This window comes from Crocuta crocuta, unplaced genomic scaffold (assembly GCF_008692635.1).
Source record: "Crocuta crocuta isolate KB4526 unplaced genomic scaffold, BGI_CrCroc_1.0 scaffold429, whole genome shotgun sequence".
Lineage (NCBI taxonomy): Eukaryota > Metazoa > Chordata > Mammalia > Carnivora > Hyaenidae > Crocuta > Crocuta crocuta.
In genome coordinates, this window is record NW_027527381.1 from 2,483,634 (window position 1) to 2,555,722 (window position 72,089).

The window sequence follows — 72,089 nt, forward strand, 5'->3', positions numbered from 1 at the left end:
TTCAGGCATCAGGGTCAGGAGCACTCTGGATCGTTTTTCAGGTTGGCAGTCAGAGTTGAAAGCCCAGTTCTGCCACACACGGTAGTCCATCTGCCAACTGATGTACCATTAGAGCAAGGACAAGAAGAGTAACTCAAGGAGGGTGGTGTGAATGCCTAGAGTTGGGCTGCTGTTCCCAATAAGCTGATGATTAATAGCGTAGCAGCACATCTGGCCCTCCACATGGAGCAGAGCTCAGAGAGGAGCCTTAGCTGGCCCCTCTTGCTACTTCACTGGCCTCCACCAGCAGCTACACTCCATTTCACATTGGCAAAAGAAGATTTACTCAGAGTCTTTGGACTTATACAGACTCTGCATGACACAGTTTGTCCCCAGATCTGCGATTCTGATAGACTGCTACATCTGAATACTCACTGGATTTCACTGGATACGTTTGTACTTATACAGTGCAGAGTTAAGGTTGTGGGTTTTGGTTGATGTGTGTGGTTACTTTGCTGGGGGTGCTATAACAAAGAACCGGATACTGAGGGGCTTAAACAGAAACTTGTGTCATAGTTCTGAAGGCGGGAAGTCCAAGATCAAGGTGTCAGCTGGCCATGCTCCCTCTGAAGGCATCAGGGAGGGATCTGTTCCAGGCTTCTCTCCTGGCTTCTGGTAGTTTACTGGCTTGTGGCAGCCAAACTCCAGTCTTCACATGGCATTCTTCTGGGGTGTGTGTCTGTGTCCAGATGTCTCCTTTTAATAAGGACACCAGTCATATTCTGGCCACCCTACTCCATTGTGACCTCATCTTAATTAATTACATCTACAACCACCCAATTTCCAAGTAAGGTCACACTTTGAGGTAGCTGAAGTTAGGACTACAACATATGAGTTTTGGGGAGACAAAATTCAGCCATTACAGTGCAGTTGGCATGAAGATAATTGGCTTATAGAGGGTTAGCACTAGTAGGATCCTAGAAGATTAATTATCAGATGCAACCCTCTTATGAGATTAGTGGGCAGAAAAGAGCACATTGTTTTAAAAATTAAATTAAGTGAAGTGTCTTCTAAATGTTCTATAATAATTAAAGCTCCTTTATGATTTCTCATATCTCTCTCCCAGCCCAAATGGCCCGTCTCTTCTTTCTCTGACTCTCTGCCTTCATCCCAGCCTATCTCATCTTTATTGCCATCAGAAAATCTTCCTTAACTATTCTCACCAGCACACTGCCCAGCTCTGTACTTGTAATCTGCACTGCTAACCCTTAGTAACTTGGTTCATTCTATCTCCTGATTTTTATTAACTGACATTTAAAATGTATATACCCCACTTTATATTTTTTTCTTTAAAATTGTTTTAAATGTTTATTTATTTTTGAGAGAGAGAGACAGAGTGTGAGCAGGGGAAGGGCAGAGAGAGAGGGAGACACAGAGTCTGAAGCAGGTTCCAGGCTCTGAGCTGTCAGCACAGAGCCTGAGGTGGGGCTCGCTCTAACTCACGAACCATGAGATCATGACCTGAGCTGAAGTCGGATGCTCAACTGACTGAGCCACCCAGGCACCCAGATATCACTTTACATTTTTGTCATGCCATGTGTTTATTAGATTACAGGTTTTTGCAGATGGAACATTTTCTGGTTCTGTTGGTAAAAGGAACTCTGATACCTAGGCACACGAAGCTTTTCTGACATACAAATTTTAATGACCTGAGTTTGAAGAGTGGATGTGCAAATGTGTGGGGATCAGGCTGTGGGGTGAGGTAGTAAGGAGTAGTTGAGTTAATGAGTGCCTGGCTGACCATTCCATACTCAAAAGTCAAACTAGCTGCCATGTTGCACTTTGATAATGTAAGTCGTTTGAGGGGAATGTATATGCAATCATGTATTTCAGAATTTTAGAAGATTCCCAGGAACATAAGATTCTACTGGTCTTATCTCTATAATATGGTTATATATTCCTTGAAGGCAGGAAGCTTCCCTTTTCCTCCTTTCTGCCCAACGTACTGCTGGGGGAAGGGATGCATGTTAACTTATTACATTAGTTATTAGTAAAGCCAGAAACCTCTGAATGTAAATAAGGTGAAGAAAGACACATTGTTTTTTTTTAATTTATTTTTAAATTTTTATTTATTAATTTATTTTTAAAGCTTATTTATTTTTGAGAGAGAGAGAGAGCAGGGATGGGGCAGAGAGAGAGGAAGAGGGAATCCCAAGCAGGCTCTATGCTGTCAGCATAGAGCTCGATGTGGGGTTAAGTCTCACTAACTGTGAGATCATGACCAGAGCCAAAACCAAGAGTCGGATGCTTAACTGACTGAACCACCCAGGATTCCCATGAAATCAATATTTAAATATATTACTCCCCCCATGATTTAGAATTGTCTAGACATTGTACTTTATGTCTAGTGTATGGAAATGTCTTGATGATGAATCCACTTAATACCTACATGTATTATCTTGTCTTCTCCAGTTAATTGAATGAACAAATGTAGTCAACCTTAGTCATGAAGTTCCAGGACACAGTGTGACTAAATAATATTGTACTCCTAATTCCTGCTAACATGAATTTTTGTAATGATATTACTTAGAATCAAAAGTTTACTGTAATCCTTCTGCAAGGTTTTTAAGAAATCATCATGAGGTAAGCCTGCCACCTGCTGGGCAAGGTTCATCACTTCATTTTACGTTGCAGATAAATTTGTCATTTTTCATTACAGCATAGGAATGTAATACAATTTGAAGCAATTCTGCATACAGACTTTTGAGATTTCCTAGGTTGTCACAAATTATTGAAGCTTGCACATTCTAACAGTTGTCATCCCCAAAAGGCTTTCATATTTATTCTTCCCCCTTTTAAAAAATTGTTTTAATGTTTATTTTTGAGACAGAGACAGAGACAGAGTGTGAGTAGGAGAGGGAAACACAGAATCCCAAGCAGGCTCCAGGCTCTGAGCTGTTAGCGCGGGGCTTGAACTTATGAACCATGAGATCATGACCTGAGCCAAAGTTTGATGCCTAACCGACTGAGCCACCCCAGGAGCTCCTATTCTTCCCTCTTGATAACGATTGATAACAAATCTACAGCTGTGTATTTCTGAGTCTTTGATATAGTCTAAGTTCGATTCTGGCTTCTTTCTCTTGAGCAATTATATACCAAGAATCTATCTGTAGGTAGGAGGTCCCTAAATGCTGCTAAACCTCCTGCAGAATTTCACTCCTGTGCCCCTTCTTTTTCTGATCACTGTGGCACAAACAGACTCGTAATGCTTCTGTGTCTCCTTTTGGGACCTCACCGGTGGCTGCCTCCATTCATCTGGCTGGCCCTGGGCCCAGCCTTAGGTCATTCATCACTCAGTTCATTCAAAACCTCGATTTTCTCATTTGTAAAATAAGATTAATAATTCTGCTTCCAGTTGTTTTGAACATTAAATTAGGTAATTCATGAAAAGCAGTTAGTTTCATTATTATTATTCATTAACCTTATAAGAGTTTACTGTATGTCTATTATCAGTAGTTGGAAGATTCTCTGAGATATAACAGTATTATTTCTCTCCTTAGCTATATTATCAAATCCATTTTTTAAAATCCTTCTTTTCTTCCCTTTGTACTTTGAAGATCCCCTTCACTGGCAGATGGACTTTGCAACCCTAGGGACTAGAAATTGAGCCCATCACTATTAATGTGACAGAAATCATCTGGAGGCTGGAGAGAAACAGCCCCATGGGTCCTTCAAACATTTGAAGATTCTCTACCTTTACTTGTATGTTAATTAGTCTGCCCTCATTAAACCTAACTTTGTACTTGCTAGAAAGAGGGGATAATCATTATGACTATATCAGTAAAAGAGAGTAAGTGAGGTAATTAATTCAATAATGTTAATTAAGTGCTAACCATATGCACTACTGGGAAGGTGCTGGGTACAGAAGATGGGGGAGAGAGCCCCCATTCAGAAGCAGTTCACAAAAATCTCTCAACTGTTTTCATTCCAATAAGAAGTTAACACTCCTTATAAACTGTCACATTTGGATCTCTCAGGGTTTCTTTTTTACCTTTTTAGGTCCTACAAGCTTCAAGGGCCTGAAGTTTCTCATGTTTGCCTTCTCTCCTTGGTGACGTTGACAGGTATACCTGCTAGATGAGTCTCTGGCTATCCTGCATAAACAGTGTTCACAGTGTAAGTTAAGCACTTGACAATCACATTCGTCCTTTGAAGTTTGGTTTATTTATTTTCGAGAGTGAGAGAGCGCGTGCTAGCGAGGGAGAGCTGGGGGGTTGGGGGGGATAGAGAGTCTCAAGCGTAGGCTACACTGTCAACACAGTGCCCAGTGTGGGACTCGAACTCACAAACCATGAGATCATGACCTGAGCCGAAATCAAGAGTCAGATGCTTAACTGACTGAGCCACCCAGACGCCTACAGTCATCTTTTTAAGTGCAGTGTTTAGCAAGCTCCTACCAAATGGGAAGTGTTCCATAAACATTTATTTTAATTATTGAAAAGAATGTTGAAGTTGTCAGGGTGCTATTTAATTTGAAAATGCTCAGTAATGGAAGTTTGGGAACAGCAGATAATATGTGCATTATTTGGTGTTCTTGGGCATAAAGAGAAGATGGCACAGCATCTGGGGCCTGAGACTGACACCCAGGAACTTGTATCTGTCTACACTTCCTGTTTCTTAGACCGGAGTTCCTTGGAACTCAGAGTCAGCCTCCCGCCAGGGCAGATAGGTAGTTGAAGCACTTAGAGAGAGATGTTGATAATAATTTTATTTTTACTAATTATAGAAGGAGTACATGTTCATTTCAGCTAATCAATAAAAATCCTCACCTGTAATAACATGACCCAGAGATATTGCTTGTCTGCATTTTCATGTAAGTCACTGGGAGTTTTACAATGAACACAGCGGTGTGCAATTCTTCTCCTCTCATTCTCTCTAAAAGCCACTCTAATCAGGCTTAAACTGCCCCCCACCCCACTCCACAGAACTCCTTTTGTCCAGGTTACCAAAAACTTCCACTTTATGTGACCTGGTGGGGCAGTTCTCAGCTGTCAGCTAATGGACCAATCAGCAGCTCTTGGCATGGTTGGCCATCCTCTCCTCTTGCGGCTCTTTGTCTCCTGGCTTCTGGGGAGCCAGGCTGGTCTGGATGTTTCTGCCTCATTAGTTCCTTCTCAGCCAACTTGGCCTCTTCTTTCCTGCATCCTGTCCAGGTTGGTTTGCTTTAGGCTTAGTTCTTGAACTTTTTTCTCTCTACATTTGGTGATTATTCAAGCTCAAGGTTTGAATGCCGTATTTAGCTGCTGAGCCCCAAATCTCATCTCCAGACCCAACCTCCCACCTCAAATTCCAGACAGACATTCCCAATGGCCCACTGTGCATCTCCATTTGCATGTTTTATCATTTGAGAGAACAGAAGACTATGCATGTTGACTATGAATCAGAAGTTTAAACAATGGTTAGAAGGCCATTGGTTGGAAGAAAGGACAATTGTCACGTGTGTTTTAGTCTGCAGCAAGCACATGTCTGGAGACCATGGCACATTTCAGGATCCTCCCACCAAATCTTTCAGGCTATAGCCAGGAATGTCCTGAAGCTACTTTGAATAACAAGCACCCAACAACTATCCCCATGTGGGCATTTTTCTGTAAACTCAACCAGATGCCGCTTGGAACTTCACTGTAGCTCCAACCACTTCCAGAGAACAAGTGCTTCAAAACTCAGGCCTCTCACTGGCTGACTGATGGAGAAGGAGATACTGGGTAATGTAGTCCTGCCCTCTTCTCAGCAGTTAATGTAGCAGAGGGTGCCAGTTATGATCCTTTGAAAACAGTATAACACAGATGTCTGGTAGATGTCTCAAAAATAATACATCCGAGGCTGAATTCCAGTTCTTTCTTTTCGAACTAGCTTCATTTTCTGCCTTCTTTTTGTTACTGTCAACTCCATCCCCCAGGTGCTTAGACCCCAAGCTTTGGTTTTTGATTCTTCTTTTCACACCTCACATTCAGTCCATTAGGAAATCATTATTTTTAGAAATCTGGACACTGAACGTCCCTTAGCCGCCCATTCTGCTCTTTCTTGGGTGTGAGCCACCATCCTCTCTTGCCTGGATTACTGTGCTAGACTTTAAACATCCTCCCTGCTTCTCCCATACCCCTGCAGTTCAGCAGCCAGAGCCATCCTCTCAAAAGGGAGTCATCTCTCTCAGGTCACAATCTTGCAATGCCCCCCCACCCCCACCCCTTATGAAGTGAAAGCTGAAGTCTTTACAGAGGCAACAAGGGACTATGGCTACCCAACCCTCCTCTCCTAATGCGGTCCCTCTTGTTTGATTTGCTGCAGCCGCACTGGTCTCCTCCCTGTTCCTTGAGCAGAAGAGGCTAACACATGCTTTGGGGGCTTGCTGCTCTGCCTGATACCTGCTTGGCTAACTCTCTCTCTTGAGTCTTGGTTCACCTTCGCAAAGGATTAGGCTAACCTCCCATTTAAAACTGCAGTATTATCCTCTCTCCAGCACCCCTAGATCCTTGTCTACCAGCACCATGCCCCCTCCATGGCCCTTTTTACCTTCTAATATACTGTAAGATGTTCTTATCAATTATGTTTATTACTTGTAGCCAGTCTGCCATGCTAGAATGTAAGCTCCACAATGACAAGGATCTTTATTCCCTGGTATCTCAAACCTTTAGAACTGTGCCTGGAAATATGGGTATTCAGTAAATACTAGTTTAAAAATGGGTATATCCTTTTGTCAAGCAAATAAGTGGGATCCTATTGTGTAAACCGTTTTAGAAAACTCTTTTGCCTAATATTTCTTGAAGATTTTTCCATGGCAGTGGACATACTACTCAAATAGTTTTTCTAACTACATTGTATGTCACTGTCTGACAATTTTCATTAGTTTAATGTTTAATTAATTTAGAGGTTAATGGCAACATCTTTTTAAAAAAGCTTTATTGAGATGTAATTCACATACCATAAAATTTATCCATTTAAATGGATCCAGGGCCAATACATATTTATTGAGGGCATGCTATCTTCTGGGCATTGTGATATGCTCTGAGGGTACTGCTGTGAAGAGAATGGGCCTAGTTTCTGTCCTCACAGAGATTTTTTTTTTCTAGGAGAGAGAGAGAGAGAGAGAGAGAGAGAGAGACAGCGTGAGCAGGGGAGGGTCAGAGAGAGAGGGAGACACAGACTGTGAAATAGGCTCCAGGCTCTGAGCTGGCAGTCAGCACAGAGCCCGACGTGGGGCCCGAACCCACGAACCGCGAGATCACAACCTAAGCGAAAGTCGGACGCTCAACTGACTAAGCCACCCAGGCGCCCCTGTCCTCACAGAGATTATGATCTGGGAAGAGAAGGAGACAGGCAGGCATTAAGAACTGTACAAGTGATTACTTACTATTATGGTAAGTGCTATCAAGGAAAAGAGGGTGCTATATGAGGCACTAGCAGACTGCCCTAATCTCATCCTGGGGCCCAGAGCAGGGTTATCTCACTTCCAAAGTGGAATTTAAACTGAACCTTGTAGGATGAGTAGAAATTAAGCAAGTGAAGGAAGTAGGGTCAACTGGGGGCCTTAGAAGGAAAGTTGTTACTGATAGACTTCTGAGCTGTTTCATTCTTTCAGTGATATGTGCTGTGATGAGGGTCTTTAAAATACTTCCACAGTTAATTCTTAGAACTAAAATTGCTAGGTCAGAATGTATGCAGGTCCACCCTCCCTTCATTCTCTCCCTCCCTTCCTCCCTTCCTTCCTTCCTTCCTCCTCTGCTTTCCTGAATTTTTGCATGTATGATGTTACTGGAAGGGCAGTAGTTCAGGTGTCTAGGGAATTCCAGGTCCCCATTATTTTGTTGCTTCCCTCCCAAGATGGGGTTCTGAAGGGGGTCAAGGAGCCTTGAAAAAGAATACCCTTGGCAAGTCTTTGTGAGTTGAGGTTGTCAGAGTTGCAATGTCACAAGCATGGAAGGCATCAAAAAACCCAAGCTTCCAAAGCAGTTTCCAATATATCTGAAGTGTATTAAGAAATGTTTTTATTTTCTCTTTAGTTTCTTCCTTACACCTAAAATTATTAAGAGTGGGGCACCTGGGTGACTCACTTGGTTAAACATTGGACTCTTAGCTTTGGCTCAGGTCATGATCTCACAGTTCAGGAGATTAAGCCCTGAATCAGGCTCTGCATGACAGCATAGAGCCTGCATGGGATTCTCTCTCTCCCTCTTTCTCTCTCTGCTCCTTCCCCACTTATGTGTGCACATGCTCTCTCTCTCTCTCTCTCTCTCTCAAAGAAATAAATTTAAAAAAATTATTAAGAGCTCCCGGACCTCTAATTTTTCAATGGCTCTAATGAATACATGATTGTAGTATATGGATAATCTTGCTATTTAAATACTAAGTGTTACTGAAATTATGACAGTATTTCAGGTTAGTACTTAAATTTTCGATTTCAGTTATAAATTCCAAATAAAAGAAGACACAAAATGGTTTGCAGAAAGTACATGAAATGGGAATAAAAAAAATCTGAAAGCAGGACTAGGAAAGAAAAGCAAATTAGCCTAGTCAAGCTAGTAAGAGTAAGAAATGAGTTACATATTCATATCATGTGAGAGTGGGAATCCTGTAATACTTATTTCACCTTAAATTCATGAGATGGCTTCTTTATATTCAGTTTCTATTGAAAAATTGTTTTGCTCCTCTCTTTCCTCAGGTAATAGCAGGAATTTCGCTTCACTTTTTATTCACTTTACTCATTCACTCACGTTCAATGCCATGCCATCGGGGAGTTCTTTCTTTTGTCCTAATTAGAAGAAAAGGTCTTGCCTCCACTCTATGACATGGTCTCCCAGCTTTACCCTTGCTCCATTCCCAACCGTTTTCCATGCTGGGGTCAGAGTGACCTTTCAAAATCCAAGAACAGTTCATGCTGTTCTCCTGGTGAAAACCCTCCAATGGCTCCACACATCCATCAGAATAAGTCAAACTCTTGCATGGCCTGCAAAGCCCTACCTAGTCTTCTCCCCTCGGCCTGCCATCTCTCTGACTTTTTACCTTTTATCCCTCCCCTCTTGTTATGAGCTGAACTATGTCCCCCTGAAATTCATATGTTGAGGTCCTAAGCCCCAGGACCTCAGCATGTGACTGTATTTGGAGGTAAATACGTTAAAATGAGATCCTCCAATATGACTGGTATGACTGGTGTCTGTATAGGAAGACGAAATTAGGGCTTCGCCACATACAGAGGGAAGGCCAGGTGAAGACGTGGGGAGAAGATGGCCATCTGGAAGCCAAGGAGAGAGGCCTCAGAAGAAACCACCCCTGCTAACACCTTGAGCTCTGACTTGTAGCCTCTAAAACTGCGACACAATAAATTTAAGCCACTCAGTCTGTAGTACTTTGTCCTGGCAGCCGAGTAGTGTAACACACCTTTGTTTATTCTTTTTTTTTTTAATGTTTATTTTGAGAGAAAGAGAGCAGGCACACACAAGTTGGGGAGGAGCACAGAGAGAGGGAGAGAGAATCTCAAGCTAATAGTGTGGGGCTCCATCCCATGAACCATGAGATCATGACCTGAGCCAAGATCAAGAGCCAGATGCTTAACCGACTGAGCCATCCAGGTGCCCCACCTTTATTTTCTCTTTAGTCTCTCTGAAGTCTTCCTGGTTCCTCAGACAAACCAAGTACTGTCCCTTTTCAGGGCCATTGCCTCTCAAGTTCCCTCTGCCTGGAGTGCTTCTCATAGATACATGCATGGCCCACTCCCTCACTGCAGTCTGCTTTCTGCCCCAATGTCACCTGTTCTAGGGGCTTCACTGGGTCTTGTATTAAAAATAGCACCCCCAGGGGCACCTGGGTGGTTCAGTCGCTTATGCGTCCAACTTCAGCTCCAGTCATGATCTCACGGTTTGTGAGTTCAAGCCCCTCATTGGGCTCTGTGCTGACAGCTCAGAGCCTGGAGCCTGCTTCGGATTCTGTCTCCCTCTCTCTCTGCCCCTCCCTTGCTTATGCTCTCTCTTTCTCTCTCAAAAATAAACATTAAAAAAATTTCTTTTAATAAAAAAATAAAAATAGCACCCCCGCTTCATCATTATTTATCCTCTTACCCTGTAAGCACTCACATTATGTAAAATGCTTTATTAAACATTTTTTTGTTGCCTGTCTTCCCTCACCAACCCTGGCACCCACTGTAAGCTCTGTTTTGTTCACTGCTGTGTGTTGAGTGCCTGGAATAGTAGGTACTCAGTAAATATTTGCTCACTTAAATGAAAAGAATGAATACATGAAATTTTTAATCCTTGAAGCATAAAAGTAGAGTCGCTTTAAACTCATGTTAATCAAACATAACATTTTTAAAATGACACTTCTTATTTAAATTTATTTATTTTTAATTTACATCCAAGTTAGTTAGCGTACAGTGCTATAATGATTTCAAGAGTACAGTTCAGTGGTTCCTCCCCTATGTTTAATACCAGTGCTCATCCGAACAAGTGCCCTCCTTAATGCCCCTTAACATTTAGCCCATCCCCCCACCAACAGCCCCTCCAGCAACCCTCAGTTTGTTCTCTGTATTTAAGAGTCTCTTATGTTTTGTTTTCCTCCCTGATTTTATATTCTTTTTGCTTTCCTGCCCTTATGTTCATCTGTTTGTATGTTAAATACCACATGAGTGAAGTCATGATATTTGTCTTTCTCTGACTTATTTTACTTGGCATAATAGCCTCTAGTTCCATCCATGTTGTTGCAAAACGCAAGATTTCATTCTTTTTGGTTGCTGAGTAATACTTCGTTGTATATATACATATACTGCATCTTCTTTATCCATTCATCTGTCGATGGACATTTGGGTTCTTCCCATATGTTGGCTATTGTCCATAGTACTGCTATAAACATTGGGGTCCATGTGCCCTTTTGAAACGGCATACATCTATCCTTTGGATATATACCTAGTAGTACAATTGCTGGGTCATAGAGTATTTCTATTTTTAACTTTTTGAGGAACCTCCATACTGTTTTCCAGAGTGGCTGCACCAGTTTGCATTCCCACCAACAGCACAAAAGAGATCCTCTTTCTCTGCATCCTCACCAACATATGTCATTGCCTAAGTTGCTAATGTTAGCCATTCTGACTGGTATGAGGTGGTATCTCATTGTGGTTTTGATTTGTATTTCCCTGATGACGAGTAATGTTGAGCATTTTTCGTGTCTATTAGCCATCTGGATGTCTTCTTTGGAAGTGTCTATTCATGTCTTTTGCCCTAAAATGACATTCTTGTAGTTACCACTGGGTTCTGGAGAAAGGCATTATGGTTTTTTACTTAAGGTAACTTAAAACCTTAATAAACACACATCACCAGTTAAAATTCATTTATGTTTGATTTTTATTAAGACTTCTAGATTCTCCAAAAATTTTAATTAAACCTACTTTTGATAAGTTAATAATTTCTACCCATGAGATTTAATTAGTATTTGAAAATGAATTTGAAGCTATACCATGCTGTACAAGTATTATATGAAAAGCATGAAAGATATTCTTATATGGAGGGGAGGAAATTGCTAAAGTTGACAAGCATTCAGACAAATCAAAAGGAAACCATGCCAAGTGACAACTTCCCTTTTAGCCTAGTTTGAAGTGTCCATATTTATTACCACCAAGACCAAATGTTCCAGCTGCTTCCATTCAGTGTGGACCATGTGTGATGACACCATGGTTTCCACACAGAAACGTCATAGATTAATACTAGGAAATTAAACCTATGTAATTTTGATCAGATCCAAACCGACTGTGGTTGTATGGATATGACTTTCAATTTGATTTTTCATTACATGGTAGTTGCCCCCTTGCTTTCCTTAGATCTGTTTTTTCATCATTGCCTCCAGGAACCTTTGCTTATCCAACTGAAAAAAAAAAACTGTGACTAATTTACTAGAGGTATTAAAAATTAACTTATTTTTATATTTATTTGTTAAATTTCTTTTTGTTTGTTTATTTTAGAGAGAGAGAGAGAGAGAGAAGCAGGGGGAGGGACAGAGAGAGAGACATAGAATCTGAAGTAAGCTCCAGTCTGAGCTGTCAGCACAGAGTCCGACATGGGGCTTGAACCCACCAACTGTGAGATCATGACCTGAGCTGAAGTCAGACACTTAACCAACTGAGTCACCCAGGTGCCCTGAAAAATTAACTTATTTTTTTAAATTATAAAAGTAAAGAGTCATATTACAGAATATTTTGAAAAAAAGAAAAAAAACCCAATTGTTGCTTTTTTGGTAGATGTCTTCTTAGTTTTTATAGTTGTAATTAGAGTATATGTATGCTTTCATACCCTCGTTTTTCATCCATATTATACATAATCATTTTAACAGTGCTTCATAAAATGAATGATACTGCTTCATAGTGGTGTTTTAGTGGTTGCCTAAAACTTAGTTAAGTGGATAACCGTAATTGACGTAACCCATTTTCTTACTGCAATAACTTCAGTCACAAAACCTCATCCCCTACCCCCAACTTTTTGCTGTTTTAAATTACAATGACTGTCTTAATGTTTTTTACTTTCTTCCATATTTTGGGTAATTCTTTACTATGAATGTCCATAAGTGGAGTTCCTGGTGGGTAGTAAAGGGTTAACTCAGCAGGTGTGGGTCACTCCAATGAGACACTTCCCCTGAGACAGGGCTGTTTTGTGACTGGCCCTTGGCTGGCTCATGGGAACCAAGCTCTTGGAATATTCTCATTAATGAGTGTTTCGCGTGTCTGGAGTCTTGAACCATGCTGTAACTGCTTTTCTAGATCATTTTCACTAACAATGTGCTTTACAGTGAACACCTGTTACCCCCTTGTGGCTGGATGGGCTCCAGTAACTGAGACCCATCATTGTATGTATACAGGTCCAGGCACCGTGTGCATTTGTGGTTGACCCCTGATAAATGCCCTGGACAACGAGCTCAGGTGAGCTTCCCCTGTTGACAACACTTTGCCCTTGCCATCACAACATCATTGCTGAAGGGACTCAGCATAGCCTGTGTGACTCCACTAGGAGGGGACTCTTGGAGGCTTGTGCCTGGTCTTCTCCAGACTGCGTTTGTCCCACGTGCCTCTTCCCTTTGAGAGTTTACTCTATCCTTTTTGCTGCAATAAATGGCAACTGCGACCGCTACAGCTTCTGGGTCTTCTGAGTCCTTTTAGGGAACCATCAAGGCTGAGGGTGGTCCTGGAGACCTGGTTGGCATTCAGTTGCCGATAACAGAAACTACTCTAGCTAATTTAAGCAAAAGGTGTTTATCATGTATTCTGTTATAAATCAATATATAAATCATCTACTCTGTGTTGGTGACTTAGAAACAAATGCAAGGCATTTATATCGTGCTGAGAAATTTTCATTATTTTTGAAACTCCTGAAGAAGACTTATTTTACTTTTATAAATAGAATTTATACTTTCCTTTTTCTTCTCATGATAGTGGAATTGTTAGGTTCATCTCAGGCCTCTTGCAGGCCCTGTGTCTTTCCAGGTTCTCTTAAATAACTACCACTGGTTGTCTTAAAAATAGAGACAGGCTTAGGGGTAGCCTGGGTGGCTCAGTTGGTTAAGTGTTTAACTCTAGATTTAGGGCCAGGTCATGATCTCATGGTTTATGGGATGGAGCCCCGCTTTGGGCTCTGCCCTATTATTTGGGATATCCCCTTCTTGAGATTCTCTATCCCTGTCTCTCTCCTCCTCCCCCTGCTTGTGCTCTGCGCTCTCTGTATCTCTGAAAATAAACACACACAAAAATAAATACATACATACATACATACGGGCTTGGAGCCAGCTAATGTAAGCTTCAAGGTGAGATTTTTGCTCAAGAACTTTAGTTGTTGGAAGATATAACATCTCATCCAGATGTCAAAAAAATAATAACTATGATGGATATATTTATACATACCTCATTTTACTATGCTTTGCTTTATTGTGCTTTACAGATAATGCTTTTTTTTTTTTTTAACAGATTGAAGGCTGTGGCAACCCTGCATCAAGCAAGTCCATTGGCACCATATTTCCAATAGCATTTGCTCACTTGGTGTCTCTGTGTCACATTTTGGTATTTCTTGCAATATTTTAAATTTTTCATTATTATATTTGTTAACATCTGTTATTAGTGGTTATCACTTGCTGAAAGCTCAGATGGTGGTTAGCATTTTTTTTTAGCAATAAGGTATTTTTAATTTTAATTATTTATTTTTGAGAGAGAGAGAGAGAGAGAGCGAGAGAGAGCAGGAACAGTGGAGAGGGTCAGAGGGGCAGTGGGAGAGAGACAGAATCCCCAGCAGGCTCCGTGCTGAGTGTGGAGCCCAATGTGTGGCTCCATCCCATGACCCCGTGATCATGACCTGAGCTAAAATCAAGAGTCAGATGCTCAACTGACTTAGCCCCCCAGGTGCCCCATAAAGTATTTTTAAATTAAGGCATGTACTTTACTTTTTAGACATAATGCTGTTGCACACTTAATAGACCACAGTATACTGTAAACATTTATATGCACTGGGAAATCAAACAATTCATTTGACTCACTTTATCACAATATTTGCTTTTCTTGTGGTGCTCTGGAGCCAAACCCACAGTGTCTTCAAGGTATGCCTGTATCCACAAAGGATGTCATAACTGACAATGGTTTCTTAATTCCTGAAAGGAACTTATAACTTAACAATGACTAGATCTTGGAACATTGTGCTAATTTGTTAAAGAGCAATAGAAAGCAAATACAGGGTATTTATGATGCACTGTCATAAGGAGGTCCTATTCTTTTTTTTTTTTTTAATGTTTTATTTATTTCTAGGAGAGAGAGAAAGAGAGACAGCGTGAGCAGGGGAGGGTCAGAGAGAGAGGGAGTCACAGACTGAAACAGGCTCCAGGCTCCGAGCTGGCAGTCAGCACAGAGCCCGACGCCGGGCCGGAACCCACGAACCGCGAGATCATGACCTAAGCGAAAGTCGGACGCTTAACCGACTAAGCCACCCAGGCGCCCCAGGAGGTCCTATTCTTTGACATATAACATGCACATGCATAGAAAAACATCTTAGAGGATGAATGATAAATGTTGACAGCAGTTTTCACTGGGGGGTGAGACAGCAAGTGGCTTTTATCACTTATATTTACTATATTGTTTGAAAAAGTTTTAATGAGCATATGTTACTTTAATAATTATATGGGGAAAATACAGATCTGAAAAGGAGAGAAAGAAAATCATTAAAAAGTATATCCTAAGTACCTCAAAGGGGTGTAGATTTAAATTACATAACTGATAACACTGTTTTTGTAAATTGTGCAGTATTATGAAAATATACTGTAGCATATTTTTCTAAGTCCCTGATCTCTCTTCCTTATTTAGAACTAATAGGTCTGATGTCTGTGTACTTGGTTTCAGAATTTTATTTTAAAGGGATATCTGTGGCACAACATAATGTCTGTGGTACTCTTACTGAAAATCATCTATAATGGACAAATTCTAACTAAATTTTTGCAACAAGCTTTCATTACATTTTCCTAAAAATAGAAAAAATTCACACTGCATGCCATTTTGAATTTATTTTCTTACATTTTCAAAAATAATTTATTGTAAAATGTTAGTTTCAAGGAAAATTTATGGGAGATCATACAGCAGCTAGAGTTCCTTACAATAAAATCCAGGAAGAAAATAATTTTGTATGTTGAAAATTTATCAAAAGGTCTAAGTAGATTACAAATATATTTTAGCAATCTGATGAATTTAAGGGCACTTTAAAAGGTGTCTAGGTAAACTACTACAGATATGACATGCTTGGTGAAATCCAATCTGTACATCTAATGCCAATGATCATTTCTTCCTGCTAAAACATAAAAGTAATTTATCTGAAAAATCCATGAGTACTATAATGATTTCTTCATAAAGATTCTTTAATAATTTGGGCTAATCTCTGGAAGGCCTAAAATAGAAAAGAGATAAGAATTAATGAAATTACACCCTCTAGTTCCATCCATGTTGCTACACATGGCCAGATTTCATTCTTTCTCATTGCCATGTAGTATTCCATGGTATAGATAAACCACATCTTCTTGATCCATTCATCAGTTGATGGACACTTAGATTCTTTCCATGTTTTGGCTATTGTTGAGAGTGCTGCTATGAACATTGGGGTACATTAGAGGGTGTTATGCTGAGCGAAATAAGTCACGCAGAGGACAGATACCATATGTTTGCACATATAGGTGGATTAGGAGGAAGTTAATGGAGGACCATGAGGGAGAAGAAGGGGAACAATAGTTGGGGAGAGGGAGGGAGGCAAACCATGAGAGACTCTTGAATGCTGAGAACAAACTGAGGATTGGTGGGGGTGGGGGAGAGGGGAAGGGAGGTGATGGGCATGGAGGAGGGCACTTGTGGGGATGAGCACTGGGTGTTATACAGAAACCAACTTGACAATAAACTAAGAAATAAAATTAATGAAATTACAATGCTACTTAGGAAAAGTCTGTTATAATTTAAAAAGTTGAAACAGAGCATTTATCTTAGGTTGAGATGAGGCAATGAAAAGTCAAATTTAACATCAACTTTATTGGGGTGGGATGTCTACTAATACATATAGATATAAGCCTGTCAGATTCCCAGGGTATCTGTTTATTCTTATATCCCTCAACATCATTATTTTCCATTTTCTCCACAACACAAATTATTTTTTCATTTATTTTTTTTTAATTCTTTTTTACTATTTTATTTCTTTTTTTTTTTTTTTTACAAAGAGTTTGTCAAATTAGTTTCCACATAACACTCAGNCTCTCTCCAATTATTTTTTCATTTAATCTCTCACCTGCACATACATTCTGTATTGTTCCAAGTGTCTAACTCTATTCATATGTGAAAGCAGACATAACTTCTGAAAAGTATATTTAGTGATATGAGAAAGCAAGTAAACAAAGAACATACCAAGAACCAATCCATGTGCAAGGGCAAGTATAGACTCTTCTCAAGGTTAAGGGCACTGTTCAATTTATGGCTCTTCTATTTGGACTCCCAGACACACAGTCCTTAGGAACTCATTTCTTTGCTTTTTGTTATTTTTGCTAAACCCAGGCTTATGATTAATTTAAGAATATCATTGTATTTGACCCTTGTTGCTACATTTTTATTCAGGGAAAGAAACTGATGGCTTTGTACTGTTGGCTCATGTTAATTCCATGAAGAAAGGAAAGAAATTTTCTTCAGAACATGTTAGTAGTCTGCTCACACTGCTCATCAAGTCTGAAAACTATTCCTGAAGACAACAAAATTGAACTCCAATTTGGTCTCATGCATTTGTCTATTTACAACTGTTAAAGTGTGTCTTTTAATAGTAATTCATGACTTTTTAACTGATACCTGTTTTTCAGAAACCCAAGAAAGCATTAAATGTTATAACTCACATAATGAACACAAACACCAAAAAATAGAATTGATATCTAGTGTTCCTCTGAAAGTATTGTACTCACCAAATCCATTTGTTCTGGAGAAGCTGAAGAGAAGGACACTCTAAAGTAAGGGCTAGGTGCTGAGGTATTAGTGTAGAAAACATTTCCAGGAAGTATTAATACCTAAGAGAGTTTATGGAAAACAAGTGACTGTATTATTATTAATGTAGACCAGAAGAATAATTATGTGACTCAAAAATCTATTATGATTTTAATAATGAGATTATTAGAGATATGAGATATAGAGATGGGAGATAATGTCTGATATTAAAATATTATGGGCTGGCGTGGAGGGCAACTTTTATATTAAGTAAGAAATCATGTTAAAGAAAAAGTATAACTCTTCCCCCCTTTTACCTCTTTCTTCATGGCTTTTTCCTGAATCATTTGTTTTACATCAGAAATGCCTTTAATTTTAACCCATAAAAACATTCCAGCAGTAGGAACATGCCATTCTGCCAAACCTACAAACCAAAGAAGAGAATAAATATCTGCTAAAGCCATTTTTGAGGATGTCAAATCAATCACTTAATGATGTAATCGCAGTAACTGTCAACTAGAACTGCCAAAAAAGTTCCTTCAGGGATAGCATTTTTAAAACAGAATTTTATGAGACTTGACAATTGATATTCTGAGTTTGTTTCAAAAATAAGAGAGGTGGTGAAAGCTGAGAGGGAGACTCATGTATATATTTCTAATTTTAGTCAGTCTTAGGGTAGTGTGAAGAGTCTAGTGCCTATGTCTGCTTCCCTTAGTTAGAACCATAGAGAAGCCAAATGTGGCTCCTTCAACTTAAGGAGATTCTTCGACTACTTCTACTTTCTCCCAGTGCTTCAATGAATCCAGTCATTTATATAATAGTTTTGAAGTCCAATGGATTAGAGTTTTCATCAGAATGTAATTAATTATGAAAAGAAGTTCTTGAAATTCAAGACCACATGCATTTGTAGGCTTTATGTTTCATTGAGTATTAGGATAGAGAAACCGAGAAGGAAGGATAATTATTTTAATTATCTTTTTTAAAAACTTGCTTTTGAATTGAACCTCTTATTTAACTCCACTATACAAAGTGGTAAGATAGCACTTTTATCAAAAAGAGAATTCTGTATTTGCTGAGAATTTGTAAGGAACGAGAGATAACAGAAATAAGAGAATTGGTTGTTTTGTTTACTGTTATTCATACTAAAGGCTTTCCTAATGATATCATTAAAACCATGTAATTCATTAGTAGAAAATTAAACCTAAACCATCCTGCAATCACATTAGCAATAGATAACATCAGACAGATAAATGAGGTTAACAATTAGAATGCAAATAATCTGTAATGAGAGAACTGCTTTAGACTGCACAGTTTTGTCTTTATATAGTCTAATTAGAAAAGGAGTATACTGTTGTTCGACAATTCCTTGGCTGTTTCGGGAAAATTTTGAAGTAACTCTAAAACCTTTTGAGTATCGGCATCATTTAACTTTAAGTTATTGCTGATGGATTTTTAGACTAAAAGGTCTTTTTTTTTTTCTTCTTCCTTTAAACCACAAGTTCTTTGCAGCAGACAGGTAAAGTAGAAGTAGGTAGAACAGTGCCAGGGTTTGCAGATTGTTACTTCCCAGACTCCTTACAGGGCACCAGTTCTTGACATGAATACTCCCGGACTCTCGTTTCTTTTCTCCCAGGATTCTTATCAGTCACTATGAGGTGTTTGTCCCCCACTCACGAAAGTGCTAGTGTCTATCACGGGACAGGATATATTTTCACTTACCACTTAACCATTTGTCTGCAGCTGCCAGTACTGCATCCTTCTGCTTCCTATAGAAATCAATAACCCTGGAAGAAAAAACAATGAGAAGCATGTGTTAAATACATGGATTGAAGGAACCCAGAGGCTCTGGAGTCCAGTCTGTAAGACTCTGTTTTCCACCTTGATTAAAATGTTGAATACTTGAAATGGGAACACAGCACGTTTGCTGGACCTGTCTGCTGGTAAACTTTGTACAATTGCATTTTTTCCCCCTTATTTTGGAATAATTCAAAAATGAAAATGAATAGGAGAATCCCATTTCTATATAAAATATGGAACCCAAATTACCGTACCTCCCTACATGAGCCAGGAACCCTTCTTCTCCCCATTGGTGTAGAAGCTGTGATACTAGTAGCTAAAAGAGAGAAGACAATAACAAATGTCATGGTTCACTAAACATGTGACATTTGTTTACTGTGACATTAAAGTGCTTGTTTAATGTGACATTAAAGCAAATCACTCTTGATTACCTGTAAGCCACAAGAAAATAAAACAAGCTGAGCCAAGCTTTACACGGTGATTTAAAATAAATGTTAATTAATAACAATGACAGTAAAATAACAAATGTTTACATTGCTATACGCCAGAAACTATTATATTTATATATTGTAGATAACCTAATCTCCATAATACCCTTATAAGGCTCTTATTTCTATTTTACGGGTGAGGAAACCAAGGCACAACAGTTGAGTGAACTTTCCTGAGGTCACACAGCTGGTCACAGACACAGCCTGGATTCAAGTTAGGCGGTCTAGCTCCAGATACATGCCATTAGTGACCACACTACTGCTTCTCTAAATATAAAACATATATACTAGATATATAGTTACATAAGGTTCTCAGTGACTTGTCTATATAAGATGGAAGTTTTAATGTTATAGGTGGATAGTAAAGTTTTGTTGATAACAGATACAAAAAATATGGTGAAAAAACCCCAACTTGATCAAAATGGGGACATATGTTCTTTATGGAATGTACGATATCAGACAGGTGTCCTGGGCTTAGTATACTGTTCTATTCATTTTGAGTTCTTAGGTAGCAATTCCACCTAACATTAGGATCTGATTCTTAAGATTGCATTAGGGATTGATCCCACAATTTCTCAAAGCTTGTGAGGAAATTTATACATTCTCCAAAATTAATTTTACTTTATTACTTATTATTAAACTAAAATGCATTACAACCAGTGTCATCAGGGGAGGTTAACACCTGTGGGACGAAGGCAAACGAGGAATCCCTAAACAGGTTTGGAATCCTTATGCTCAAAATGGATTTGAAGACGATGAAGCTAAAGTTATGTTACTTCAGTGAGGCCACTTCATTTTCTTCAAGTTCAACAAAGTTTTTTATGGAGTTGTGTCCCTAGCATCTATCCTTCTAGATGAAGGATGAAATCATTCATGAAAATGAATAAGACACCCAACTCGCAAGGAGCTTGGTCTACACTGCAAACACCAGGTTAATTCAATTCTTATTTGCCTTTTATTTACTAAAAACATTTTTTTACGTTTATTTATTTATTTTGCAAGAGAGAGAGCTAGAGAGAGAGAGACGTGCATGAATGGGGTAGGGGCCAAGAGAATTCCAGGCAGCCTCCACCCTGTCAGCGCAGAGCCGACGTGGGGCTTGAACCAACAAACCGTTAGATCATGACCTGAGCCAAGAGCAAGAGTTGGATGCTTACCTGACTGAGCCACCCAGGCGCCCCTCATTTGCCTTTTAGAGTAAACATCTATGGTATGTGATCTTCTAATTCCATCCATACTGGAACTAGAGATTCAGTATCAGTGACTTTCCTCCCTGCCACCTCAACCCAGTCTTACCTGCTAATATCTATTTTCTATTCTGATTGTTTAAAACAACAACAACAACCCCTATTTCTGAAATTGTCCTTACCTGTGTAAAAGTGCTGGGGTGCATACTTGAAACCTGTGTGTGAAAAACAACTCTCTCTATCAAGGGTTTTGGACCAGTTATAAACCCTAGTCTCAACCTGCACAAAAAGAGAAAAGGCACAATACCAACCATGTATTAACAAATATTACCTATCACTTTGCTGCTTTCATTAGGAAGACACTTGTGACCTAGAGACAATCGGGCCTAATCTATGAAAATGTTTTAACAAAACTACTTACTATTTAAAATACAACTTTAAGACTACATTTAAGATACAATGTAAGTCTGACCAAGTATTTTGAAATGTGTTTTTTCATATATGAAACCCAAAACCTGACCAGTCCCACTATAACTTTAGATTAATGCCCACATACCTTTGATTACTGGAGACGAATAAAACAAAAAATGGCATATACTAATATTAATAATCAAACTGATTTTTTAAGGTAAGGGGAATACAAGCATCTTAAATGAAAATTATTTGACTAAAAGACACTCAGGTACAGTCTATCATTTTTAGATCTGGCCATAAGTGGAGACACAAGGCCTTACCCAGAGGAGAGGACTTTTGAAAAAGAGTCAGCTCTGATGACACGCCCATCAACATCCATGGAAAGAAATGTTGGCGCCCAGGACTTGAAATGGAAAAAATATATATTGTTGATTTAAGGATTCTTGTTAGTGACTGTATAATTATTTTGTGTACAGAAAGGAGAGAGCATAGGTTTGGATAGGAGCAGCACAGCCATCTTTTCTGTTATCTTAATTTCAACCCTTTAAAATGGAATAAGAAACATGTTCTTTTATTACTGCCTGCCTTTCTTCATGGCTATTCTGCCAAAAGCACGCAGAAGGGTTCATTTACTCATTTGATTAAGATATTATTATGAACTTAGGGAGATCTCAAATAGGCCCTCCTAGCCTCAAAGGTTGACATGCAGAATCAGCAGATTTAGAGGAAGGATTCAAGAAAAATTTGTCTGGATTAGATCAAAATGAAGAGGGCCAGCAGCATTCAGGGTTATTTAGAGAGAGAATGATCCTTAGAACAGCTAGAAAGATAAAACAAGATGAGAAATTTAGTTAATCTGCCACATTGACTTCAACGTGGCATACAAGAAAAGGGGCCTGGTCATGTTGAGGGCAGGAAATAGGTAGGTAGATGTGATATGCAGTAAACTATATAGAAAAATCAAGAGTTTTGGTTTTTATCCAGCATATTCAAAGGGAGCATTGAATCTAAGTATGTTTTCTGCAGCCCTGAGAGCAAATATAGTGTTTGATTTTGAAGAATCAGGCATTGGGAGTCTGTACCACCGCTGCTATCTATTAAGAGACCGTGATCATGAAAAGTGGCAAGCATATGTAGTGAAAAAGAACCTAAAAATCCATTATTCTGCAGGTAGGGTCCAGGCTTTCAATGACAGGGATGGCAAATATGTGGCATGCTGCCAGTAATGCCTTCTCCTATGTCCATAATAGACATCACTGATTAAGTACGACCCTCTTTTTCTTTCAGCTTGAGTGGAGCTACCCAATCCTTCTCAGACATCATTCTAGTCAGCCACTGCTGAGAAACTGTACTTGACACCTCAAATGAAACCTACTTCATATCCCTTGTATGATGTTTAAAAAGCTATGAACTAGGATTTGGAGTTCAAGAAAACCATCAGCTCCGACTTATTACTTGCCCAAATGCATGGTGTAGAGAGCTAGCTACTATTTTAAAGGTAAGTCATTTCTGGAAGGAGCAGTAATGTCAGACACGAGAGGTACTAATTCTGTGATAAAACTGAAAGATTCAAGATAGAAGTGGTAGCAAATTATTAATAACTGTATTTAACTTCAATGTAAAGGTAGATTAGCGCTGACTCAGCCGTTAGGTTAAAATCACATCAGTGTAACTACTTACCTTCTAATTGTGAAATAAGTTCACATCACCACTTACCTTGCTGAACTGGAGAAAATAGTAAGGATCATCTTCTATTATGAGGAAATCATATTTTCTTGCAAGCTAAAAAGGGTTAAAGTGGTATATTTAATCCTTAAGGGTTAAAGTGGTATATTTAATCCTTAAGAACTGTCTAAGCTGAAAATCACTTGGAATCATAATTCTTTGTATTCATCCATCCATCCACCCATTCATCCATCCAAGAAGCTACTGAGTACTTCTGTCCTGGACAATGAGGATAAAGAGGTGAGTAAGGCACTGAGGCCTCTTGTTCACATGGAACTTACATTCCAAGTTCTGGGAAAGACGATGTACATAATGAAGAGAAGAAATAATAGATGAGAGGTTTTAGGGGCTACTCAGAACATTAAACAAGGTGATATTTGAGTCGGGGGGGGAGGGGAGGAGATAGGGTAGCTATTTCAGATTGAATTATTGGAAGCCTGTCCTGACAATGTTACACGAGAGCTCAGAATCACAGGATGAAGCCAGTTGTGCAAATATCAAGGAAGAAGATTCTAGGCTGAGGGCTGCGTGAGAAAAAAACCCTACACTTGACATGTTTAAGGGGTGGGAAGGAGGCCAGGGGGCTGAAGCAAGAAGGATGATAAGAAATGATAAGGCTTGAGAAGAGACTACTAGGTCACATAGCTTTACAAGACATGAAGGAATTTGGATTTTATTTTAATTGCAAGGGGAAGTCACACGAGGACTGTAAACAGGAAGACATGGAGATTGGCTTTGCATTTATATTTCAGCGGTGGGAATGACATGACTGGTTGCTGCGTGAAGAATAATTGGTTGAGGATTGGAAGTGGAATGCAGCAGGGGTCCAGTGAGGAAACCATCCTAGCACACCAGTGAAGGAAGGTGGTGACTGGGAAGATGGTGGTAGTAAGGAGAGAGAGAGAAATAGGTGGATTTGGATCCATTTGGTGGTGGAGTCCACAGGATGAACTGGATGTAGGGGGTTGGGAGAGGAGAGAAGGGAAAGAGAAGTATAAAAGGTGGTTGTTTATGGCGGCTCTATTTATGGAGGTGGAGAATGTGAGGGGTGTGACTTGGAGGCTGGGGTGTGGCTGGACTAAATCAAGAGTTCTATTAGGTCATGGTAGGTTGGAAATACCTATTAGACACTTATGTTGGATGTCGGAAACATAAGTTGGATGGAGAAGTTGGAAATAGAAGTCTGGAGTTCAGGGGAAAGGCATTTCTATTATGAAGAATGGAATTTACAGTCATAAACTGGATGAGACTATCTGGAAGTAGTATGTAAATAAGAAGAGAACTCAGGACAGAACTGTGGAATGTGTGAAAAATAAGACAATACTTTGAAAAAATGTAAAAATGAGTCAAAGAAACTGAAATCTTTATGATTCCACTGTACAGTCTATATAGTTTAATATGGCTTTGGTACTTATCTTCTTAATGTTTATTTTTATTTTTGAGAGACAGAGAGAGGCAGACCATGAGCTGAGGAGGCGCAGAGAGAGAGGGAGACACAGAATGCAAAGCAGGCTGTAGGCTCTGAGCTGTTAACACAAAGCCCGACATGGGGCTCAAACCCATGAACTGTGAGATCATGACCTGGGCGGAAGCTGGATGCTTAACTGACTGAGCCACCCTGGATCCCCTTATTTGGTACTTATTTTTAAAAGCTATTTGTAGCTAAGATCTAAGGAGGACAGTCAGGTACCTAAAAGAGACTTTACAAAAGGCACTTTTCTCTTATTTTTCAAAGATTTTTGTATAGGTGGGTATGTGTCTGATATTTAAATTTTTTTTAATATTTATTTTTGAGATATGTATATATACATATTAAGAGAGAGAAAGAGTGTGAGCAAGCAGGGAAGGGGCAGGGAGAGAAGGAGACACAGAATCTGAAGCAGGCTCCAAACTCTGATCTGTCAGGACAGAGCCCAACACGGGGCTCCAACTCATGAACTGCGAGATCATGACCTGAGCTGAAGTTGGATGCTTAACCTACTGAGCCATCCAGGTGCCCCTGTGTTTGATAATTTTTTAAAAAATTAGTGAAAAGCTTAGGCATCATAGTCAGAAAATGGACTTTACAAAAGGAAAATTCCTTTTATTTTTAAAGAATTTCTTTGTAAGCTGAAATGATAAGGAGTAGGAAAGAGAAGAGACAAGTTGAAAATATAAATATAAACAAATGAAAATAAAACTTGGGGAAAATATAAATATAAAACAACTATTAAATAACCTCCTAAAACTTAACATCATGTCAAAAATACTATTTCTTTTTTATGAAAATAATCTAGTAAAGGAAAAAAAATCTCATAGTTAACAAAGGATGGAGTAATTTCTTGTGTTAAAATTTATCAGAGCACTTGGCATAGAGGATTTCCTTTTATTAAAAGCTATCTTCCTTGTAAGAAAGAGGCTAATAAAGGGAGCTTGCACAGTACTCTTCTCAAAAGTCAAAAATAAACGAGAACATAGCCACAGAACACATTCTTTTAAAATACCTCATAGATTTCCTTCTTGCGGTCAGTTGCTAACGAGTTTCCAGTAGGGTTGTTGCCATTTGGGACAGTGTAAAGAAATTTGGGGGTGTTTTTCTTGGGGTTTTTTGAGTCTTCTGGTTTCCATTTAGAAAGTATTTCTTTCAGAGAGTCTGGAATAATACCATGTTCATCACTGGAAACATTAATAATGTTGCAGCCCAGTGGCTTTAGCTGTTGAGCACAAATAAAAAGAAAAGCCCAAGATTCAGACATGATTACAAAATGTGTCATTGGTTCTTCTTACACTAACCAAGAATGTTACCATTTAGGTCCTTAAATGTATAAACATGCACTCAGCTCTACACTGGAAGGGTTGAGGTTGTACATGTTCATTTTATTGTTGCTCTGGGGTAGATGCCATTATTGTTCGAAAATATCCTCTGCCAGTTCCCAGAGGAAGGAGTATACTTCCTTGCTCTCCTATGTCAGGATTGGCCAGCTACCATATGTCTTGCTCTGGTTGATAAATTGTGAGCAGAAGTGATGTGTGCTTCTTCCAAGCAGAAGCTTTAAAATCTAGCTTGTGGTTCTCTATATCTCTTTTCCTTTTGCATTGAAACTGTGTATGTCCCAGATAGAGGCTGCTTCTGTCAGCTTGGGGCTTCAGATGGAGATGACATGGAACAGAGCTGCAGCTGCCTTTCAGTGGACATGGAGTATATGAAGAAATAAACCTTTCTAGCCGTAAGCCAATGCAATTGGGGTTATTAGGCAGCATAACCTAGCCTCTTCTGACTGAATTAAAACTAGTTCATAAAGTAGATGGTTATTTATGAATGCCTTCTTTGACAAAGCAAGTTAAACATAGAGCAGCATCTGTTATGCAAATACCTAAAATAGTTACTAGCAGGGGTGATATTCAAAATATTTACCAGGTGGCATAGCACAGGAACATCAGAAGCAGTATCTGACTGGAATAGAGTCCTGGAGGCCCCCTGCATTCTGTATGATGGGAAGTTAAGGGTGGTCTTAATGGAGGGGCCAGGGGCACCAGGGTGGTGATGGGCATGAGGAGGTACGGGAGGGCAGCACTTACCAAGGTGTGGGATAGCATTTCACACTTTACCAACTGCTAAGCCTGAAATGATGAGTAGTGGCCTTGCTTATAGACCAACTTTTATAAAAATCTTGTGGAATCTTATTCTTGGATGACCATAAAGAAAAAAGTTGAAACCTAAGAAGTAACAATAGAGGGAGAGGCAAGATGGTGGAGAAGTAGGGAGCTCCGTACATTTCACTCACCCCAATCTCTCAAACGGAGAAGGCCTGAAGCCATAGGCCACTGAACCGTAGGAGTTTGGGAGGAAAAGAGACCGAGTCCACTGAGAAGACAACCTCATAAGTGTGTGAGTGTGAACTGGGGAAGATAAAAACGGGCCGGGACCCAGAGACAAAGAGGGAGGGGAGGGAACCCTCTTCGCAGGGAGCCACAGAGAGTCAAGGGGAAAAAAAGAGCAGCTGAAATTGCTCATAGACCTGTCCCTAGAGAAGAGAAAAACCTCGGCTCAGGGCAGAGTGATCCTGTTTATAGCTGTGGTGCTGACTTTGGGCTGGGTGCCCTGGTCCCAGGCGGCGCCAGGAGAAACTGCTCCGCTGCTCTCCCAGCTGGATCCCTGGCTGGGAAGGACCCAGCCCGCAGGATTATATTTTCGGCAGTATCAATAAAGTGCACAGACTAAGACCTGGAAACGAGGCAAGGTTTGGGACATAGAACATGGCCCACCTTGGCTACACCCACAGCACAGGGAGATGGGACCCAAAAGAGTAACTTGTAATGCTTGGTTCGAGAGAGGACTGGGGTACTGCCATTTTTCTCCCCACAGCTACCAAAGTGGGACCTCAGGGAGCGGCCCCTGGGTCGAAGTGGAGGCTAAGACCTGCCTACACCAAACCATGCGCATCCGTGCTAGAGAGCTGTTTTTTTTTTTTTGTTTTGTTTTTACCAGAACCCCAGGGCAAGACCAACATGGATGCACTGCCGTGATTATTTCTAGATCAACTCTTTCTATTCTGATATATTTTCCCTTGTCTCATTCGTATCCCTCCTCTCTGCTGGACTGGGTACTCTGGTCACAGGTTTGCTTAAACAGTCACATTTAATTCATTCTCTAAATGTATATTCTACACCTCCACTGCTACCTTTCTCTCTCTCTCTCTTTCTCTCTGTAGTAATTAGACTATATAGTTTCTCTGAGTAACATTATCTTTGTTTCATACTCCTCGCCCCCTACTATATTCTGCCTTTCTCTATCTGAATTAAGCCTCTTAGTCTCTCTGCCTGATCACTGTCCAATTTCACTTTCTCCCCGCCGCCCCTGTCATTTCTCTCTTTGTATCTGCTCTTCATCAGCACTGCATACACCCTGCTCTTTATTTGTAGCTGAGAATTCTGGTTTTATGCTTTTAGACTATACTTTGTCTTTTGGCTTTTTTTACTTTTTTCTTTTCTTTCTTTTTCTTATTTTCTTTCTTCTTTTTCCCTTTCAGTTTGCTTGTTTCTTGGATTTGTCTGTGTGTTTGCGCGCCTTTGATCCCTGTGTGTTTGTCTGTCTGTTTTCCTATCCAGAGCTACCTCAAGAAACAAGCCGAAGTACACATGGTGGAGAGTCCCAGATACCACTACAAGTAGGGAAATAAAGTAACCAAAAACAAGAGACACTATTAAAAGAATACTTCCTTAATGGACAGGCCCTGGACAGTCAATGAGCCTTCTTTAATACAGCAGTACTCACAGGTGCAGAGCTCATAACAAGCTTTTAAAACTAACAAGAGACAGAAAGCTAGCCAAAATGATGAAACGGAAGAACTCACCTCTAAAGAAATTTCATGAAGAAATGACAGCTGAAGAACTGCTCAAAACAGATATAAACAACATAACTGAATAAGAATTTAGAACAATAGCCATAAAATTAATCACTGGGCTTGAAAAAGGCATGGAAGACATCAGAGAAGCTATTGCTACAAAGACTATGGATCTTAAAAATAGTTGTGATGAATTAAAAAATGCTATAAATGAGATGCATAATAAAATGGAGGCATCCAATGCAAAGATTGAAGAAGCAGAGAGGAGAAGAGGTAAATTAGAAGACACAGTTATAGAAAAAGAGGAAGCTGGAAAAAAGAGATAAACTGTTCCAGGAACACGAAAGGAGAGTTCGAGCGCTGAGTGATACAATCAAATGGAACACTATCTATATGAGAGGAATTCCAGAATATGAAGAGAGAGGGAAAGGCACTGAAGGTGTACTTGAAGAAATTATAGCTGAGAACTTCCCCAATCTGGGGAAGGAAACAGACACTGAAATCCAAGAGGCACAGAGAACTCCCCTCAGATGTAACTTGAATCGATCTTCTGCACGACATATCACAGTGAAACTGGCAAAATATAAGGACAGAGAGAGAATTCCAAAAGCAGCTATGGAGAAAAGGGCCCTAACATACAAAGGGAAACCTATCAGAGTAGTTATAGACCTATCTACATAAACTTGGCAGCCCAGAAAGGTATGGCAGGAAATCTTCAATGTGATGAACAGAAAAAATATGCAGCCAAGAATTCTCTGTCCAGCAAGATGGTTATTCAGCATAGAAGGAGAGATCAAAGTTTTCTGAAATAAACAAAAATGGAAAGAATTTGTCACCACTAAACCAGCCCTACAAGAAATCCTAAGGGGGACTCTATGAGGGAAATGTTGCAAGGGACACAAGATTCCAGAGATACCACCACAAGCATGGATCCTACAAAGAACACAATGACTCTAAACCCATATTTTTCAATAATAACACTGAATGTAAATGAACTAAATGCCCCAATCAAAAGACATAGGGTAGGAGAATGGATAAAAAACCAAAATCCATCTATTTACTGTCTACAAGAGACTGATTTTAGACCGAGGACACCCTCAGATTGAAAGTAAGGGGATGGAGAAATATCTATCATGCTACTGGAAGTAAAAAGAAAGCTGGAGTACCTATACTTATATCAGACAAAGTGGATTTTAAAGTAAAGACAATAATAATGGATGAAAAGGGAATTCGTTAATAATTACAGGGTGTATCCATCAGGAAGAGCTAACAATTATAAATGTCTATGCACCGAATACAGGAGCACTCAAATACAGAAAACAATTAGTCACAAACAGAAAAAATCTTATGGATAAGAATGTGCTAACAGCAGGGGACTTTAATACTCTACTTACAGTAATGGATAAATAAACTAGACAGAAAATCACTAAAGAAACAATGGATTTTTTAAAAAATGTTTTATTTATTTCTGAGAGAGAGAGAGACAGAGTGAGCAGGGAAGGGGCAGAGAGAGAGGGAGACACAGAATCTGAAGCAGGCTCCAGGCTCTGAGCTGGCTGTCAGCACGGAGCCCGACACGGGGCTTGAACCCACGAACTGCGAGATCATGACCTAAGCCAAAGTCGGACACGTAACTGACTGAGCCACCCAGGCGCCCCAAGAAACAATGGATTTGAATGACACATTGGACCATATGGATCTGATAGATTTATTTAGAACTCTATATCCTGAGGTCATGGAATTCACTTTCTTCTCAAGTGCACAGGGCACATTCTCCAAGATAGATCACATACTGGGTCAAAAAGCAGCCCTCAATAAATATTAAAGAATTGAGAACATACCATGCACACTTTCAGATCACAATGCTATGAAATTTGAAATCAACCACAGGAAAAAGTATGCAAAACCTCCAAAAACATGGAGGTTAAAGAACACCCTACTAAAGAACGAATGGGCCAATCAGGCAATTAGAGAAGAAATTTAAAAATATATGGAAACCAATGAAAATAAAAATACAACAACCCAAACTCTTTGGGATTTGGCAAAGGCAGTCCTAAGAGGAAAGTACATTGCACTCCAGGCCTATTTCAAGAAATTAGAAAAAGTGCAAGTACAAAATCTAACAGTGCACCTAAAGGAACTAGAAAGAGAGCAACAAGAGTACCCCAAGCCCAGAAGAAGGGAAATAATAAAAATCAGGGCAGAAATAAACAATATTGAATCCAAAAAAACAGTTGAGCAGGCCAATGAAACCAAGAGTCGGTTTTTTGAAAACAAAAACAAAATTGAAAAACCTCTAGCCAGGCTTCTCAAAAAGAAAAGAGAAAGCACTCAAGTAGACAAAATCATGAATGAAAATGGACTTATTACAACCAACCCCTCAGAAATACAAGCAATCATCAGGGAATACTATGAAAAATTATATGCCAACAAACTGTGCAACATAGAAAAAATGGACAAGTTCCTAAACACACACACACTACCAAAATTCACATGGGAAGAGATAGAAAGTCTGAACAGACCCATAACTAGTGAAGAAATTGAAGCAGTTATCAAAAATCTCCCAACAAATAAGAGCCCTGGACCTGATGGCTTCCCTGGGGAATTCTACCAGACATTTAAATTAGAGTTAATACCCATTGTTCTCAAGCTATTCCAAAAAACAGAAATCGAAGGAAAACTTCCAGACTCATTTCATGAAGCCAGCATCACTTTGATTCCCAAGCCAGATAGAGACCCTGCAAAAAAAGAGAACTACAGGCCAATATCCTTGGCCTGTAGTTGATGAATACGGATGCAAAAATCCTCAACAAGATACTTGCAAATCAAATGGAACAANAGAAGGAAAACTTCCCAGACTCATTTCATGAAGCCAGCATCACTTTGATTCTCAAGCCAGATAGAGACCCTGCAAAAAAAAGAGAACTACAGGCCAATATCCTTGATGAATACGGATGCAAAAATCCTCAACAAGATACTTGCAAATCAAATGGAACAACACATAAAAAGAATTATCCACCATGATCAAGTGGGATTCATTCCTGGGTTACAGGGCTGGTTTAATATTCGCAAATCAATCAGTGTGATACATCACATTAACAAAAGAAAAAATAAAAATCATATGATCCTGTCAATAGATGCAGAAAAAGCATTTGACAAAATACAACATCCCTTCTTAATAAGACCCTTGAGAAAGTNGGAGAAATAGGCACCCTCCTACACTGTTGGTGGGAATATAAACTGGTGCAGCCCCTCTGGAAAACAATAGGGAGATTCCTCAAAAAGTTAACAATAGAACTCCCCTATGACCCAGCAATAGCACTACTAGGAATGTACCCAAGGGATACATAGGGAGTGCTGATGCATAGGGGCACATGTACCCCAATGTTCATACCAGCACTCCCAACAATAGCCAACGCATGGAAAGAGCCTAAATGTCCATCAAATGACAAATGGATCAAGAAGATGTGGCTTACCTATACAATGGAATACTACATGGCAATGAGAAAGAATGAAATCTGGCCATGTGTAGCAACATGGATGGAACTTGTGGGTGTTATGCTGGAGCAAAATAAGTCAGGCAGAGAAGGACAGATGCCATATGTTTGCACATATAGGAGGGTTAGGAGGAACTTAATGGAGGACCATGGGGGAGAAGAAGGGGGAAATAGTTGGGGAGACAGAGGAGGGCAAACCATGAGAGACTCTTGAATGCTGAGAACAAACTGAGGTCTGATGGGTTTTGGGGGGGAGGGGAGAGATGGGCAGGGAGGAGGGCACTTGTTGGGATGAGCACTAGCTGTTATATGGAAACCAATTTGACAATAAACTATGCCGGGAAAAAAATACCAAAAAAATAGGAAGAAAAAGTAACTAATTTAGTGAGGTCCTGAGAAAATAAAATTTTCCAAAGGATAAGAAAACACTCTTGGCAGTCAAATGTGGTATTATGTACTAAGTGGGAATAATCCAGACAAATTTATGACAGATTTAAAAGTTCTCAGTCTGAAAAAGCACATCTACCATGGATAAAACAAATTAATACTGGGCCATGAAATAAATACATATTGCTTACCAGCACACTTCCTCATAGTGTGGCACACAGTTTCTGTTTGGGTAGGGGAAAACATTTGCGCATGCATTTACGTGGACTCTGGTTTTATATTCACACGCATTATATAAGGAGTTTACTAAAGTAATTATTATTTACTATCCAGTCATTAAGAGCAATTATATTACTTTAGTTTTTTATCGTGATAAGTAGATATATAACAAATTTTACCATGTTAGCCATTTTTTATGTGTACAATTCATAGCATTAATCACATTCACAATGTGTACATCCATCATCACTGTTGATTTCCAAACTTTTTCATCATTCCAAACAGAAACTCTGTACTCATTAATCAGTAACTCATTAATCAGTAACTCTCCATTCCTCCCAGGCCCTGGTAACCACTAACTTTCGGTGTCTGCAAATCTGGCTATTTTAGATACAAGGAACACAGAAGTGGAGTAATACAATATTTGTCCTTTTCTCTCTGGCTTTTTTCAGTCAGCATAACGTTTTCAAGGTTTATCCATTTTGTAGCATGTGTTAAAACTTTGTTCCTTTTTATGGCTAATATTCCATCACATCACATGTATATGCCACACTTTATGTATTCACTTGTTGATGTACACTTGAGTCGCTTCTACCTTTTGGCCATTATGAATAATGCTACAATGAACATTTGTGTACAATTATCTGTTTGAGCTCCAGTTTTCAGTTCTTTTGGGTACATACTTGGAGTTGAACCAACCAGCCACATGGTAATTCCCTGTTTAATTTTTTCAGAAACTGACAGACTCTTTTCCACAATGGCTGTACCAATTGACATTTCCACAAGGGTTCCAATTTCTCAACATATTCAACAATACTTATTATTTTACACTAAAAAATAGCTGTCCTGGTAGGTGTAGGTAGTACCTTCCTGTGTTTTTGATTTCTATTTCTCTAATGACTAATGAGGTTGAGCAACTTTTCACGTGCTTATTGGCCACTTGTATATGTTCTTTGGAGAGATGTCTATTCAAGTCCTTTGTCCATTTTTAAATTAGGTTATTTGTTTTTTGTTGTTGAGTTGTAGGAGGTCTTTATATATTCTGGATATTAAGTCCTTATCAGATACATGGTTTGCAAATATTTTTTCCCATGCTGTAGGCTATCTTACCACTTTCTTCATAATATCCTTTGATACACAAAGTTTTTAACTTTTAAAAAATGTTTTAATGTTTATTTTATTTTTGAGAGAGACAGAGCACAAGCAGGGGAGGAGCAGAGAGAGAAGGAGACACAAAACCTAAGCAGGCTTCAGGCTCTGAGCTGTCAGCAGAGCCCGACGTGGGGCTTGAATTCATGAACAGTGAGATTGTGTCCTGAGCTGAAGGTGGATGCTTAACGGAGTGAGCCACCCAGGTGCTCCACAAGTTTTTAATTTTTGATGAAGTCCAATTTATCTATTTTTTTGTTCTTTCTGCCTGCTTTTTGGTATCATATCTAAGAATTTAGTGCCATACCCAAGGTCATGAAGATTTGCCTGTATGTTTTAAGATTTTATAGTTTTAGCTCTTCCATTTAGGTCTTTGATCCATTCTGAGTTAAATTTTATATGGTGTGAGGTCAGGGTCCAATTTTTGTCTTTCCATGTGGAAATCCAGTTGTCCCAGCATGATATGTTGAAGAGACTATTCTTCCCCTATTGAGTGGTTTTGATACCCTTGTTGAAAAAAATTGACCATAGATGTGTAGATTTCTTTCTGGACTCTCAGTTATATTCCATTGGTCTATATGTCTATCCTTATACCAGTTCCACACTATTTTGATTACTGTAGCTTTGAAGTGGGTTTTGAAATTAGGAACTGGGAGTCCTCCAACTTTGTTTTTTTTCAAGATTATTTTGGCTACTTGGGTTCCTTCCAATCCCATATAAATTTCTGCAAAAAAGGCTACTGGAATTTGATAGGGACTATATTGAATATGTAGTTTACTTTGGTACTATTGACATCTAAACAATATTAAGTCTTCCAATTGATGAATAGGTGATGTCTTTCCATTTATTTGGGTTTTCTTTAATTTCTTTCAACAGTGTTTTATAATTTTTAATATGCCAGTCTTTCATTCCCTTTGTTATATTTAATTTCAGGTATTTTATTCTTTTGGCTATTATTATAAATGGAATTATTTTCTTTTTTTAATGTTTTTTTTATTTATTTCTGAGAGAGAGAGAGACAGCGTGAGCAGGGGAGGGTCAGAGAGAGAGGGAGACACAGAATCCGAAGCAGGCTCCAGGCTCTGAGCTAGCTGTCAGCACAGAGCCCAATGAGGGGCTCAAGCCCACAAACTGTGAGACCATGACCTGAGCCAAAGTCAGACGCTTAACCGACTGAGCCACCCAGGTGCCCCTGGAAATATTTTCTTAATTTGCTTTTCAGACTGTTCATAGGAAAAGCATTTTTTATAAGAAAAATTTTATCCCTACTTAGAAGTTTTGACAAAATATGCCTTTCATTAAGACTAGCTTATTGCTTTAAATATTAATCTTAAAGACAATATTAAGCTTGAAAAAGAGAATCCACTGTTAGAATCAACAGAGCATAAAAGTCATCTCATTTGTTTCCCTATTTTAAGCTAGAATTACTTTTCTATCACTTGTATTAGATGACAGTTCAGAATAACTTTGAGCACCCCCAGTGATGGGCAGTACTTTACCTCCCTAGGCAATCAGGAGTCAGGTGAGGCTCATGGCTAGGAAGTTGTTTGAGTTGAAATAGCTTCCCTCTAGTTTCCACCCTTTTATTCCAGTTCTGTTAAGCTGAGGACATGCAGAAATTAATCCACGACTATCTTAAGTATTGTACCCCAAACAAACCTAATTCTCAGTGGTGTATTCTGACTAGTGCACGTCAGCCAGATGATCAGCTTTCTCATTCTGGATATTATAGTCGGATTAATTTAACACTAGAGTGGAAAGTCCTAATTATACCATGTTGGGTTACAGTTGTATTAAATTGACATATAACATGATTATACTTAGGCATACAGTAATAAAAGACAGTAATGGAAAAATAAGTTTTTGTAAATGAAGTTGCATTTCAAGTGTAATATTAAGAAAGCTGGACATGATTCTGCATCCAAAAAAGCAAAATTAGTAAAGCCTAATTTTAGCATTTACATATTTAGAGTTTGTAAAAAAAAAAAAAAAAAGTGGAGGGTACACTTAACATATTTTGTATATATCATTTAAGATTCTCCTATTTTATTTTTCAGTGGCCAGATAATCCTAAAAGTGCAATATTTTCTTCTTATTTATTATAAGAAAGAGAGTTGCCCTTTAGAAAAATGTGTACTCACAGCTTGAAGGGTTCCTGAATAAACAGGTTCATTTAGGAGGACATTATCTCCAGGATTAATGATCATTTCAAACACCTAACAAAAGAAACATAGGTTAGTTTGGAATGTATTATCTCCCTTCTTAGTGTCCTTTTTTAGTTTGAGTTTAGTTTGAAGATTCTAGAGTAGGAGTTGGCAAATTTCTGTAAAGTGCAGGATGGCACATATTTTGTGGGCAATAATATCTCCAGTACAACTATTTATCTCTGCCTCTATAGTGAGAAAGAAGCCAAAGACAATATGTAAACCAACAGGTGTGGCTGAGTTCCAACAAAACTCTATTTATAAAGTCAGATGAAGCCTGACTTTCAAGCCATAGTTTCCCAACCTCTGTTTTAAGGTAAGATAACTAGTTTGGCTCTAAAATTCATTTATTCCTTTTACTCCTTCTTTGAAAATGTATTACATATTTACTATAAGCCAAGCCTCTGTATGGTATGGAGACAAAATGTTGAGTATGGCAATATGGTTCTTATCCTCATGGAGGTACTAGTCCAATGGGAAAACTAGATGCTAATCAAATAATTACTCAAATAAATGTATACTTTAAAACAATGGTGAGTGTTATGATGTATAGATGCACAATGTTACATGGGCTCACTGTAAGAGGACTTGGGCATTGAGGGAATTTTGGGCATTCAGGGAAGGCTTCCTTGAAGAAGTGATGAAATGGTATAGGGGATCACAACAGGTACATTTTGAGAAACTGAAAAGAATTCTGTGGCTTGAAATGGAAAGTAAAGAGGAGGGTGGAGTGAGATCAGATAGAAGTAGACAGAGAAATACCATGTAGGCATTCAAGCCACACGAGGCCAGTAAGAATTTCAGGTAGAGGCTGGAAAGGAGGAGTCATATTATAGATAGGCATGTTGGAAAGATCATTCTGGCAGCAATATGAAAGAATAAAAGGTGAGTGCGAATACATGTGGAAAAGTTTGTGAAGTTCTGGGATTCTCTGTAATGTTTTTGCTGTAGTTCTGGAAGGAGATGCAGGTTTAGCCTGACCAACAATGATGGAATTGGAGAGGAGAACTGAAGAGGTATTTGGGAAATCCATGTCAAGAGAACACAATGCCAAGAGAGAGGAATGAGGAAGAGAAAGCATGAAGACTGACTCCTGGAAGGAGTGACACTATTCACTGATAAACAGAACCACAAAGTTGTCCATCTCTGGGGGAGAAGGTGAGGAATGTGTTCTGGTTTGAGATGCCTTTGAAACATTCTGTCATGGTTCCAGGTGGACAGATGGATCACATGGATTTGGAAGGAATATATAAGTTACTAGCTATGACTGAACACAGGGTGTGAATGGAGGTACCCAGGGAAAATATATGGACTAAGAGAAGAGGTTTGAGGACTGAGCCTTGAGGAAGTCCAATAAATGATGGATATGTAGAGGGGGACATTGCAAATAAGGCAGGACAATTGGGCCAATGAGGTGTTGAGACAGTCAGAGAAGAGTGTTTCAGAAAGGATGGGAAGATCAACAATGTTAAAGGATATTTAGAGGTCAGGTAAGACAGGCTTGACAGGTTTTAGGAGATTTTGCAGAGAGTATGATCTCTAGACAATAGATACTTCTAGCCTAAATCAAAGTGGGTCTATTATGACTACATCTTACATAATTCATGGAATCATCTTTTCTTTCCTTGTGGTGTATCTCAATCCTCACCCTCATCTTACAACCTATATCTCATGACAAACAGTATGGCCATTATCAGCTGAGATAGACAATTTGACTTTTGTCTCCTGATTTGACCTAGGATGTCCCCTTTCCCTTTTTCTTAGGAGATTTTGACCTTGTATGACAAAAGCTACCCTCCTCCAGAGGGTTTCTAAATTATTCAGCTTTACAGGACATCCTAGGACCAAACAAATTACTTGGGTGGCATATCCACTGTCAATTGATCAAATGAAAAAAAAAAAACCTAATTATATACATTTTCCATGTCAATTAGGGGACATGAGAATAGCACTGTTTAATAGATGTAGAAAGAGACACAGGTGACTAAAATGATGAACAAAGTGGAAGGAGTTCCCACTAAGTAAACCAGATTCCCACTAAGGCCTCTGTAATAACATGTCTGTAAATGAAGGAGTTATTGATGTATTCAGCCATCTATGGTATCTTCCTTTGATATTACTGATGTTGTGACAGATAAAGAAGAAATTGTCTTGAGCATCTTTGTGGGGGGAAAAGTTCATAGTATACCTTCCTACGAATTTAACTGAAAAGAACTTTTTTCGTATTAGTCTATGGAATCACAAATGTTTCTTTTTAAATTTTTGTAACATTTTTATTATTGAGAGACAAAGAGAGACAGAGCATGAGCTTGGGAGGGACAGAACGAGGGGGAGATGCAGAATCTGAAGGAGGCTCCAGGCTCTGAGCTGTCAGCACAGAGCCCAACACAGGGCTCGAACTCACAAACTGCAAGATCATGAACTGAGCTGAAGTCGGACACTTAACCGACTGAAACACCCAGGTGCCCCACAAATGTTTCTTTTCAAGCAAACACTCCCACAGTACCTAATCCTCTTTTTTCCCCCAATTAAATAAAAAAAAGAGGGAGGAAAATTATATTCTTATTACTTCAATGCATCATGCTGTAATAATTTAATTAAAATTTTCATTAATGCTAACTAGATTATAGCTTTCACATTTTCATAAAAAGAAAAACAACGCTACTATGGCTTAAGATAAGTAAGAGTCCTTTTTAATCTACATGTGAAGACTGAATGTAGAAAATCTTTAGGGCTAATTATTCATGAAAAAGAAAATTTAAAAAAACAGATGAAATTGAGAACCATAGGTATAGTCTCTTTATTGTGAGAGCCCGCCAGTGGTGGTTACATATATGGACTTCCCAGAACTCAGGAGAGAGGCAGATGGAATAATTTAGAGAGAAAGAGAGACGTGGAGAGAGAGGTGGAGAGAGAGATAACACAAGAACTAACTCAGAAAGAAGTCAGAGACAGATATATAACTAGAGATCTAGGGAAGCACATCCAAGAAGACCAAATGTAAGCAGTTTTGAGTACAGATGCTTATATAAGCAGACATAACATTTCAGGACTATGAGGATACCCGCTCTAAAGACTTTAAAAATCATACTAAAATTTGATAACTACATAAATCAAAATGTAACCTGAATCTTTGAGCCAGATGAAATTAAGCAGTGCTCACTAAGCTTCTGGTAGGAGTACTCCCTTCATGGGAATCTTGTTTTAATGACTCCTAGCTCTGCGTCATTAACCACATGATCTACACTGAAGTAAAATCAGGTTGGTAAATGTCTTTAAATTCCCTGTTTAAAATTCTAGGTAAAGATAGATACATGACCCTCTTGTGGTTAGGTGACAGATGAGTGTAGTTAAGAACATATTTGATTCTTTTAAAAAAATTTTTTTCTTCAATATTTATTTTTGAGAGAGAGAGAGAGAGAGAGAGACAGTGAGAGTGGTGGAGGGGCAGAGAGAGAGAGGGGCGACACAGAATCAGAAGCAGGCTCCAGGCTCTGAGCTCTCAGCATAGAGCCTGACGTGGGGCTTGAACCCACACATCAAGAGATCGTGACCTGACCTGAAGTCAGACGCTCAACTGACTGAGCCACCCAGGTGCCCTGGAACATATTTAATTCTTAATGTGCGGTTCCCTGTCCTTTCAGTCTTACCTTACAAAGACCGTCTTGGCTGCCAGATGTTACACAAATGTCCATTTGTCCTTGGCTGCTTGGATAATTGATGGTGGGAGGATTATGCAATTTTACTTGTAACTGTTTTAGCCAGGACAACAGCTCTGGGATTCTAAAGCATAAAATGTATTTTCAAATTTATAGTATTAAAACTCGTAATAATAGTGGATAAGAATGGTAGCTTTACATTAAGCACTTTATACATTCAATTTAAAAATCCTCAAATGCTTTTTGCTAATACTAGTATCCCTCTTTATAGGACAAGGCAACAGATTGAGATTAAGAAATTCACATGAAGTCAATCAGCTCATATTAAATGAGCTGAGATATGAATCTCCATCTTTCTTATTCCAAAGCCTCATCTCTTTCTTTTCCTAGAGCACTCACTGCATCATCAATTCTTGGTTCTCCTAGGGAAATTTCCATAGGCTACCTAGAAGTTCAGTCTCAAGTTCTTTTCATCATGAAAAGAAAAGCCTATGCATCTATTACACGTACTTCATATTTACATAAAGTGCTATATTTCAGTGTGTTTTTAAATCACAGAACAAAGAAGATTGCTAAAGTATATTTTGTAGACACTCCATAAATGACTCTTTATCACTGGGAGAAGACCAGCTAAGGAAAGTCATAAAGTGTGTGTTCCAACTTTGTTTTAAGAAATTAAAGACCTCTGAATTGAGGGCTATTTCCATAGCTGTCTGCAACTATTAAGGGAATCTAATTATTACAAAATTACCCCTAGACTTAAAATCGCTGCTTTCCGGATTGTCCTTCTTGTCCCTTCTCCCAACGTGCTTGTTCCTCTAGCTCTCTCTCTTTGCTTCTTCAGTCTCAGCTCCAGTGGTACTTCCTCTTAATTATTCTTTGGAAACTCTTCCCCAAACCTTCCTACCTGTTGAATCCTCAGTTAAAAAAGACACACCACTGTATCAATGGGCCTTGGAATATTGCTCATGAAAATGAATCAACAAGATTGTGTTTTCTATTGATAGCTACCCAGCACTTTGAGAATACTGAAGTGCTCTCTTCATCATCTCTTCATCAAACTGGATGGGTTTTCCATTTTCTACGGTGATAACAGCAGTCTTAAAAGGGAATGTGTTGGGGTTTGGTGTTCCAGTAGCTAAGGAGATGACCGATTTTGGTGACTTGATCAATGTCTCAGCTACAATAAATTTGGAAGAGAAGAAGAAACTTTCGGTGAAGATTTTCATAAACAAATATATATCCATATATTGCATTATAGTCCATAAAACTGTAAAGCTGAGCAATTCCTAGTGGTAGAATGCTAGCTGAAAATAAACACATAAAATAACTTCTTCTGGACCTGCTCACTGGTCGTGGAACTAAAGACAGATGTCCAACTGAGAAGGCAGAGGGATTCGGAAGATTAGCAAAGGGCCGCGATCGCAGAAAACCCTCCTCCGTTGAGCGCCTACCTGCCTGTCGAGCTTCAAGGCTCGCTCCCTTCTCTCCAATTTACCAGGCCCGCCCCACTCCGCACACACCTGCACCTTGTGCCTAACTAACATCTACTCATTTTGCTGGCAAGGGCCTTTCTACACCGCACACCGTCCCTCTTCCAAGGACGTGTCCCACAACAGCCTGCGCCTCCCTGCCTCTCTATTGCTACACTGGAGCGGAGATACCCAATTCCGCGCCTTCCGTTCCAGCCCGAGTTCTCCGAGAACAAAGCGTGTGCCTGCTTCAGGTCTGCACGCAGAGCCTGGCTCACAGCGGGCTTTCACAGCTCAATGAATGGGTGCGATCGGCGCGGACCGTGGGCACCACCCTTTGGGGCTCTGCGGGAATCCCCCACCCCTGGAGCAGAGGCGCCGGGCCAGAACTCACTCATGAGTCGGATGGCAGAAGGCGTTCTCGCTGCGCTCGTGGCCGTGAGGAACCGTGCGTAATTCATGTCTGATATCCAACCTTCGGTGGCTGAAAACTAGAAAAACAAACAGCGGCGTCAGGTAGTGCCTCCCAGCTCCGGAAACGCCACCTGGGTCGTCGCCCCGNACCTCGCCAGGGCCTGCCTCGCCCCTTCCCGCCCCGCGCCGCAGCCTATAGCCGCCCGCCGCGCTCGCCGGCCCGCTTTGGGTCAGCGCCCTCCGCGCGGCGGGGGGAGGAACGGCCTGCCGCGAGGCACTTGCACCCTTTGGACCGGTGCCCGAGTCCATTCAAAGCGAACCCGACTCTTGACCTCGCAGCTGGGAGTCGCCGCATGCAAGCGGCCGGGTCGGCCGGGGCGCTCTCCTGGGAGCTTGCTGAGGGGGTCCTGAAGGGTGGAGGGGGAGGGCCGGAAGTCCGCCGCGATCCTAATCCTGGAGTACCACCTGGTGGCTGCTTTGAGCCATTGCAGCGGGCTTCCCAAACTGCATTTGGCCTCGTGCGCACTTTACGTTTCTGCGCGGGCGGTTGCCTGGCTGGCTTTCTCTGGCCAAGCAGCTGGCGCGTCTCATGCCCCCGGACCCTTTTGTGTTTCATATTGATCTTTCATAATAGAAGTATAGGCACCATCTCGAGAAGTCGCCAAGGCGACCCAGATAATTTCCAATGTGACTGTCAGATATGAACATTTGGGAGTGAGGGTGGAAAGTTGAAACCTCTTTTGGAAGAATCACTCTGACAGGCTCCTCAAATTTTAGTGTTTCCTCTCCCCTTGGATTTTCCGACCATTCATTATAGACTTAGTTTAACTGATTTAGGATTTAGATTCATCTTTTTGGGTCTAGCACCCTGCCCTCTTTCTTACAGAATAATCCTCCCCACCTTCCACCTGCTCCCTTCCACCCTCAGTTTTCTCTGTGATTTCGCCTTCCCGAATCACCAAAATGAAATGCATACTTTCCCATGTGAGCACTTAGTGAGAAAAGGGTTTGAGACTGTCCCTCTTTTTTTATTCTTAAGTGGATATAAAAGAGTCGTTTATTTTTAACAAATTCCAAACTGGCTTCATTCATTCAGTAAACATTTATTGAGTACTTCCTGGATGAGTATTGACATAGTCAAAGGGTTCTCTTCTAGACATAAATAGATTGGTCCAGGAGACATTTCTATCCTTATCCAGGTCCTGGCAACCAAAGGATGAGGTAACCCAGTGAAATACTTTATGCCAACAGCTAAATACCAGAAGGGAATATCATTAGTGAAGCTGCTAGAAACCCAAGAGACAGTGGAGTTCCGGATTCAGAGTCTTCAAATGGTTTAAATCCCCCCTGATGATTTACCAGCTGGGTATCTTTGGACAAGTTACTCTTTTGTGCGTAAGTTTTGTCATAGTGCTGTTGGCAGGATTAAATGCGAGCCTCCCTCTTAAGCATGTGAGCACAGTAGCCTGCATATTGTAAAAGCACTCAATAAATGTTAGCTGTGATTTTGGGGGGATGCACTGTCATGTGCGGGACTTGATCTCCCGAATAGTGAGATCATGACCAGAGCCAAAGTCAAGAGCATGCTGCTTAACCAACGGAGCCACCCGTGTGTCCCAAATGTTAGCTGTGATTATGAATAGTTACAATGTTTTCACTTAAGTACTCAGCCTTGAAGTGTTTTGGGCTGGAGAAACTACTTGGCAGCTTTTAAGACAAAGTGCGTCCTTAATTCATTCATGAATGCATTCAGGATCTTTCTTGAGATGGTGTTTTTTAAAAAGGGTTGCCCCTGAATGTTTCCAGAAAATAGCTCAAGAAGTTCTAAATACATCTAAAGAAGGTAGGTATAGACTAGGGTAATTATGAAATATAACTAAAAATATTGATGTTACTGGATACTCCAGCTTCTTTTTGTCTCCAATAAGCGTGGTCCCCTCTCACACTTAACACAGACTTAAACTTTCCTTTGATAGTAGGAAAGGGTAAAAGCAGTTTGGAGTTTGGGGCCAAGGAAACACTCAAAAGATTAGCTTTTGCAACCACTTTCATACATGGGTCTGTGACTTTTATAATATTTATTATATAGACAGAACTAATCCCTCCTTCCCCCATTGCCAGTCAGTAGAACACAATTCGAGGAACCCAACCTAAAGAGACTTAAAGCCATTGAGTCATAAGATGCAGGTTTTCAGTCTTGAAGTTGAATACGTAGGATACCTAATTGAATAGGTAGGATGGTTGAGGGTGCTGAGTGATTTTTAAAAAATTTTTTAATGTTTTATTTATTTCTGAGACACACAAACACACGCACACCATGAGTAGGGGAGGGTCAGAGAGAGGGAGATACAGAATCTGAAACAGGCTCCAGGCTCTGAGCTAGCTGTCAGCACGGAGCCCGACATGGGGCTCGAACCCACGAACCGTGAGATCATGACTCGAGCTGAAGTCGGATGTCGGATGCTTAACCAACTAAGCCACCCAGGTGCCCTGGGTGCTGATTAATTATAAGTGGGGTAAGGATTTAGGCCAGGTATGAAGGCAGAGAATTGGCCCATGAGGAGAGCTAATGGGATTCACAGGATCTTAGGGTTGTGCTCAGAAGACATGAGGCAGAAAATGGTCACTGTGGTGGGAAAGGGACAGGCAAGAACTAAATTTGAGAGAGCTTACCTGACAATCAGAAGCTGAAAAGTGATTTCCAGAGAAATCAAACAGACCACACTTTGAATTCATCAGGAGCCATCACAGAAGGAGTTCTCCTGAGGCAGTAAAATGAAGGAGCAAGGCTCACAGCTCAGTGCTGCCTTTTTAAAGTCTTGGCATAGAACTGCCTGTGGTAGAATTAAAGGGGGAAGGGTAGTTCTGGATCCAGTCATTCTCTAAACATTTATTGAGTGTTTGCTCTGTGCTAGGAACTGTAATAAATTAAAAAAACATAACTGAGACAAGTCACCGGTCTGGAAGAGCAAGTGTTTGTTGGTTGAGGGGTTAACAATTTCATATAACTCAACATCTGCAGCAGAGGTCCAAGTTGCTAAGAGAAGCAGAGAGAAAGTAGTGGTTATTTCCAATGGACAGAAGTTCTACATTGGGTTAGAATTATAAGCTTCTTTTCCTCTCAAAGTTCTATTATGATCTTGGCCATCGTCAGTCTGAAAATCAAACAGGGTCATGTACAGGCTAAATGTCATCCTTTAGTATTTTCACTTAAAGGCGAGAGGTCATTATTGGAAGAATTGCTTCTCACTTGACGGATTTATCACAGGGCCTTTTCCACAATCTGTGAGAGTTTCAGAACCTCAAATCTGTTCAAAGAAATATTGCTGACATTTCTAATTTGTGTACTTTAGGGCTCAACTGTTGGGACCATTTTGGGTGGTGAATGGAGATGGAAAATATATGTGTTTAGGGGGCTGGTGTGGGAAAGAATATCGATATCTATTCTTGTGGGACTAAAAGTTGTCCCCAAGTTTTAGCAGCTGTATTATTCTTCTGGGGCTGCCATAACAAAATACCACTGACCCAAATGGCTTAAACAACAGAAAATTGTTTTCTCTACTTCTGGAGGTGAAAGATGTTAGCAGGTTTGGTTTCTCTTGAGACCCCTCTCTTTGGCTTGCAAATGGCGGTCTTCTCACTGTGTCCTCAGATGGCTTTTCTTTGTGTGTGACTATCCCTTGTATTTCTTCCTCTTCTTACAAGGACAATAGTCATTTTGTATTAGGGCTCCATCCCAACAATCTCATTCAACCTTAAACACCTCTGTAAAGGCTCTGATTCCAAATATAGTCACTTTGGGAGTTAGGCCTTCACTGTATGAATATAGGGTGGAGAACACAATTTAGTACATAATAGCAGTTAAAACATCAAACACTTTTCTCATAATTTCTGTGGGGGCAGGAATTCAGTGGCACCTTAGCTGTCAGTTCTGGCTAGGGTTGTCTTAGGAAGTGGAGGTCAAGATCAATGGTCAAGGCTGCAGTAGTTTGAAAGCTTCTTCCTGGGACTAGATGATCTGCTTCCAAAGTGGTTCATTCACATGATATGTTAGTTTCCTGGGGGTGCTAGTGTAACAAAGTGCCACAAACTGGGTGATTTAGGGCCACTGAAATGTGTTGTCTCTGTTCTGGGGGCTAGAAGTACAAGATCAAAGTGTTGGCAGAGTGATTCTTTCACCCAGCTGTGAGGGAGAATCTATTCCATGCCTCTCTCCTTCATATTGGTGGTTTGCTGGCAGTGTTTGATGTACTGTGGCTTGTACCTGCTTTGGCCTGATCTTTGACTTCATTTCCACTTAGCATTGTCCCTGTGGGCATACTTCTGTGTCCAAATTTCCCTTTTTCATAAGGACACTAGTCATATTGGATTAAGGCTCACCTTAACGACTTTGCTGTAACTTGATTACCTCTGTAAAAACTCTATGTCCAGATAAGGTCATATCTTTAGGTCCTCGGGGTGAAGACTCCAACTTATCTTTTGTGGGGAGGGGACATAATTTAACCCATAACACGTGACTATTGGCAGAAGACCTCTTGCTGGCTATCGGTAGAACTCAGTTGCTTTCCACTTGTACCTCTCCATAGAGTTGTTTGGATGTCTTAATGATGTGCACAGCTGGCTTCCCTCAGGTTGAATGACCCAAGAAAGAAAGGAAGAGGCTTCAGTGCCTTCTATGACCTTATCTTGAAACTCACACTGCCACTTTTGCCATATTCTGTTTATTAGAAGTGATTCTTTAAGTCCAGTCCATTTTCAAGGGGAGTGGAATCAGGGTCTACTCTTTGAAGGAAGGCCTGTCATGAAATTTGGACTTTTTAAAAATTGATTTTACTTTTAAGTAATCTCTACACCCAACATGGGGCTCAAACTNAGCCCCAGGGTAGTGGAATAAAATGAAGGCAGGAATCAAGGCATAGAGATTATACCTGTCATAAATACTAGAATCAGGCCCTGAACACTCCAGACAGGAGGAACTGCATAGTTAGGTAAGGTTATTGGAGAGACTAAACAAAAGAGGTGATTTTATATAAAAAGAGAAAGAATTCTTCTGAGGAAGAAAGTTGTACCTGCAAAGCTGCCTTTTCAATTTCAGATATTGTGGTTTTCAGTTTTATAATTTCCATTTGGTCCCTTAAAAAGTTTCTATTTTTCTGTTGAAATCAACTCTATCTTTCATCATTGTAAACATGTTTTCCTGAAACATTGGTTTATCATTGTTATAATAGTTGCTCTCACATCCTTGTTTGCTAATTGAAACATCTGGGTCATCTCAGAGTTAATTTCCTTTGTTTTTTTCCTGAGATGAAGTCACATTTGTCTTTTGAATTTATCTTGGCATGTGACTGTTAGGCTGTAAAGACTCTGAATTTTGGTATATTTCTCTCAAAGCATTGAGGTTTTTCTGTTTCAGCAGGCAATTAACTTGGTTCACATCAGAATATAATTTCTATCTCTTGGTCAGCAGTTAAAATCTCAGCTCAGCTCTTTTAATCTTCAGCGGGGCTGCTCAGAGATATTTTCTGTGTGTGCATGCTGCATGGTTCAAGGATCAGTCAGGGACTTGGGCAGAGAATACACAGACTTATACACAGAATTTAAGATGCCCTGTCTCAGGCTCTTTCTTTTCTGGGATTTTGTCCTTCACTTTTCAGTGCTTGTGGTTGCTCTGAACTCTTATCTTCTTGTTCTTTAGACCAGAGAGGCTGCAGTTTTCCCTTTGGAGGTGGCTGCCCCATGAGGTGTTCATTTTTGCCTGTTCTTGTGCTGGAAGTTATAAAAATAGGAATCTCTTGTTTCAAGTATAGATTCCCTCCAGATTCTGCAGGCTTTTGTTCACTTTGAGACCCCAGGTTTTCTTTGTTTCCATTTTTCTTTCCCCTTCCTTCCTTCCTTCCTTCCTTCCTTCCTTCCTTCCTTCCTTCCTTCCCTTTTGCATTTTGTGCAGAACTTATATTTGTTGTCTTCAGGAGGTTTGGGTCCCCTAAGATCATACTTATTTATATTATTTATATCCAAAGTAGAAGCCTGTGACTGCAGCCTTTTTAAAAGGATGGGAGGTAATATAGTGCAGTGATTATGGCCTTAGAATTAGACTGCCTGATTTCAAATCTCAGCTTTGCCACTTATACTCTGTGTGTCCTTTCATTGGGCAAATTACTTAAGCTCTTTGTTTCTAAGTCACCTAGCTTGTAAGTTGCATTAAAATGTTACCCATCTCATAAGATTATTATCAGTGTTAGTTTTTTTTAATGTTTTATTTATTTCTGAGAGAGAGACAGTGTGAGCAGGGGAGGGTCAAAGAGAGAGGAGACACAGAATCAGAAGCAGCCTCCAGGCTCTTAGCTAGCTGTCAGCCACAGAGCCTGATGCAAGACTCGAACCCACGAACTGTGAGATCATGACCTTAGCCAAAGCTGGATGCTTAGCCAACTGAGCCACCCAGGTGCCCCTCAATGTTAGTTTTCTTATATTTATTTATTCTTGAGAGAAAGAGAGAGAGAGGGAATATGAGCAGGGTAGGGACAGAGAGAGAGGGAAACACAGAATCCGAAGCAGGCTCCAGGCTCTGAGCTGTCAGCACAGAGCCCATTGCAGGGCTAGAACTCATGGACTGTGAGATCATGACCTGAGCTTAACCAATTGAGCCACCCAGGTACCCCTCATAGGATTATTATCAGTGTCAAATGCATATAGTTTGCTTTACAGCATCTGACATATAAGTGCCTAAAAATTATTAGCTGTTTTCATTCTTATCATCAACAATATTAAATTAGAAATATTAATGATAATTAGCAATATTAATGATAAAAGGGACAGCTCAGAATATTCTGAGAAATCCTACTGAGAAAGGACCTGGGTTGCTCAGTCATTTAAGCATCTGACTTCAGCTCAAGTCATGATCTCACGTTTTGTGGGTTCAAGCCCCGCATCAGGCTCTGTGCTGACAGCTAGCTCAGAGCCTGGAGCCTGTTTCAGATTCTGTGTCTACCTCTCTCTCTGCCTCTCCTCTGCTCATGCTCTGTCTCTCTATATATCAAAAATAAATAATAATAATAATTTTTTTAAAAATGAAAGGATTTATCTCAGGGCACCTGGATGGCTCAGTCAGTTGAGTGTCTGACTCTTGATTTTGGTTCAGGTCATGATTCCAAGGTCATGCAATTGTGCCCTGGTTGGGCTCCCCAATGAGCATGGAGCCTGCTTAAGATTCTCTCCCTCCTCTCTTTCTCTCTCTCTCTCTCTCCCTCTGCTCCCTTCCTTGCTTGCACATGTTCTCTCTCTCCCTCTCTCTCTCTCTCAAAAAGATTTATGTCAAGATTTCTCAGAAAAATTAATCCATTATATTAAAAAGAATTACCAAATGTTTACTAAGTGCAAACTTGGGCTGAGATTACTAAGACAAGTAACACAAAGTTCCTATTACTGGTGAGCAAACATACACATGTGTACATCCAGCAGATACTATAAGTCAACAAATAATGATAGAACAATGTGAAAACTACAAAGTGAGCAAAGTACATCTATCAAGCATTTTTTATGGTTAATTTTAAAAGAGACACTTTTCCCTTCTTCAACATATTTACCACAGAATCTATCCATGATATGAGAGAGGTTTGTTTTAGACAATCAAGTTTATTGGTGAGCATTCTGGGCTTAAAATCTGTAGTAAAGAGGGATGTATAATATTATCTTGCCTACCCAACTATTAGAACTGCAATATGGGCATAAACTCAGAAAAGAAAGAGAAATTTTTGGTCTGTTGACTTTTTTTTTTTTTCAAAAAGAAGTATGCAGGTGGCAGTTGAAACAAGATTCAAAATAGGAAGCAAGGTATTATTCTTTTTGGCAAGTTGAAGCCCCCAGAGCAAGGGTTGATTTGAAAAATATTTGTTTGACAGGTGCTTTAATAGGCACTGGGAAGAGCTGAGAAGAAAGGCACACAGTGCTGTGATAGTGTACAATGGCACAGTGATGTCGTCTCTGGGTTGAAGGGAGACAGTCTTCTGAGGGGATCGAAAGGCCGAGTAGAAGTAGGCCAATGTACAGTGGCTGAAAAAAAGAGCATTTGCAGTAGCAGAAACAAAACATGCAAAGGTTTCCTAGATAACAAAACATGGTATATTCAAGTAAAAGGAGGCTAGAAATTGAAGAGTTAAATGGAAAGAGATGAAACTAGGGAGGCAGAGATCAAATCAGACTAGTTTTTGTAGGCTCTAGTCAAGATTTTAGTTCTTATTCCCACAGTAATTGAAAACATGGAAGAGTTCAACTGGGAACATAGAAGTAAGGATAGGGGTGGTGTAGGAAGGGAAGCACATTAAGTTCATTTTGACTTCAACATGCTGGATTAGAAGAGGCAAAATTGGATGAAGGGAGATTGATTAGGAGATTACTATACTAATGCAGACGAGAATAGACTATTTTGGCTGAGAACTGTTTATCATGGTGGAAACCAATAGAAATGGACAAATTGGGAAACAAAACTGACAGTACTTGATGGATTGAAAATGGATTCAAGGGAGAAGGAAATGACAAAAATCATTTCTGGGTTTCCGGTGGCAGAGCTGGGTGGACAGTGGTACTATTTAGAGATATTGTGGGTTTGGTTCCAGACCACTGTAATAAAGGAAATACCACAACAAAGCAACTCAAATGAATTTTTGGTCTCCCACCACATATAAAAAGTTATGCTTATTAATATACTGTAGTCCACAAAGTGTACAATGGCATTATATGTATAATGATATATATGTATTAAGGCAATGTACATCGATCCCATAATTAAATACTTCATTGCTAAAAAATGCTAACCATCATCTGAGCTTTTGGTGAGTCATAATCTCTTTGGTGGTAGAGGGCCTTGCCCTGATGTTAATGGCTGTTGACTGATCAGGATGGTAGTTGCTGAAGTTGGGGTGGCTGGGGCCATTTCTTGAAATAAGACAAAAATGAAGTTTTCTGCACTGATTGACTCTTTCATGAGGATTTCTCTGTAGCGTGTGATGCTGCTATATAGCATTTTACCCACAGTAGAACTTCTTTCAAAATTGGAGCCAATCCATTCAAACCCTGCTGCTGTTTTATCAACTAAGTTTATATAATATTCTCAATCCTTTGTAGTCGTTTGAACAGTTCTCACAGTATCTTCACTAGGAGTAGATTCCCTCTTTCACCTTGCACTTTTCTATTATGGAGATGGATTCTTTCCTCAAACTTCATTGATGGACTTCTGCTAGCTTCCAGCTTTTCTTCTGCAGCTTCCTCACTTCTCTCAGCCTTTACAGAATTGAAGAGAGTTAGGGCTTTTCTCTGGATCAGGCTTTGGCTTAAAGAGATATTGTGACTGGCTTGATCTAACCAGACCACTCAAATTTTCTCCACATCAGCAATAAGGCTGTTTTGATTTCTTATTGGTGTGTTCACTGGAGTAATACTTTTAATTTCCTTCCAGAACTTTTCCTTTGCATTCAAAACTCTGCTAACTATTTGGCACAAGAGGCCTAGCTTTCAGCTTATCTCAGCTTTTGACATGCCTTTCTCACTGAGCTTAATCATTTCTAGTTTTTGATCTAAAGTGAGAGACATGTGACTCTTCCTTTCACCTGAACACTTAGCCATTGTAGGGTCATTAACTGACCTAACTTCAATATTGTTATGTCTCAGGGAATGGGGAGGCTTGAGGACAGGGAAAGAGATAGATAACGGCTTGTCAGTGGATCAGTCAGAACATATAACATTTATTGACTAAGTTTGCTTTTTGGGTGCAGTTTGTAGCACCTTATTGCAATTACAATAGTAATTATCAAAGATCCCTGATCACAGCTCACCATAATAAATATAGTAATAATGAAAAAGTTTGAAATATGGTAAGAATTACCAAAATGTGACAGAGATATGAAGTAAGCAAATGCTGTTGGAAAAATGATGCCAACAGACTTGTTTCACGCAGAGTTGCTATAGACCTTCAATTTGTTAAAAAAAAAAAATGCATTAACTGTGAAGTGCAACTGAAGTGAACTGAAGTATAAAGTGAACTGAAGTATAATGAGGTATGCATGCACTGAGTTAGGGATCATAGGGGGAGGTTAGATTTCGGTGATACTATTGTGAGCTTAGAAGGAATGACAGTTCTATTATTTTTACATATATCAGGATACCAGAGTGCAGAATGGTGGATCTTGTAACCACAAGTATATTGAATGGATTGGGTAAGAATGTAGAACAGGTATTACATCAGTTTTTCTTGGTAGTTTGGCAAGTAATAGAGTAGCAGCAGAGAATGAGAAGAGAAGAGACAGGACCATATCTATCTGTAGAGATGAACTTCTCTTTTTTTTCTTTCTTTTTTTAAAAAAATGTATTATTTATTTCTGAGAGAGAGAGACAGCGTGAGCAGGGGAGGGTCAGAGAGAGAGGAAGATACAGAATCTGAAGCAGGCTCCAGGCTCTGAGCTAGCTGTCAGCACAGAGCCTGACGCAGCGCTCAAACCCATGAACTGTGAGATCATGACCTGAGCTGAAGTCAGACGCTTAACCAACTGAGCCACCACGTGCCCCGATGAACTTCTCTTCTAAAGCTACCAGCTGATGTTAGTGTTTGTGTGAAGCACTTGACCGAATGGAAGGAAAGGGAAATGGAGCAGTGCAATCCAGGGTCAGGCTGAGAAATGCTGACTTTGTTTCCCTTATCCTTCTAATCTGTCTTCAAACTCTCCAGGGTAGAGGCACCCTCTCTCAGAAAGGGTTAAGACCTCTGTTTCTACCTGGCATTCTCAGGGTGTGTTTGTGTATATGTTGAGCTTGAAGACTTGGCTTGAATGATAAGATAACATGTTAATGATTGAGCATGCTTTGAGTAGAGACAGTTCCTAATTTTCAAAAGTTCATTCTTTTTTTGGCTGATTGAATGAAACTTAATATTTTATCCCCCTAGAAACCCTGTTATAAATGGTGATTGAATTTTTCAGATGTTATTTCTATTATTAAAATATATCCTGAGTTAAAACTTGAACTTCTGGAAAAATCTATCTGATCAGGTTTAGTTTGATGTAAACTCGAAGAAGTCTGATTTCATTCTGTGCCATTATTTCAAAAAGCGTTTACTGAGCACTTTATATTTTTAAGATACATGTTGGGCACAGAGGATACACTAGTAAACGTGGCAGATGTAGTCCATACTTTTGTGGAGTTTACACATTAAATACATAAATAAGTGTGTGAACAATAGAGGGTGAGTAAGAAAAGGTAAGAAGACATGGCCAAGCTGAGGAGCCTGAACAGCTCTGGTATGGCTGGAGTTGGAAGAGTAATGAATAGGGAGCCGAGTGTTGACTTTGGGTGGCAGGCTGACGAAATCACAGAAGGGTTTGTTACCCATATTGAAGATATTTTGACTTGATCCTAACTGTACTGGATGTACTTTATTCAAGAGAGTAGCATGTCCTTATTTGTGTTTTTAAGGTAACTTTGGCTACTGAGTAGGCATGAAGAAGGGCAAAAATAAACACGTGGAGCCAGCTAGGTGTTTTTTAAGGTAACAAGGTGAGAGATGGTAGAGGCTTGTGTGAGATAGCAGAATGGGAATGGAGGAAACAAGTGGCTTGAGAGGCATTCGGTGGATAGAATAGAGATTTGCGATGGATTGATGTGGAGATGGAGGAGCCAAGGTTGAATTAGTGTATTGACTTCCTGGTACTGCCATAATGGAATATCACCACTGGGTGGCTGAAAACAACAGAAGTTTATTCTCTCACAGTTCTGGAGGCTGGAGTTCCAAAATCAAGATGTCAGCAGAGCCACACTGCCTCTAAAGGCTTTAGGGAAAACTCTTTCCTTGCTCTTTCTAGCTTCTGCTGGTTGCTTGTAATCCATGGCATTCCTTGGCTTGTACAGTAAGCACCCGATTTTTGCCCCTGTCTTCCACATGGTCTTCTTTCTTCTGTGTCTCACTTTCCTTATCTGGACACCAGTTTTTGTATTTAGGATCTACCCTAATTCAGTATGTCTTTTTATTAAATTGATCACATCTGCAAAGACTTGATTTACAAATAAGGTCACATTCATAAGTTCCGTGTGGACATGAATTTCAGGGGACACTGTTCAACCCACCATAGCCAGTGACTAAAGGCACCTAAAATATAATAATCTGAGAGATGAGAGGACAACCAGAGAAGAACAGACAACGGTGAGAAGGACAACAGAGAAGTGAGTGTTTTGAGAAGGACTAATCACTGCTGAGAGGACAAACATCTTTAGGTTCAGAACATGTTTCTCCAAGTGCTCCTCATCTTAGGAAATGGTATGGCTGTGTAGCCAGTTAGTGAGGCCAGAACATTATCACCAGAGCCCTCCTAACATTGTGTCTTGAAAATGTCTACTTTTCTCTACAACTTCTGGGTCACTGTCATATCTTTCTTAGCCTTGAAACCAGCCTCCCTATATCTGCTATAACCACACTGCAGCTGAAGGAAAGTTTTTAAATTGCAGATTTGATTGTATTTATGTCCATCTAAAGTCTTTCCATGACTTCCCTAGGAATCCAGAGTAAAATCTCAAGGTCAAGAGTAAAATGTCTCAAGTGGCCTTTGAGAGTCTATGTGACGTAGCTCCTGTCTGCCCCTTCAGTTTCATGTCATGCCACATTCTCTCCCGCTCCCTCACTCCTATACACTGGCCTTCGATCAGACCTTCCAACATACCAATGCTCCTTCCTACCCCAGGCTTTGGCATGTGCCATTTCTCTTCTGGAAACTCGGCCCTTTGCTGAGCCTCCCAGATTTTCCTTTGTAATGATAATACCAAGTGCAATTGAGTAAGTACTTTTGAAATTATTTGTTATATTTATATTTCTTCTGCAAACCAGTAAAGCCTATGAGGGTAGGTATCACTTTTGTCATGCTAACCACTAAATAGTGTCACTACCTTGCACAGTATTCTAGGTAAAAGGTGTCTTTTGGAGTCATGCAGTGGAGTGGCCCTGCCATTGAATTTTGTGACCTTCTGTAGTATCTGCCCCATAGGGGATGCTCATAAAATAGTTTTGGAGTCACTGTATCAATGAGAGGATATGAGAACGAGTAGAATTGTCTGAGCTCTACAGGGAGAAAAGAACAGAGCTTAAGGTGCTCTAAATATAAGGGCCATGAAGCATTGAGAATGCTAGCAAAGGAAACGGGGTATTTCCAGAGATGAAAATCACTGTGGTAGCACAAGCACTAAAGAGAGTAAGAATGTGGAGGAAGGAGAGAGTGGTCAAGAATGTCCAAGGTGCAGTGTTCAATCAGGATAAGACAGAGAAGTCTTCTTTGATTTTAGTGATGAGGAAGTCATTGCCAAACTTGACTTGGATAATTTTGTGGTGTTTGTTGTAGAAGCAAGATTGAAATGGGGTGAAGATAAGTAGAATATTAGGAAATGACACTTCGTAGCTATTCCAAGAAGGTTAATTGAAGGGGAAGAGAGAGTTTCAGCAGTATCTATAGGCTGATGTGGAGGATAGAAGAGGGTTTTGGTTCAGAATAAGATGATTAGCCTTGGATGGAAGGTAGGATGGTTTTTGGTGGGAAAGGCAGTCATGCACAATTTGTAACCTCATGCATGGGCTAAATGTTAAGAGTGGCCTTTTTTCTGGAACATTTCCTTGCAAAGAGACAAAAAAAACTGTCACAGCCTATGCTGGGCTTATTGCACTGTGAGGGAATATATTTCCCCACTCTGAACTGGAAGTATACTGAGCTGGAAGTATACTCCTTCATTCTGCTTGTGTGTGTGTGCATTAATGGCCCGTAGGCATGCCTGCAGTGTTCTGTATTTCAGACCCTAGAGTGGAGGACTCAGGGTCTCTCTACTATGGTGCAAAGTGAGGCAAGTCACACTGCCCATATTGGCTGCAGTTTGGATGTGACTTCGGGGCCAGCACTGCAAGGGGCTGGATCTTGTGCGCTCTCTCCTCTTGCTCTGAGAAAATGCTGTACCACATGAGCCTGATGCGCACATTGCCTATTCTCAGCAACCTCAAGTTACACACTGATCTCTTTCCTGAGTGACACTTACCTGCCTTTTATCTTTGGCTGCATAGCCTGGCCACCCAGTGAATAGTGAAACACATTTTCCTTTGTAAATGGGTGTGGAAATAGGAAAACAGATATAGAAGAGCTTATCTACTTGTTTTTCTAGAGGAGTAGGAGGTCCTATGTTTTGTGGAGGTGGGGTTGTGGAAGGATTGGGGGTTTGATGAGAAGGAAGTGGACTTAAATATATTTGTTATGGAGAATAGAGAAGCATTATAGCCGTGCTTATTTTAACCCCCTTTGAGGTTGGTAATTACAGTTTGGGACCAATCTGCATTGTTAATGAGATTTGTCTCTATCAATATTTAGTGCTTCGAGTGCAAAGAAAAAGGATTGTTTGATTCATCCAGGATGGGGGTTTTTGCCTGTGGATGCAGTGAGAGATCTGTGGAGCAATAGAGTTTAGAACATTAGAAAGAGATTTATTGAGACTGTACCTTAGAGGGATCAGGAGGAAGTAATGAAATGAAGCAGCTGATAGATAAAGAGGAAGTTGAGGGTTTCTATTGGTAGATTTGCCCCGGAAGTTGAGTAACTCATGTAATAAGAGTCATTAGTGAGTGAGGTGGAAAGATGGGAGCTTGTGGGAAGTGAGTGAGATGTGTGAGTGTATAGAGACAGAGTGCTTCCAGGTAATGACAAGTTTCAGGGAGTGTCTGTAGAGTGGTAGCTGAAGTGGTAGAAGAGACAAAGTCAAGAACACGAGAAGTCAGGGCACTAAGTCATTTGTCCACATGGGCAGCAAAGTCATCCTGGATGATGGTAGAACTTGGAATTAAAGGAATACATTGAGCTGCATGGGCCTAGCACTGAGGGGGACTGGCATATGACAGTGGCAGGAAAGGTGGAGTAGAGTATGTGTGTAGGAAAAGTGTATAGCCAGATTGCATGAGTCTCAAGGAGGCAGGAACTTTTGTAAGAAGGTGCTAGAGTAATGGTGTGGATATGGTTTTGGGAGAAAGGGGGATAGCAACTTCATTTTCCAATTGCAAGGTAAGTGAGATGTAGGAAGATGAACAGTTTACTTAAGAGAGCTGCAGGGAGACTAGTATCTTCAGACGGTGGCCGGGCTGCAGAGTTTGGTAAAGCCACAAAGAGGAGAGCAGAGTTTCATGGTCTAAAGGAATTAATGATGACCCAGTCATTCCAAGGCTTGGGAGAGGGGAGTTGTTTATTTAAGGAAGGACTCCTATAGGACATTTGTCTTGGCTAGGTGTTATTCAGATATTCCCTGAAGCAGTGTTTCCCCAAACACAGTCTGTAGGCCACTTTCATCAGAATCATTTAGAGACTTATTGAAAATTCAGAATCCTGGGTTCTGCTACTTCGCAACCAAACTTGAATCTGACAGGAGAGGGGTGGGAAGTGTTGGAAGAGGTTGGTGGTGTGATGGAAAGATGCTTAAGAATCTGGTGTTTTCTTTCTTTTTCTAAAAAATATAATTTATTATCAAATTGGTTTCCATACAACACCCATTGTTCATCCCAAGTGCCCTCCTCCATACCCAACACCCACTTTCCCCTCTCCCCCACCCCCATCAGCCCTTAGTTTATATTCTCTGTTAAAGGTCTCTTATGGTTTGTCTCCCTCTCTCTGTAACTTTTTTCCCTTTCCCCTCCCCCATGATCTTCTGTTAAGTTTCTCAAGATCCACATATGAGTGAAAACATATGGTATCTGTCTTTCTCTGACTGACTTATTTCACTTAGCATAATACCCTAAGTTCCATCCACATTGCTGAAAATGGCCAGATTTCATTCTTTCTCATTGCCATGTAGTATTCCATTGTATAAATAAACCACACCTTTACCCATTCTTCAGTTGATGGACATTTAGGCTCTTTCCATGATTTGGCTATTGTTGAAAGTACTGCTATGAACACTGGGGTACATGTGCCCCTATGCATCAGCACTCCTGTATCCCTTGGGTAAATTCCTAGCAGTGCTATTGCTGGGTCATAGGGTGTTCTATTTTAAGTATCTGGTATTTTCTAAGCTCCCTTTTACAAATTAATTAAGAGAACCACAGCTCTGGGAGATAGTGGGCACATAATTCATGATCGGGTGCTTGGACCACTGGATAATGGAGTGGAGCAGCCAAGGAGTACATGGAGTCAACTCTGACATTAAATGGCCATGGGTCATGTCTGCTCTACCTGGATTGGACAAGACTGGAATTTTAATTATTCCACACCAAACTTTTAATAGCTGAAAATGATCTTAAAGCTGTTCTTAAAGCTGAAAATGATCAAAAACTTTTGGGATCTGCTCCGGATACTGTGAAGGGGCAGACACAGAATCTGTCTGAAGGCAGTGGAGGTAGAAAAAGAAATCTACTTCCTAAATGTAATCCTATCAGGTTCAGCCCCTTCATTAAACTACTGGCAGTGTCTTTCCATCAGGACCCCATCCATCCCCAGTTAAGTTTTTGTCAGTAGTTCTGTTACCAATTGAAAAATTTCATCTCATTTATGACCTTTCCAGAAAATTAGATCTTAACCTTTTTACATTTTATCCTGTTTCAGGATGTGATAGACTGCCATCAATCCAGCTCACTTGTGCTGGCACTTGTCAGTTAAAGGGTAATGTTTGTGAGTTCTGGCAATTTCCTGTTACTTGAACTCAGGGCATCAGCAATGGATATTCTGGTTGGAACTTTAGAGGCTTTTGCTCCATCTGCACCACTATCTCAGCTATTAATGGGCCAGTGTGACACTTCCCTATGCTTGTATAGCCCCCCTCTTTTTTAAAAAAATTTAATGTTTATTTTTGGGAGAGAGAAAAAATAATGTTTATTTTTGTGAGCGGGGAGGGGCAGAAAGAGAGGGAGACACAGAATACATAGCCCACTCCAGGCTTCGAGTTGTCAGCACAGAGCCCGACGTGGGGCTGGAACTCACGAACCATAAGATCGTGACCTGAGCCAAAGTTGGAGCTTAACTGACTGAGCCACCCAGGTGCCCCTGTATATCCCTTTTAATATCCCAGGATATTTATAAGCCCAAAGGTTGGGGAGAGGACAGGTCTCCTAAGGGATAGTAGGTAGGAAAAAAATCCACCTGTATTTGAGATTCTAAAGCAGTTTACTGGCCTGGGACACACATGAATCCCTAACTATTATGTAACTATTATATACTTACAACTACTATATCATAATTATTACATGTGAGAGCCCATAGAGGACACTAAAAATTTGTCAGTTCTTCATAGATTAACATTTCATGTTTCATTTCTTTTAGACTAGAGCCAAGAATATTTCTCTAGTTTCTCTCTAGATGGACATAGGTTGTTAGAAGAATGATACATAGAAGTGGAGCACATTTCATCTCATGCAGCTGTGTGGAAGAGGCATTAAAGCAAAATTAGACCCAGGGATCTGGAGAATTAGAGTAGTGGCTTAGACAACTTTATATGAAATACATCAGGCTACTGACCCTAATGAGGTTCTTAGAAACTAGCCTTGGGGGCGTGTAACAGAAAGCTATTTGTTGTATGCTCTCTCCTTCTTCTGGGGCACATGACCAGCCAGTTTTAAACTCTATTTTCCAGCTTCCTTTGCCATTACGTGTGGCTATGTGGCTAAGTTCTTCCCAGTGGAAGGTGAACAAAAATATGTTGAAACAAAAATTGCTTAAAAAAATGTCTTGCTCCAGACTCCCTCTTTTCATACCACGTGAGCTGCAGCATAGACATACATGTGACTCAGTTTCAACCATGCAGATGAGTACAAGCTTCTCACACAGGGATCAGCATACAACAGCCCATAGGACAAATCTGGCCTTTTTTTTTTTTTTTTACTTATTTTTATATTATAAATGGTTGAAAAACCTCAAAAGAAGAATAATATTTCATGAGATGTGAGAATTATACGAAATTCAAATTTCAGTTTCCATAAATAAGTTTTATTGGAAAATAGCCATGTTTGTTTTTTAAAACTTACTGTCTGTGGTTGCTTTTGCATCAGTGTTGAATAGTTGCAACAGAGACCATGTGACCTGCAAAGCCTAAAATATTTGCTATCTGGCCCTTTACAGAAAAAGCTTACCAAATTCTGCTATAGCATATGGCTAAGCATAAAATAAAATGAAATCTGGGACCCTGAATATCCTGAGGGAGCAAGAATGAATGGCTAGACTATTATGTTCTTTACAATACTAAATTAGGGGTGCCTGGATGGCTCAGTTGGTTGGGCATCCGATGTCAGCTCATAACATGATCTCATTGCTTGTGAGTTCAAGCCCACGATGGGCTCTGTGCTGACAGCTCAGAGCCTGGAGCCTGCTTTGGATTCTGTCTCCATCTCTCTGTCCCTCCTTGGCACGCATGCACACACACACACACACACACACACACACACACACTCTCTCTCTCTCTCTCTAATATAAATAAACATGAAAAAAATACACTACATTAAAAATTTAGTGTCTTCTAAATACAGAAATTAATATTGGAAGTAGAATGTTGTTGTAACAAAAATTTAAGATATATGACATTGGCTTAACAGTTGAGCCATGGATGGTGAGGAAAACTGGAAACAGGTGACTCTTGTCATACTGTGGGAAATCATTCGGTGAAGCCCCTCTGCTGCTCCCCATGATAATTCAGAAGTCAGATCATGAGTTTGTGGAGCCTGTTGTCCTAGGGGAAGATGTTGCCAAGAGTCAGAGTCTTGGCTATTCCTTGCTGCTTTTCATAAGGTATTATAAATATAGGATGAGCTCAGGCAAGACCTCGCAGTTTGCAAGCAGAGATGAAAGCAAATAGGCTTTATCTGAGAAAAACAAACTCTTCCAAATTTAAATATTGGGAGGCAAAATTTGCTCAGTGTATTTGTTAGCTAAATATAAGGTCCCAGCTGCCCAAACCAAGCCCACTGCCTCAGATAATACTGGGGCTTCAATACAGTAAGATTCTGTCTCTCCCTGTTGCACACACACACTTGCTCTCTGTCCCTCTCTCCTGCTCACGTTCTCTCTAAAATAAAAAAATGAGCATAAAATTTAAACTTACATTAGGCTCTTAAGCTCTTCAAGTTGTCTCTACAAGACATCTGAGCAGTTACGGTGGCATCTTATGGAAGTTTCAAGGCTGTGATGCATCTTTGAGAAAACCATCGTTCTTAAAAATAAAGTGTCAAGACAAAACTAAGTCAAAGACAAAATTAATAAAGGTTGTTTATTCATAAACTTGTGATGAAGAAACCCATCTACTGTCACTTTTGTTTTGGCAGGAGTTAAAAAATGTTAGAAAGGAAAGTGATTTTTGTGTCATAAAAAGGGAAAATTTTGAGTGTTCCGTAAGCCTTCTGAGGTGAGGTTTTAGAAGTATAGAATACTTACTAATTGTAATTGTAATTCTTTGGGTACACTGGGGAGTCCTTGGTTGGCTGCAAGGTGAAAAATGAGCAATTTTATTTATTTAAAAATGTTAATGTTTATTTTTGAGAGAGAGAGTGAAAGAAAGTAGATGGGGGAGGGGCAGCGAGAGGGGCCCAGACGGTCCAAAGCAGGCTCTGTGCCAATGGCAATGAGCCCAATATGGGGCTCGAACTCATGAACCATGAGACCATGACCTGAGTTGAAGTTGGACACTCAACTGACTGAGCTACCCAGGTTCTCCCAAATGAGCAATTTTAAAACATTTCAAAAGAGGAAGCATTGTTTAATATCAAGGTCAGAGGATATCTGTGGCTGGTCATTTGTGGAATGGCAGTGGTGCCTTTTTTACTGTAAAAAGAAGCTGACTGCCACAGTAGACAGTTTCTTAGAAGGAAATGATTATTAAATGTTAAGGCTTTTTTCTGGATGTTCGTCTCCAGCATAGTGAAAATTTATTTTTGGTACCCTCGTTAGCAAGTGTAATGAGGATGTTTCTAGGACAGCAGGTGTCAGAGTGTGAGAAATGTCAGAGATTGTTGGGATGTCAGGATGTCTAGCTTTTGTGATCACTTCTGTTCTCAAAGTGAACAGTACTTAAGTATTGGTGACAAAATGTATCTGTGATCAGGGTGAGTAGAGAGCTGGGATAGTCCATGTCATCTTGAGAATGCAGCAAGAAGATGGGTTAAAAGCTGTGCAGTAAGTCTAGAAATTTTGGTGCAGAGATCTTTGGCTAGGAGACTCTAGATTAAGAAAACAAACAACAGTCTTACTCAGATCAATGTGGACCACGAAATTCTCCATCTACACTCAGCCTGTGGTTTAATGTAATTCTAGTTAGTGAAGAAACTACTTTCCCCTCTTTCCTTTGCCTGCTTGTCTCCTGCCTTATTCTTTCCCCGTTTTTCTTGCGTTCTCCTGCCTCTTGCCGCGCCTGCTGTGCTGTCTCCTCCTGCTCCGTAGCGCATTGTCTTCCGCTTTAGGAAAGTTTCTTCTGGTTTCTGCTGGCCTTTTGTGGAAGGGTCTGGAGGCCCGAAATGGCCCCCGACGGCTCCCCACCGCCCGTCCCCACCGCCTCTCCCCAGGATCTGTGCTCGTGGACCCAGGGACACGCTGTTCTCTTCCGGGGGCTGCTTGTGGCTCAGATGAGCGCTGTCCGCTCCCCTCCTCTCTTTCCGTCAGCGAACCTGAAAGGCGCGTGGGCAAAGTGCGGCCACACATCCTGTTCCTCACCAGCTACCCCGTCCTGCGTTCATGCCGGAGGAACGGGATTTACTTGTAGTCTGCTGGGTCTTCAAAAAGAAAAAAAAAAAAAAAGAAAGAAAAAGAAAAAGAAAAAAAAGAGAGAGCAAAGTAACGCCAACGCCAACGTTGCAGGCCAGGGATGCACTTCCTCAACAAAGACTTGACTGTGGGGCCAACCAAGTCTCTGGCAGCTGGAAAAGGAGCTCTCCAAACACCTAGAAGTCCCAACAGAACTTTACAGGCCACTGGAAAGCAGAGTGGGGACATTTTATTAATAGCCTGAGTCAGTGATCAGATGAGGGAATCTTAGAACTTTGCAAAGGGAGGAATTCACCTTAACCTATAACTCTTCTGTGTTTCAGAGCACATTCTGGGAGACTGTGATAAGGAAATAAATGAATGCCATGGGGCAGTGGATTTCTTGGAAACAGCAAAGCATCTTGGGACAAGAGCTTCCCCTGAGTTGAACTAGAATTGGCATAGGGCAGGCTGTCACACCTAGCTTCCTGAGACTACTTGGGCTCCAAATGGAAGGAGTGGCAGAGGCAGAGGTTTGGATTTCCCCAGTCCTCCAGTTATAGACTGATGATAGGCAGGTCTATAACTGCATCCAAATATTCTGGTTGCTGTCTGAGCCTTATCCCACCAAGGGAAGGAAATGACATTACTTACTGTGGATTGGCTACCAAAGCCCAACTTTGGAAAGTGTGAGTATTAACTGCTGCTGTCCTAAAGGAGCAACATAAGTCAGTGAGGAGGTTGACATTGCTCCTGTTGTGGGTGTGTTAACCATGTCTTTTATTTCTATCTTCTGATGGTTTGATGTCTTGAAGCCTTGCTGATCTCAGAGGGACTGCCTTCCCAGGGCCAGTTCCTCAAGATGGGAAATAGCTAGCCCAGGAGTGTGCTTTTCAAATGCAAATCAACCACTATCTAATTACCCCAGGGCTGGGTACCAGGTGACTATGAACAGGTCTTTGCCTAGAGCCCACTGAACTTATTTAAACTCCTCAGGTTGCTTACCTTGGCTTGCTTGTTTCTTTCCTTGCAAACCACAAAAAAGGCTCTTGTCAAAGCTTCCTCCCCTCCCTCTGCCTCCTGGATGACGTTGGTACTTCTCTGTGTATCACCTTCTATTTCTTGGGGTCCATCTTTTCAGTTCAACAGACTGTTGACCTCACCATACCTGAGTAATAATAAAAGCTATATTTTAAAACAGTGGCCCAGTGAAGGGAATAGACAAACAATTCTGGTGGGCAAGATCTAAACACGTTGAAGTACTGTAGGCAGCAGGTGATACCACTTCCCTGGATGGCCACCCTGCTCATGTTGTATACTCCTATGCCTCCACAAAGATTGAGGCTGATCCTAGGCACAACCTACCACCCTTCATTCTCTTCCTTGGATTTGTACCTTCCGAATCTCTCGAATTAACATTAAAGAGTTTTGCTTTAGGAGACTGTCCACATTCCAAGTAGTGTAAGGAGAGATCAAGAAGGAAACTCTAGGGGCATCTGGGTGGCTCAGTCCATTAAGCGTCCAACTTCATTGTCAGCCTCTGTAGTGGCAGCTCAGAACCTGGAACCTGCTTCGGATTCTGTGTCTCCCTCTCTCTCTGCTCCTTCCCCACTGGTGCTCTGTCTCTGTCTCTCAAAAATAAATAAATGTTTAAAAATTTGAAAAAGAAGAAAACTCTAAGCCAAAAGTAATGCTTTTCCTTCCCTGAATGGAGGTTTTACTTAAGGTGAGCAATAAGAGATAAACTGAATATCTTGGCTGGGAACACTTCACTATCTCTTATTGATGGGTCTCCCTTCTGGGAAGTAGAGGAGGGGGACAAGGTGGTTCAGGCATGGCTAGCTTCCTGGGTGTCTACTTGGCTCAGCGGGAGCTCACACATTCTTGCCTTGCTAAAGTGGAAGTACATGTCCTCTTTGTCTGCCCTGCCATCTTTAATTCTCTTCTGCTTCAATAGCAGCCGGAAGCAGATTATCAGGTTTGCTGCATAACTGAGTATCTGGCCAAAGAATGCAATCTGGGTGTGCTCTTTTAGCTGAATCCCCCAGTCTCTAAGAACGGCTTTTTCAGAACCCTTACTCAGGGTGGCAGGAAGGGAAGGTAAAACCCACATTCTTGGCCAGAGTCCCCTGTGAACTTACAGAATTTTTACTTTTTGCTTCATAAAGCCTGGAGGTGGTTGCAGGACTGACTCAGACACTGTTTAATATTGCCCCGGGGTGCTTGACAGCTTCTTATCTCTCTAAAAATATGAGCTCAAGCTGCCATAACAAAATGCCATAGACTGGGTGGCTTAAACAATGGAAGTTTATTTCTGATGGCTCTGGAGGCAGGAAGTTGGAGAGCATGGCGGCTGCACAGTTGACTCTGGTGAGAGCTCAGTTAGTGTCTTGTGGACGGCTGTTTTCTCACTGTGTGCTCACGTGGCCTTCTCTCGGTTTGTGCATGCAGTCGGAGCAAAACTCTCTCTGGCAATTCTTCTGTATAAAGGCAGTCATATCATCATGAGGGGCCCATCCTCATGACCTCGTCTAAGCTGAATTACTTTTCCAGACCCCATCCAATCTCCAGAATCATCATCACATGGTGGGGTTAAGGCTTCAACATACTAACCTGGGGGAGACACAAGGCAGTTTAAAGCAGCTTCCATGAATGCGGGCCTAACCTATTTTCCCACCTCAGCTTACACTGCCCTTCTTATGTAGCTGAGGGGAACAGGACTCCATCCTGCTGTGTGCTGGCTGCTTCTGCGAGACTGTTTCCTGAGCAGCAAGTGACTGCTTCTCCTCCTAGTAGAATTCTTCAGGGACCATGATCATCCGAAAGCTTTGAGACTCCTTCACCTACCTCTAGCTCCCATCCTGCTTTTCCCCCGCTTGAGCCACCATCTCATTTATCAATCCTTCTTTGTTTTTTGTTTTTATTTATGTATTTATTTATTTTCTTAAATAGCTTATTGTCAAGTTGGTTTCCATATAAACACTCAGTGCTCATCCCCACAAGTGCCCTTCTCCATGCCCACACACTCCTTTCCCACTCCCCGACCCCCATCAGCCCTCAGTCTGTGCTCAGCATTCAAGAGTCTCTCATGGTTTGCCTCCCTCCCTCTCCCCTACTATTTTCCCCCTTTTCTCCCATGTGGTCCTCTGTTAAGTTCCTCCTAATCCTCCTATATGTGCAAACATATGGTATCTCTCCTTCTCTGCCTGACTTATTATCTCAGCATAACACTGTCAAGTTCCATCCATGTTGCTACACATGGCCAGATTTCATTCTTTCTCATTGCCATATAGTATTCCATTGTATAGATAAACCACATCTTCTTGATCCATTAGTCAATTGATGGACACTTTTGGCTACTGTTGAGAGTGCTGCTATGAACATTGGGTTACCTGTGCCCCTATGCATCAGCACTCCTGTATCCCTTGGGTAAATTCCTAGCAGTGCTATTTCTGGGTCATAGGGGAGTTCTATTGTTAATTTTTTGAGGAACCTCCACACTGTTTTCCAGAGGGGCTGCACCAGTTTACATTCCCACCAACAGTGTAGGAGGGTGCCCGTTTCTCCACATCCTCGCCAGCATCTAGAGTTCTCTGATTTGCTCATTTTAGCCACTCTGACTGGTGTGAGGTGGTATCTCAGTGTGGTTTTGATTTGTATTTCCCTGATGAGGAGAGATGCTGAGTATCGTTTCATGTGTCTGTTGGCCATCTGGATGTCCTCTTTGGAAAAGTGTCTGTTCATGTCTTCCTGCCCATTTCTTCACTGGGTTGTTTGTTTTTTGGGTGTGGAGTTTGGTGAGTTCCTTATAGATTTTGGATATTAACCCTTTATCTCTTATGTCATTTGCAACTATCTTTTCCCATTCCGTCGTTTGCCTATTAGTTTTATGGATTGTTTCCTTTGCTGTGCAAAAGCTTTTAATCTTGATGAGGTCCCAATAGTTCATTTTTGCTCTTGATTCCCTTGCTTTTGGGGATGTGTCAAGTAAGAAATTGCTGCAGTGGAGGTCAAGGAGGTTGTTTCCAATTTCTCCTCTAGAGTTTTGATGGTTTCCTGTCTCATTCAGGTCCATTATCCATTTTGAGTTTATTTTTGTATATGGTGTGAGAAAATGATCTAGTTTCAATCTTCTGCATGTTGCCGTCCAGTTATCCCAGCACCATCTGTTAAAGAGGCTGTCTTTTTTTCCATTGGATCCTCTTTACTGCTTTGTCAAAGATTAGTTGGCTGTACATTTGTGGGTCCAAATCTGAGTTCTCTATACTATTCCATTGGTCTATGTATCTGTTTTTGTGCCCATATCATACTGTCTTGATGATGACAGCTTTGTAGTAGAGGCTAAAGTCTGGGATGGTGATGCCTCCTGTTTTGGTTTTCTTCTTCAATATTACTTTGGCTATTCGGCATCTTTTGTGGTTCCATACAAATTTTTGGATAGTTTGTTCTAGTTTTGAGAAGAATGCTGGTGCAAATATGATTGGGATTGTATTGAATCCTAATGCAATTGGTTTGATTGCTTTGAGTAGTCATGACATTTTAACTATTTTTATTCTTCCAATCCATGAGCATGAAATGTTTTCCCATTTCTTTGTGTCTTCTTTAATTTCCTTCATATGTTTTCTATAGTTTTCATCATATAGATCTCCTGTATCTTTGGTTAGGCTTATTCCTAGGTATTTTATGGTTCTTTGTGTAATTGTGAATGGGATCAATTTCTTGATATCTCTTTCTGTTGCTTCATTGTTGGTGTATAAAAATGCAACTGATTTCTGTACATTGATTTTGTACCCTGCAACTTTGCTGAATTTATGGATATGTTCTAATAGGCTTCTGGTGGAATATGTCAGGTTTTCTATGTAAATATTCATGTCTCTGCGAAAAGTGAGAGCTTGACTTCTTCTTTGCCAATTCTGATGCCTTTTATTTCCTTTTGCTGTCTGATGGCTGATGCTAGGACTTCCAGAACTATATTAAACAACAGTGGTGAGAGTGGACATCCCTGTCGTGTTCCTGATATCAGGGGGAAAGCTCTCAGTTTTTCCCTGTTGAGGTTGATGTTAGCTGAAGCCTTCTCATAGGTGGCTTTTAAGATGTTTAAGTAAGTTCCTTCTATCCCGGCTTTCTCGAGGGTCTTTATTAAGAAGGTGTGTGTATTTTGTCAAATGCTTTTTCTGCATCTATTGGCAGGATCATATGATTTTTATTTTTTCTTTTGTTGATGTGATGTATCACATTATTTGATTTGCAAATATTGAACCAGCCCTGTAACCCAGGAATGAATCCGACTTGATCTTGGTGAATAATTCTTTTTATGTGCTTGCTGTTGGATTCGATTTGCAAGTATCTTGTTGAGGATTTTTGCATCTGTATTCATCAAGGATATTGGCCTGTAGTTCCCTTTTTTTTTTGCGGGATCTCTGTCTGGCTTGGGAATCAAAGTGATGCTGGCTTCATAGAATGAGTCTGGAAGTTTTCCTTGGATTTCCATTTTTTCAAATAGCTTGAGAAGAATGGGTATTAATTCTGTTTTAAATGTCTGGTAGAATTCCCCAGGGAAGCCATCTACCCGCCCCCACCCCCAGGGCTCTTATTTGTTGGGAAATTTTTGATAACTGCTTCAATTTCTTCACTAGTTATGGGTCTGTTCAGATTTTCTATCTCTTTCTGTGTGAATTTTGGTAGTGAGTGTGTGTTTAGGAATTTGTCCATTTCTTCTGAATTGTCCAATTTGTTGGCATATAATTTTTCATAGTATTCCCTGATAATTGCTTGTATTTCTTAGGGGTTGGTTGGAATAAGTCCAGTTTCATTCATGATTTTGTCTATTTGAGTGCTCTCTCTTTTCTTTTTGAGAAGCCTGGCTAGAGGTTTGTCCATTTTGTTTATTTAAAAAAAAAAAAAAACTCTTGGTTGCGTTGATCTGTTCAGCTGTTTCTTTGGTTTCTATATTGTTTATTTCTGCTCTGATTTTTATTATTTTCTTCTACTAGGTTTGGGGTGCTCTTGTTGCTCTCCCTCTAGTTCCTTTAGGTGCGATGTTAGATTTTGCTCTTATGCCTTTTCTAATTTCTTGAAATAGGCCTGGGGTGCAATGTGCTTTCCTCTTAGGACTGCCTTTGCCACATTCCATCGAGTTTGGGTTGTTGTAATTTTATTTTCATTGGTTTCCATATATTTTTAAATTTCTTCTCTATTTGCCTGATTGGCCCATTCGTTCCTTAGTAGGGTGTTCTTTAACTTCCATGTTTTTGGTGGTTTTCCAGACTTCTTTCCATGATTGATTTCAAGTTTCATAGTATTGTGATCTGAAAGTGTGCATGGTATGATCTCAATTCTTCTATGTTTACTGAGGGCTGCTTTATGTCCCAGTATGTGATCTATCTTGGAGAATGTGCCATGCGCACTTGAGAAGAAAGTGAATTCCATGGCCTCAGGATGTAGAGTTCTAAATATATCTATCAGATCCATTTGGTCCAATGTGTCATTCAAGTCCATTGTTTCTTTAGTGATTTTCTGTCTAGTTGATCTGTCCATTGCTGTAAGTGTGGTATTAAAATCCCCTGCTATTAGCACATTCTTATCCATAAGATTGTTTCTGTTTGTGATTGTTTTATATATTTAGGTGCTCCCATATTTGGTGTGTAGACATTTATAATTATTACTTCTTCCTGATTTATAGACCCTATAATTATTATATAATGCCCTTCTTCATCCCTTGTTAATGTCTTTAATTTGAAGTCCAGTTTGTCTGATATAAGTATAGCTACTCCAGCTTTCTTTTGACTTCTAGTAGCATCATAGATATTTCTCCATCCCCTTACCTTTAATCTGAAGGTGTCCTCCAGTCTAAAATGCGTTTCTTGTAGACAGCAAATAGATAGAGTCTGCTTTTTTTTTTAATCCATTCTGCTACCCTATGTCTTTTGATTGGAACATTTAGCCCATTTACATTCAGTGTTATTATTGAAAAATATGGGTTTGAAGTCATTGTGCCATTTGTGGGATTCATGCTTGTGTTGGTGTCTTTAGTGTCTTGTGTTTCTTGCAACATTTCCCTCAGAGAGTCCCCCTCAGGATTTCTTGTAGGGCTGGTTTGGTGGTGACAAATTCTTTCAATTTTTGTTTATTTGGAAAGACTTATATCTCTCCTTCTATTCTGAATGACAGGCTGGCTGGATAGAGGATACTTGGCAGCATATTCTTTTTGTTCATCACATTGAAGATTTCCTGCCATTCCTTTCTGGCCTGCCAAGTTTCAGTAGATAGGTCTGTCACCACTCTGATAGTTTCCCTTTGTATGTTAGAGCCCTTTTATCCTTCACTGCTTTCAGAATTCTCTGTTTGTTCTTATATTTTGCCAGTTTCACTATGATATGTTGTGCAGAAGATCGAATCAAGTTACATCTGAGGGGAGGTCTCTGTGCCTCTTGAATTTCAACATCTACTTCCCTCCCCAGGTTGGGGAAGTTCTCTGCTATAATTTGTTCAAGGACTCCTTCAGCACCTTTCCTTCTCTTTCCTTTTCTGGGATTCCTATGATACAGAAATTGTTCTGTTTGATTGTATCGCTGAGCTCTTGAACTCTTCTTTCATGTTCCTGGATCAGTTTATCTCTCTTTTTCTCAGCTTCCTCTTTTTCTATAATTGTCTTCTAAATCACTTATTCTCCATGCATTGGACGCCTCCATTTTATTATGTATCTCATATATAGCATTTTTAAATTCATCATAACTATTTTTGAGCTCCACGGTGTTTGTAGCAATAGCTTCTCTGATGTCCTCCATGCTTTTTTCAAGCCCAGTGATTAATTTTATGACTATTGTTCTAAATTCTTGTTCAGTTATGTTGCTTATATCTGTTTTGAGCCGTTCTTTAGCTGTCAATTCTTCCTGGAATTTCTTTGGAGGAGAGTTCTTCTGTTCATCATTTTGGCTACCTTTCTATCTCTTATTAATTTTAAAAGCTTATTGTACACTCTGCCCCTGCGAGTTCTGTCATACCAAAGAAGGCTCTTTGACTGTTCAGGGCCTATCTGTTCAGGAAGTGTTCTTTGAATGGTGTCTCTTGGTTTCTCTTGTTGAGAGTTTGGTTATTTTGTTTCCCTACTCGTAGTGGTATTTGGGACTCTACACCATGTGTACTTTGGCTTGTTTCTTGAGGTAGCCCTGGAAAAAGAAAACAGGCAACCACACAGGAAACAAAGGTACACAAACACACAGACAAAACCAATAAACACACAAACCCAGACTCAGGTAAAAAATAATCGCTTATATTTCTGAGGGATTGGTTGTATAAGTCCATTTTCATTAATGATTTTGTCTTTTTGAGTGCTCTCTCTTTTCTTTTTGACAAACCTTGGCTAGAGGCTTGTCAATTTTGTTTATTTTTTCAAGAAACCAACTCTTTGGGGGCCTAGGTGGCTCATTTGGTTGAGCGTCCAATTTCAGCTCAGGTCATGTCTGAGTCTGTGCTGACTGCCAGCCCAGAGCCTGGAGCCCGTTTCAGAATCTGTATCTCCCTCTCTCTCTGATCTCCCCTGCTCATGCTGTCTCTCTCTCTCAGAAATAAATAAAACATTAAAAAAATTTTTTTTAATTAAAAAAAAACCCAACTCTTCGTTCGTTGATCTGTTCAACTGATTTTTTTGATTCAATATTGTTTATTTCTGCCCTGATTTTTATTATTTCTCTTCTACTAGGTTTGGGGTGCTCTTGTTGCTCTTCCTCTAGTTCCTTTAGGTGCGATGTTAGATTTTGCTCTTATGCCTTTTCTAATTTCTTGAAATAGGCCTGTAGTGCAATGTGCTTTCCTCTTAGGACTGCCTTTGCCACATTCCATCGAGTTTGGGTTGTTGTAATTTTATTTTCATTGGTTCCATATATTTTTAAATTTCTTCTCTATTTGCCTGATTGGCCCATTCGTTCCTTAGTAGGGTGGTCTTTAACTGCCATGTTTTTGAAGGTTTTGCATACTTTTTCCTATGATTGATTTCAGTTTCATAGCACTGTGATCTGAAAATGTGCATAGTATAATCTCAATTCTTTTATGTTTATTGAGGGCTGCTTTATGTCCCAGTATGTGATCTATCTTGGAGAATGTGCCATGCGCACTTGAGAAGAATGTGAATTCAATGGCCTCAAGATGTAGAGTTCTAAATATATCTGTCAAATCCATCTTGTCCAATGTGTCATTCAAGTCCATTGTTTCTTTAGTGATTTTCTGTCTAGCTGATCTGTCCATTGCTGTAAGTGGAGTATTAAAGTCCCCTGCTATTAGCACATTCATATCCATAAGATTATTTCTGTTTGTGATTAATTGTTTTGTGTATTTAGGTGCTCCCGTATTTGGTGCGTAGACATTTATTATCATTAGCTCTTCCTGATGGATGGACCCTGTAATTATTATAGAATACCCTTCTTCATCCCTTGTTACTGCCTTTACTTTAAAGTCCAGTTTGTCTGATATAAGTATCGCTACTCCAGCTTTCTTTTGGCTTCCAGTAGCATGATAGATATTTCTCCATCTCCTTACTTTCTTTTTTTTTAATAGTTTATTGTCAAGTTGGTTTCCATATAACACGCAGTGCTCATCCCCACAAGTGCCCTCCTCCATGCCCACCACACCCCTTACTCTCTCCCTGACCCCCATCAGCCCTCAGTTTGTGCTCAGTATTTAAGAGTCTCTCATGGTTTGCCTCCCTCCCTCTCCCCAATTATTTTTCCCCTTTTCTCCCACATGGTCCTCTGTTAAGTTCCTCCTAATCCTCCTATACATGCAAACATATGGTGTCTTGTCCTCCGCCTGACTTATTTCACTCAGCTTAACACCCTCAAGTTCCATCCATGTTGCTACACATGGCCAGATTTCATTCTTTCTCATTGCCCATGTAGTATTCCATTGTAAAGATAAACCACATCTTCTTGATCCATTAGTCATTTGATGGACACTTAGGCTCTTCCC

At 40.2% G+C, this 72,089-nt stretch overlaps 1 protein-coding gene across 3 annotated transcripts; it reads right to left on the bottom strand.

Annotated features, from left to right (window-relative positions):
• Positions 1-15,586: 15,586 nt before the first annotated feature.
• On the bottom strand, positions 15,587-41,829 carry AADAT (aminoadipate aminotransferase). 3 transcript variants are annotated; one of them, XM_077774199.1, is made up of 14 exons: positions 41,748-41,829; positions 41,396-41,492; positions 40,541-40,709; positions 39,521-39,653; positions 35,808-35,882; positions 25,574-25,783; positions 23,082-23,147; positions 21,686-21,768; positions 21,134-21,230; positions 19,531-19,592; positions 19,199-19,263; positions 17,797-17,903; positions 17,461-17,562; positions 15,587-15,920 (listed from the first exon to the last, which is right to left on the bottom strand). In XM_077774199.1, exons 2-14 carry the CDS (start codon positions 41,460-41,462, stop codon positions 15,879-15,881), a joined length of 1,278 nt encoding a protein of 425 aa, XP_077630325.1. In that variant the 5' UTR covers positions 41,463-41,492; positions 41,748-41,829; the 3' UTR covers positions 15,587-15,878. The 3 variants fall into 3 exon arrangements, with proteins under 3 accessions (XP_077630325.1, XP_077630451.1, XP_077630387.1); XM_077774325.1 differs by lacking the exon at positions 25,574-25,783; XM_077774261.1 differs by lacking the exon at positions 21,686-21,768 and having other exon boundaries at positions 21,134-21,166.
• Between the last annotated feature and the right edge of the window lie 30,260 nt (positions 41,830-72,089).

Coding starts and splice junctions, on each gene's coding strand:
- AADAT (XM_077774199.1), bottom strand. CDS start 41,462: ATGAATTACGCACGGTTCCTCACGGCCACGAGCGCAGCGAGAACGCCT. Junction 21,769..23,081: donor ATTTTCTCCAGTTCAGCAAG/GTAAGTGGTGAT, acceptor TTCCATTTCAAG/TCCTGGGCGCCAACATTTCT. Junction 17,904..19,198: donor TGCAGACAAATGGTTAAGTG/GTAAGTGAAAAT, acceptor TTTGGTTTGTAG/GTTTGGCAGAATGGCATGTT.